This window comes from Pangasianodon hypophthalmus, chromosome 9 (genome assembly GCF_027358585.1).
Source record: "Pangasianodon hypophthalmus isolate fPanHyp1 chromosome 9, fPanHyp1.pri, whole genome shotgun sequence".
Classification (NCBI taxonomy): Eukaryota; Metazoa; Chordata; class Actinopteri; order Siluriformes; family Pangasiidae; genus Pangasianodon; species Pangasianodon hypophthalmus.
Genome location: NC_069718.1, coordinates 7,383,388 through 7,455,476, shown reverse-complemented (window position 1 = coordinate 7,455,476; position 72,089 = coordinate 7,383,388). Strand labels below are relative to the sequence as shown.

Here is a 72,089-nt window from a genome sequence, read left to right as displayed (position 1 = left end):
TTCCCATAGCGCATCCTGGTGCCATCTCTTCCCTAGGTAAATGACGCACACGCACCCAGCCATATACATGATGTAAAAGAAAATGTGATTCGTCAGACCAGGCCACCTTCTTAAATTGCTCCATGGTCCAGTTCTGATGCTCACGTCCCATTGTAGGCGCTTTCACTGTTGGACAGTGGTCAGCATGAGAAGGCTGACTGGTCTGCAGCTACGCAGCCCCATACACAGCAAGCTGAGATGTATTGTGTGTTCTGACACTTATTCAGCAATTTGTGCTACAGTAGCTCTTCTGTATGATTGGACCAGATGGGCTAGCCTTCGCTCCCCACATGCATGAGTGAGCCTCGGGTGCCCATGACCCTGTCGCTGGTTCACTGGTTGTCCGTTCTTGGACCATATTTGGTAAATACTAACCACTGCATACCAGGAACACCCCACAAGACCTGTCATTTTGGAGATGCTCTGACACAGTCATCTAGTCATTATCAAAGTCGCCCAGATCCTTACTGTTCACTTGCTGCCTAATATATCCCACCCCTTGACAGCTGCCATTGTAACTAATTAATCGATGTTATTCACTTCACCTCTCAGTGGTTTTAATGTTATGCCTGATTGGTGACGTGATATATATCATGTACAGTCAGGTCTGGAAGTATTTGAACAATGACAGAGTTTTTGTGAGTTTGCCTTTATACACCACCACAATGGATTTGAAATAAAACAATCAAGATGTGATTGAAGTGTAGACTTTCAGCTTTATTATAAAAATATGGCATTTACCATTTAGGAATTAGAACCATTTACCAAGTACTTCCATTTTCAGGGGCTCAAAGGTATTTGGACAATTGACTGACAAGAATTTAATTGACCAGGTGTGGTCCATTCCCTTATTACTTCAAGACAGATGAAGCAGATAAAAGGTCTGGAGTTGATATCAGGTATTGAGTTGGCATTTGGCAGCTGTTCGACTGGTGCTACTAATACGAAGTCCAAGGAGATCTCAATGCAAGTGAAGGAGGCCATTATTAGGCTGAAAAAACAACATAAATCTATAAGAGAGATAGCAAAAACCTTAGGTGTGGCCAAATCAACAGTTGGGTACATTCTTAAAAAGAAGGAAAGCACTGGTGAGCTCAACAACATCAAAAGGCCTGAAAGACCACGGAAGACAGCTAAAGTGGATGATCGCAGAATCCTTTCCTTGGTGGAGAAAAACCCCTTCACAACATCAACAGAAGTCAAGAATACTCTGGAGAAGGTAGGCGTATCATTGTCAAAATCAACAATCAAGAGACGCCTTCATGAATGTAAATACAGAAGGTTTACAACAAGGTGCAAACCACTGGTAACATTCAAGAACAGGAAAGCCAGATTAGACTTTGCCAGAAAACATCTAAAAAAGCCTCCCACGTTCTGGAATAAGATTCTTTGAACCGATGAAACCAAGATTAACTTGTACCAGAGTGATGGGAAGTGAAAGAAAGGAACAGCTCATGATCCAAAGTATACCACATCATGTGTCAAACATGGTGGAGGCAGTGTTATGGCATGGGCATGTATGGCTGCCAATGGAACGGGCTCACTGGTGTTTACTGATGATGTGACTGCTGACAGAAGTAGCAAGATGAATTCTGAGGTGTATAGGGCTTTACTCTCTGCTCACATTCAGCCAAATTCTACAAAACTGATAGGACACCACTTCACAGTGCAGGTGGATAATGACCCTAAACATACTGCGAAAGCAACTCAAGACTTTTTGAAGGCAAAGAAATGGAATATTCTTCAATGGCCAAGTCAGTCGCCTGATCTCAACCCACTAGAGCATGCTTTTCACTTACTGAAGACATGACTGAAGGCAGAAAGACCCACAAACAAGCAGCAACTGAAGGTGGCTGCAGTGAAGGCCTGGCAAAGCATCTCCAGGGAGGAAACTCAGAATTTGAGTTTTGAGAACATGGGCTCCAAACTTCAGGCAGTCATTGACTGTAAAGGATTCATCCAAGTATTACAATTATGGTTATACTTACAGTTATGTCACTTTGTCCAAATACCTTTGAGCCCCTGAAAATGGAGGTGCTTTGTTGAAAATGGCTGTTATTCCTAAATGGTAAATGCCATATTTTTGTGGAACCTCTTAAAATAAAGCTGAAAGTCTACACTTTGATCATCTTGATTGTTTTATTTCAAATCCATTGTGGTGGTGTGTAAAGGCAAAATCACAAAAACTCTGTCATTGTCCAAATACTTCCAGACCTGACTGTATATATATTGTGATATATATATATATATATATATATATATATATATATATATATATATATATATGTATATATATATATATATATATACATGTGTGTGTGTGTGTGTGTGTGTGTATACAGTATATACGTATATAATGCAAATTTAAACTGTTTTCTGTGAACAGCACAGCCCAGGTGAAAATCTCCTCTGAAGCCTATAGTGGCTCTGATAGAACTGCATGGATGCACGGCTTCTTATGGAAACTCATGGCAAATTCGAATACGCTGTTGTTTAATGGGAGCAAAGATTAATGTTCATTGGAAAACAGGCTTTTATTATGTAATTTTGAGGCCCGCCCGGATGCCTGGGGGTGCATGGTAGCATGTCACACGTGGGTTTCGCGTAGAAAAAAATGACCTCAAAATTTACTGGACAGTGTATTCTTCACTTGTTCCACCCAGATGCACGGCTTCCACATATGATGATTGGGAGATCTCTCATAGGGGCAGAACATCATAACCAACTGCCAGTTGTTGAAATGGTAATGACATAAAAAAAAAATCAGCACCAACCAGACAGAGTACTCAGAGCTGCAACAGGTGATCAAGGAACCAAATCCATGGCAGTTTTACCCAACTAATTGCTAAATATTGTAGTAAACTGTAAGTATAAAGTTATGTTTGATTATTTTCATTTGTTTCAAAACTTTAATTCTTGGTTCATAGGTCTAGCTAGCTAACTAGCTAGATAACTAGATAACTGTCACTACCTTCTTCTGTGAAATTTAGCTAGCTAGTCAGTAGCTTAACTGCTTTTTAGTGCAACATGTCAGACACTGCTAATTTTAGTGACCTGTTTTTGGAAATGTTTTTAGATGCTCTTACGTATGAGGAGAGACTGAGAATAAAACAGGAGGTCAGATGAAACAGATAAAACAGAACACGTACAAATATACCATTCAATAACAGACACCTGTGTTTCCCCTATTTAAAAAAAGCAACAGTTGCCACTACTGAGTTTATGTCTGAAATATTGGCGCATATTGGGTTTTGTTTAAGTGACGCATTTGTTGAAACTAACAAAAAACAGATAATAAAAGAAGCTAAATTACAAATGAAAACTGGAAATGATAATAATAATAATAATAATAATAATAATAATAATAATAATCAGAACTAATATAAACTCGATAACCCCCAGATGAACAGGTGTAAATATCGCAATGCAGGTTCAGCAGCCGTCACCTGGGCACATTCATTTTGGGGAGTCTGTTTGTTACTCTGTTGTCTACTAATAGAGAAAATCAGAGCTCACGGAATATAACTCAGAGCTCAGAGAAAGTGAAACGTAAGTGTGTGTCTGTGTGTGTGTGTGTGAGTGAGTGTGTGATAAGATGCTGAGACGGTCTGGCCTTGTTCAGGTGGGAAGCTCTGAAAGACAAAAGCCCTTGGCCCAGACTCGCCGAGTGTGACTTCACACTGAATAAAGAAAGTAGCACACTGCACACTGTGTCAATGTGGCCTTTTGTGCTCTCCAGACGCTTTGTGTGTGTGTGTGTGTGTGTGTGTGTGTGTGTTAGTGGAGCAGGTCTGCTGAGACCTTTGGAAGACAGTTGCAGTGTTTTCAGAGGTAGAGCCCCGAGACACTCTCTGATCATAGTACACACACACACACACACACACACACACACGAAATCACAGACACCAGGAGAAAGGAACCTGAAGGTTTACAGCACAGTGTAAAAGTTTGAAAACTCTCTTGGACTGAGTAATAATCGAATTTAAAAAATAACATGTGCAATGTATCGTTTTTTTGTTAAATTGTAAATTGTAAATTGACAATTGTAATTGTCACAGCTTTGGTATTCAATATTTATTAGCTATAGCTTTTGAAGGTACAGTTGAGTGCAGAAGTTTTCATGCCCTTGGCAGGGGTCGATAACTGGCAGATGGTGGCATGGATGTGGACTTAACAAACTGTTCCAGCATTACAAAACCAAGTATTTGACAAAAAACTGTAAGTCAGTAAGTGTCAAAATAATTAGCTGTAGTTCAGTGACTGTAGCTTTCTACACTTTAAAGAGCATGACTTCAGATCAGCAGTTTCTGAAATACTCAAACCAGCCTTCCTGGTACAGGTGTTCCTAATAAAGTGGATGGTGAGTGAGTGATATTATATATACATATATAAAACAACACACTATATATATAACCCTGATGGATCTGGCTAGTTTCTTTATTTCAGTGTGTCAGTTATTTCAGTTCTGTTTGCATTTTTCTGGCCCTGAAATTTGCTCCACCCTGCCTGTCATGCTCAGCTCTGTCTCTTTTCACCCAAGAATGTATAAACCAAACATGGTTTCAGCAGAGAGAGTGTGGACAGTTTGAGGTAGAGGAGGGCAGAGAGAGAGAAAGAGAGAGCGAGAGAGAAAGACAGAGAGAGAGAGAGAGAGGAAACAAAAATATCCAGATCTGGTCAGGGCAAGGACGGAAAGACAGGTGTACACACACATGGTGATGGTGTACAGTGTGTCTGACCTGCTTTTGCAAGACTGGACACACACACACACACACACACTCAGTATATGTAACACTACACCACATGCTGGCTTTCATTTTTATTTGTATATTTGTTTGTTTGTTTGTTTGCAAAAAAAAAAAAAAGTTTTACTGATGATGACCTGCCTGATGTCCCCACAAGATCAAGACCGTCACATATTCCTATCATTGTGGGTCCCCACCAAGACATAAAACATGCCCACACACACACACACACACACACACACACACACACACATACACACAATGTAGACTAAACAGTGTAAAGGCTAAGTACAGACAGGGCATATAACGTCACAGCAGCAATGTCTGACCTGCTTTTTAAACCCAGCCTTATTGCATCACACACACACACACACACACACACACACACACACGGTATAAAGAGCAGTATAATTGTGAGTATTGGAACAATGGGATTTCAGAAAAAGTATTTCCAATGCAGCAAAAAATATAATTTCTTAAAACAGTCTGCACTTTTATTGCGATGTTTTATTTTTATTTTCTAGAGATGTGATGTTAGAAGTGTAATAATATTGGAATAATATATGAAGTAATATTTCATCATCATAATTATTTTCTGTAAAATAAACATCATTTGGAAGCAAACATACATCTTTGACCTATATAGTGATGTTCCAGTATTTTAGGTAACGCTATCTAAGACATACTAATGTGCCAAACTAGTGTATATGCAAATATATACAGTATATATACATCTACTTTATTAGGAACACCTGTACACCTCCACATTCATGCAGTTATCTGATTAGCCAATCATGTGGCAGCAGTACAATGCATAAAATCATGCAGATACAGGGCAACAGCTTCGGTTAATATTCACATCAAACACCAGAATGGCATGGTTGTTGGTGCCAGATGAGCACTTCAGGTTTGAGTATTTCAGAAACTGCTGATCTCCTGCTGATGTCCTGGGATATTCACACACACCAGTCTCTAGAGTTTACACAGAATGGTGCGAAAAACAAAAAACACTGAGTGAGCGACAGTTCTTTGGGTGGAAACTCCTTGTTGATAAGAGAGGTCAGAGGAATTGGTTGGCCAGACTGATTCGAGCTGCCAGGAAGGATATAGTAACTCATATAATCACTCTTTACAACTATGGTGAACAGAAAAGCATCTCAGCATGCACAAAACATCGAACCGTGAGTTTTATGGGCTGCAACAGCAGAAGACCACATTGGGTTCCACTCCTGTCAGCCAAGAACAGGAATCTAAGGCTACAGTGGGCACACGTTCACCCAAACTGGACAGTTGAAGATTAGAAAAAAAAAAAAATCACTTGGTCTTCTTCCAGTCTTCAACTGTCCACTTTCGGTGAGTCTGTACCCATGATATATGAATGATTTTATGCATTACACTGCTGCCACATGATTGGCTGACTGGATATCTGCATAAATGTGCAGGCGTATGGGTGTTCCTAATAAAGTGGACAGTAGATACTGTATCATTTACCTTCATTTACCTTCAAGAAACACTTTATCCTGGTCAGGGTCATAGTGGATCCAGAGCCTATCCCGGGAATGCTGGGTGTGAGGCAGGAATACATGCTGGATGGCATGCAACAACAACTGGCAAGTTAGTGTAGACTAAATTTATGTGGAAAAAATATGCCTTTGGAAAAACTGTATAAGGACATACAGCATCACAGCAACATGGGCTGACCTGCTTTTCAATACACACACACACACACACGCATGCACACAGTGGTATAGACTAGACACATCTAGACACGATGACAGCACATGTAGTGTTGACTGACCTGCTTTTCACATACACAAATGAAGTGAAAAAGCCACTCAGATTCTCTCACCCACACACACTGAGAACTAAAAGTGTCTCTCTCTCTCTCTCTCTCTCTCTCTCTCACACACACACACACACACACACACAGCATAAAGTGTGTGTATGGACACTAAGTGTCCCCTGATGCCCCATGTTCTCCTGGTCCTCTCAAGAGATATTGCAGCATGTTAATCAGAGTGGCATTTCTATTGTGTCAGCGATGTACCTTGCCAAATGTGTTCGGTTTCACCCCCACTCCCCCTATACCCCCCAAGCACACACACACGAAATTAAGTTTATCTAGGTCACAGATGACATAAAAGTGGGTGGGGTATACACACCTTTTAATCAGGCAACTCTAACCCCTCTATATACTGCTACTTTTAATATCCACAAACACACACACACACACACATACACTGCACATACTGTGCATTCTGTTCTTCTGGGCTTTGTATTTAATGTTGATACAGCTCCCACACCCCCGTCCCCAGACACACTAGACACCGGCTCCATTGTGCGTCTCTCCATGTGTCCTCACACAACCTGCTGTGTCCTTAAAGGACCTCGTATCGACACCCGTCTCTCCTGTTCTACTCAGCAGCCTGCAGGGAATTAACACTGTTCGAAGAAGTTTTCTACTATTGACATTACGGTGTACTGTACAGCCTAAGTGGAGGGGGGGCGAGCATTAAATTGGGTTACATTGGGATTTAGGAGATGCAGGAGTTCTGCCAACAATGTGGGAACAGTGCATCGAATAACAATTTCTATGTGGTTATACTGTATGTAGTTGTCAACACTGATATCATGTATATGATTAAAAAAAACAGTTTTCCATTTCTATGTCTGTTCTAAATGGTTAATTTAACTTGCTACAACAAGTGGTCAGACATTACTTTTTAAGTTTTACTCACAACTTTGCATGATGAATAATCACATGAATTTTGCATGTGTTTTTAAAAATTTATGCACTTTTTTGGCATGTAGTATATGTGTATGTCAATGACTAAATGTAAGAATGTAAGCATGCTTGCAAAGCTCCTTCTGGAGAAAGGCTTCAAAGTGTATGCTTCATTGTACATATACAAATATGACAGTAAAGAACTAGCTCTTTTATATATAGTTCATATGAATATGTAAATATAGGAATAAATGTTGGAGAAACGTGAAGGACAAGTCGCTGTTTAAACAAGGCTGCAGGAAACATGATAATCGCACTGTTTAAAAAATGGAAATGTGTCACAGCACTGAATGCAATAGCACATTTCAGGGCATAACATAGTTCACATTTTTTCACATGGGGTCACATATTACTCACATAATCATGTGTGAACATGTGGGATGCATTATAAGGTCAAAATATCTGAGTCTTTTAATGAAAGATGATACAGTAAAACCTTTACACTTTACTCGTTGTCTCTTAGCTTATAGTTGTTTCTAATAGCTTATAATTATATCCTTATCCACATCTTACTCAACTCTAAACTCGGGTAAACTGAGGATCTGATTAGCAAGTTTAATCTATAGTGCTAGTGGGTTAAATGACTAGCTCATCATCTTTCTTGTAGTATAAACAATTTGACTATAGCATTACTGGAGAGAAAGAGACTAACTAGAATATGGATCAAATTTGCTTTAGATATTGCCTATTTGTATTTGTAAATGGCCATACCTAACAAAGGAGATAAGCTGTTGATTATAAATAGCTAGCTAGACAGCATGTTTGTAAGTAGGCTAGTATTGACACACTTCCATCCAGTTATCAAGTCTGACTCAATTCACTTAACAGATAAAAATGTTTACAAAAAAATGCTTGTAAATGCTCTTCTTTTCTTGTCTCACTCAGCTCTTAACTCTGTTGAATTGAAGATCTGATTAGCAAGTTTAGTCTGTAGCTATAAAGCCGAATTGCTAGCTCAGTTGCAAATGTGAAATTTGTGTGTGTTTAGCATTACCCTGTTGGCAAAACAGTAACCATCACAATTGCACAATTTGCCTATCAAATTTAATAATAATAATAAAAAAAAAACTATTCACATGAAACATGGATAGTTTATGAAACTATATTTGATTTAACTAGCTTAATGCTGACAATTTGCTAAATTTGCAAATTAACTTAGTTCTGACAAAATGGAGGACTTTTTTTTCAGTCCCATCTTGGTCACATTTAATTCACAAGAAGACGTGAACCGCAATTTTCTAATAGGACTGCCGTTTTAATCTCTACTATGCAGCTATAGCAGCTGTGTGATTTTAGTAGCAGGCATTACACAGAGAGGAAAAAGAACCCCATAGTAGGCAGTTTTTTTAACGCATGCTCACTTACTGATCTATTACATTCATTACAGCTACGCAAATGGCTGAGAAACGGCTGATACAGGGACATGAGGCGCAGCCTATTTGCTTTTAGGCAAATTACCTTAGTGAGGTACGGCACATTTCCCTACAATAGCACTGCTCTTGTTTGCTTCTTATTTCTAAAATGCTCTAAACAATACATGACTTTAGCTGACTGAGTATCTCAATTTGAGTGAAATAAACTGGCCAACATGACACTGCCATGCTCACTAGAAGAAATAACCATACCTATAACCATCTACACTGCAACAAAAAAGATATTTTAAGTAAAAAAAAGATCTTGAAAGCAACAAGCAAGGGAAGAATATATTGAATATATTTCTTATTCTGATATTATGAAACAATAAATATAAGACTCTTAAGTGTATTCAGAGTATTCAGTGATTTATAAACCTAGCCTAGGTACAAGGTTGGATTTGACTGAGGTGAAATTTGCATCTGTGTCAGGTTTTACAGCCATGAAGCTCCTGGAACCAGAGCTCACAGGTGCTTTATTAAAATCATACAACGGTGATTTGCTTAGGAAAAGCAATTAAATTAATAAGGTTTGTTGCAGCTGCTTTGCATATATATTGTAAATAATAATTGGTAGGCCATCTTTTTTTCAGTTTTTTAAGAAGTCTTTTTTTTTTTTGTAAATAAGATGACAAGTTAGTTTTTACATTAAAAAAAACCCAGCTAGACTTTATTTCATTGTGTGTTTTGGTTCAGGGTGTGAAAATTGTTGTCACCTAATGTAAACCTACCGGATGGGCTGTAACACCCAGATTCACCCCCAGCCCAAATACAGCACAGGTGACAGTCCAAATTAATTTTTTTCAATCTCTTCAAGCATGTTGATCCAACTTCATCAGAGCATGAGCAGAAATATTATTATGCAAGCTTGCTGAGAATAAGGTAATAATAGGTAATAATAATGTGCATTTGTTGTTATGTTACTGAAACCACTGTAAATGTTTATCATCAAAATGAAAGAGCAAAAATAATTCTTACAGAGTTCTTACAATGTAACAGACTGTGGTCATATCATACATCATATCTATTAATTGATAGTGTTGTATACTGTCCCAAATAAGGGGTCATGACCCCATGTAGGGTTGCTTGATTTAAAATGGAGTCATGAAAGAAATCTCCTCTTTTGTTTTATCCATTTTACACACCAGCATAGGAGTTTAGCAATAAAAATTGACAAATTTCTCTGTCCATCTACCTCTCCTAGTTCCTCAACAACCTCAAGTAACTTTGACTCAGTGAAACAACAGAAATAAAAAAAAAAAAAAAAACACAGACACAAAAATATGGTGAAATATTTATTGAATATGGTGACAGTAAATAACAGGGAAAAAAACAAAATGCTGAGGGTCACAGAAATACCCATTTAGGGTAGTTTGCCCAAAATGGTTGGATACTCCTACGCTATAATAATATGCATTGAATTAAGCCAAAAAAATATCAGCATAGACAAAAATAGCGCATATAGTGAAACCAACATGACACTTAAGGCGAGTTATGTTTTACTGATGCTCCTTCCTTATCACAATTAAGAAAAAAAGGGGAAAATATTTGCTGAGTGAAACAAAATGATGGCCTTTCAGTCTGCCTCTAAGGATTCTCTTTATCAAATTTCTCTCTTTTTTCTTCAGTTATTTCGTTTCCACTCTTTGGCTGCATCTGTGTGTATTTTTCCTGTGTTAAAAAATTGTTTTTTCAATGTTGTTAATACTAAACTCCTAACCTCATTTCCAGCTGTAGGAATAAGCCAATCTTTTCTGTTTCAGGTCATGTCATAGCTGTTTTCCTGATTCCATCTTAACACAGCTAAATGTTCAAGAGTTTGAACCTGTTTGAATGTTTCGTGGGTTAAAGAAAACTAGAAAAGATTTCATGCATAGGCAGTGATATCAGTGAATCAATTATTTTAGAATTTGTGGGTTTTACAGCATAAATATTAATCTAGTTAAAATGTCCAGCTTGTCCTGGTCTTGTTTGAGGTGAACCTCTTCACCTTTAAAAACTTCACTTAATGGCATATTATTTTTTGTTACACATGATTATAATCTATTTAAGAACACATATATATCCAAAATGGCAGTGTGGCAATAGCACACCATGGCCGCTACGGATCCAGAGTGGTGCCGTTGTTTATGTAGCACCATGGTCCTGGAGGAACGTTGTTTTGTTTCTCTGTGTACTGTACCAGCTGTATATGGTTGCCATAGGTCAAGCCACTTGACTTGACTTGATATTATATTATATATTTGTCATAAATTACACCACTTTATCGCTTTGATCACTGACATTTGATGGAGCTATTGGAAGTTGCATTATTTACCTTTTTGAATAATAGTAACTCAACTTCATTTCCTCCTCACAGTCACTGTTTTCCCAGATATCAGCTCCAGCTTTTCAGGCTCCACATTGGTAAGGTTTGATGGGGCATACAGGAAGTCACGACCCCCACAGGCATCTTGTTCACCCAGAACCATGAGCTGTCCAAGGGGCGCAGACACATCCATACACTGAGCATCTGACTTTTCATGGTCATGCTGTTGATCACAAACAGATTTGTCTTTGTGGTCATCAGACTGGTGTAGTGCTTATCAGACTGGTGTAGTGCTTAAGCACTTCAGCTCCTGGACCTGATCACCTAAGCTTCCCATATGAAGCAGAACAATGGCCGACATTTTATACACTCCATATTTTTCCACTTAGCATCTTCTATACTCACACAGTGATCAAATGCTAAGTAGAATGTCGTCAACGCTCCAGTGTGTGAATCTTAAAGAAGATATACTACTTCCTGGCTTTTAAAGCTGTCTGTTTCCTCTTTCATGTCAATTGTTGATAAATACGCTTATTTCTTTATATAGTATGTCTGAGCATCAGCCCAGGACAACCTCTGGCAGCACTGGAAAATACTTGAGTAATTGTACTTAGTTACTATACTTAAGTATTATTTTGGCAACTTAAACTTTACTTGAGTATTAATGAATTTTTATTAATGAAATTAATAAATTTACTCCTTACATTTTTGTGTAGTCTTTCAAGGTACTCATTACAAATCTTGATGGTCTCTTCTCTCTTCTACCAATGACTGGTCACTACACATTAGTCGAATAGGTTCAGTTTAGCATGCAATCAAGTTCATCAATGTAGAAAAAACTATCAAGGATCATGCTTCCTCATCATCTTCTGTGACCTTCTCATGCTACATAGTGTGGTTAATTCTATATCTATCCATGTGCATCTGAATATGGTTAATCCACTGGACAGCAATGTTGAACTTGAGGATGAGTGTCCCTGGCCCTACCTCAGTAAAATATTTCAATATGCTGGAGTAAACAAACACTTGTATAAAATGAGACGCCTACTTTTGCCTCCCTAGAAATCATGAACTCTGTCTAATTTGATAAAGCATGTTGATGTAAGTTTTGCTAATTTGCTAACATAAACTGGCTTATATTTTACCAAGTAAGCCTGTTTTTTGCTAATGCCACGTTAGACTAGCGTTGATTCCTGTAGCTAATGTAAGCTAGGCAGTAAGTCACATTCTAGCTCCTGGTAAATATTGATTATTTACAGGATGTTTTAAGTCTGATTAATTCCTTAGCAAAGTACGTAGCATTAGTCATGAGAAGCAAACTTACATAGATTGAATGTTTCAAAACATTTCAGGCAAAATTTCATAGTTGATTTAAAGCAAAAATCATTTAACAGTTTTAGATAAATAATAAAAGTTACTTTTCACATGAAAACATGACTAACTTAATTTTATCATTAAAAACATTTGCTTTTTAATACTTAACTACATTTAAAAGTAGCAATTTTATCATCTTTTACTTTGACTTGAGTAAATTTTTTGGCTGGAAACTTGTGCTTTTAATTGAGATTCTGACACATTATCTGTACTTTTATAAAGTATAATTTCTCTGCACCCCTGACCTCTAGCATAAAATCATTTAAGAAGGGTGTAGACAAATACATGCAAAAACAAGTTGTTCTGCTTTGAATAACCCCAGAGGGACAAAAACCATGCAAATATTGTGCATATGCAAAAAAAGTGCAAAATGGTTGGCCGAGGTCCATGTTCCATTTGTATCACTGAACCATTAAAAAGAAGGAAATGACTGAACTAGTTAAATCAACTATAATAAGTTCAATTAGTGTTAAGGGTAGCATTGGAAATGTTGGATTTATGCAGTCACAGTAAAATCAGTTCATTTGGAAAATATCCTGTGAGAGCTCCTGAGTTTGTATATATATATATATATATATATATATATATAGACAGACACAAACTCAGGAGCTCTCACAGGATATTTTCCAAATGAACTGACATAGAAGGAGACTCATATCGATTGATCAGTTTCAAATCGTATAAATGCCAATCAATTACTGAGATTTTATATACAGGTTAAATTTCAATCAGCTATTCAAATACATACACGGATTTAATGAAAATTTTGTGAAACTCAATTGTTTCGTATTAATGATTTGAAAGAAAGCAATCCAAAACTAATCCATAAATTAATACAAATAACAAATAGCCATTTCATTAGGACAAATGTAATGGCATGCTATTAAAGGAAGAAGAGTTATTGTGTGTCTATGGTGGGTGGCGCTCTGCAGTACCTGAGCTGTATTACTGGAAGATTTAGTATATGCCGCGATTAGGAGGCGCTCTTTCACCGTTTAGTCGTTATTTTGTTGTTTTTAGCTGTAAATTTATAGCAGGGTTTTAGACATTCTGTGAAGAGCATTGTGAAAATCCTAAAACATTACACTGTTAAATTCTGCCTGCTTTGCCTTATGTGGTCAGAGTTGACTAAGACAAAATGTTTATAGACAGCACCCTTACAAAGAAAAAGCACTTCTTTCACATGTAATTTTTTACACAATTCTTTTATTTTCACATGATTTTTACGATTCATTTATTTCAACGTGATTTTTTTTTTACACATAATTCACTTATTTTCATGATGTGTTTTTCACATGATTCATTGATTTTCATGTTATTTTTAAATGATTTGTTTATTTCCAAATGATTACACAATTTGTGTGATTTTTTTTTTTATTCAAATTATTATTTCCACATGATTTTTTTTTAAGTGATTCATGTAGGGCATGTGGTTTTATTTATCACATATTATTCACATGATGTGCTGTTTCAGGGCATAACAAATTAATATCCACTTTATCTTACTTTATCTTAGTTCTTTGCAGTTTTTCAACACTATATACTATATTATGTATTATATTCAGATAAATGATGTAACCTTGCTACTGTGTTGAACTAACACAAATTGAAATGTTATTGACATAATCACCAAGTGAGATACAGAACAGGGAAAGCCATACGCCTACAACACTGTTCCTTAGCACATTAATTATCACACTGCAAAAACCCTAGTGTTGTTAACCAACAACTTTTCTATTTACTGTGTTTGGTATTCAGAGGAAACATGGCATGAAACCAGTAGGGCATTAGACACTTGGAACACTAGAAATCATGAATGCAGCTGCCTGTCTGCCTTTAAGTGTGTGTGTGTGTGTGTGTGTGTGTGTAATAGTTTTCTCCACATCATTCCTATTATGCCATTTATGAGATCAGATTTTTGCCCTTCCATCTATAGGTGACATAGCAAGTAATTTCTGGTATGTTAGCTGATATGAACAAAAATATTGAGTGCCTGAGTTTCATTCTATCCTAAAGATAGTCACCTTTTATTACAATAGAATTGGCATGTCATGCTCTAACTGGTGAAGAAGGACAACCGCTTCGTTCTCCTTCTGCCTCTGATCACTATGTGAAACCCCTTAAGCATTCGAAAACATCTGCTATTCAGTAGCCTCAACTTCCAGATGCAAATGTTTCCTAGATTTGCTCCACCATCAAATTGTAATCAGAACCATTTGGATGAGGGCAGCAGGAGGGTCTGCTTTCCTCACATTTACTTTGTCCAATTAGGCCACTTTCCTGGAATTTGTGAAACCGGAACTCTCAGTGCACAGGTTGCACAAAAATAGTTGAATGTATTTCTTTTCTTTTGTGTGCATCCAAGTTTATATGATTGTTTTTTCTTAACAGGTGAAGCATGCTTAGTGCATCATGCAAGACTGCGCTGGATCCAAACAGGCTTGCTGAGTTCAAGATGGCAAGAATCAAAGCCAGTTGTGTGCCACAGAAAAAATGCACTGAATTGTGGATACCTGAAATTCACAAGCACAAAGAGGAAAATAAATCACAGAAGAAGCTGAGCAATTCCAGCATTGTGACATTCGAAAATGTTTTACGGACTAGGCATTAATGAGACTGCGTGGGTCTGGACTAAGAGAGAATGTAAATCAATATTCAAATGTAAATATACTTTTACATACTTTATATATATATATACATACACAGTATATAAAAGTATATTTAAATTTGAATATAGGCAAAAAAAAAAAGGGCCCGAAATGGCAAAATACTTGCTTTTAATGGTCTTAACAACAAATCATTGGTCAGAAAATTATGAAACAAACGCACTCCTGAGAGCTCCTCTGCCACCATTTGCTCGTTTAATTTTGCTTCAGTGAACTGTTTGGAGAAAAGCTAGAAACAGGGAAATTCACTTATGTAGTCTTCTTGTACGCAAAGGTAAAATCATTATAATGATTAAAATGTTCGATATCTTCTGGGATTTTTTTTTCTTAAAAGATTAGTCATTATTTGGTTATCTGCTACACCTGATGCAGCCCATCAAGGGCCTGATAACAAGCTCATAAATGGAACCAGGACTGATAGAGCAGGGAGCGATCTATAGTATTTGTTTAATTCTTGCTAATTTCCTGACCAATTATTTGTTGTTAAGACCATTAAAAGCCATTTTGGTTTTAGATTTCCAAACGTTAGTTTTCCAGCACAAAATTAAATGTTACAGAAAAATGTTTGTTTGTCAGTAAAGAAAGCAGCATATTATGTAAGACAACAGTTTTCAGACAAAACATATAATGAAGGCTGCTGGGTTTCGCTGCAAAAATAAGAAGAAAGTGCGACAGTCAAAGTCACCAGAAGAACTGTGGCTGCTTCTGCAAGATGCTCAGTAACACTTACAGCTCATTTCCTTATAAAACTGCACACACTGTACCTGAGACTACTAATTTTTTTTTAAAGCAAAGTCATTTTTTAAAGCAAAAAACAGTTTATTAAAAATTAAAAATCATTTATTACTGTTTATTGCTCTTTACAGTATTTCTTTAAATGTAGAAACACTTAATTTTATTATTTTTGAAGGCATCTTACAGCATTTCTTTGCATGTGCCTTATGCACAGTACTGTATATATATATACACACACATACATACATACATATATATATATATGTATGTATCACAGGTTTATATTAATGCACTTGTTCTAATACTTCATTGTTTCTGTAGTAACAGCTCATTCACAGGCACTTGTATGGTAGCTGCTCTACATAATCTAATACTAATAATAATCTGATTAAAACCTGCTGTAAGTTAACAAAGGAAAATGTACAGCATGTCTCAAAAGTCTGCATACATAGGACAAATGAACACTTTTTAGCAAAACTTTATTTACAAAACATCCTCTACATGATTGCCAAACATGGAGTCATCTCTCCTACTCACGATGAACTCATGTTAACACATCTGTTGTTATGCATGCAATTGCATGTACATCGCAACCTTGCGACAGCTTCCCGATCCAGCCATGAGAATGATTTCAATATGTTCTTCTTTTGTCAAAGGCATTCTTAAAGGCTATCTTTTAGAAGACATTTTGCTAAAAAAGTGTCAATTTCCCCAGTGTATGGAGACTTGGGACACCCTGTATAATCGTTAATATGGTGAAACTTTCTGTAAGGCGATATTTATTGAATATTTATGAAAGGAGCCTCCAGTGCCAGCACTTTCTAACAGCCACTATATTTTCCACCACAGGAAAGTCTCCAGGATAGAGCATTGTGTGCTTTCCTATTTCTCTGTAACATGACAATGTCATTTTTTTCCCTCTTATTAAGTTCAAGGGAGAGAAAAATTAAGGGAGGCTGTTGAACGACTGTTGATAGCTAGTATATCATATCATGTTCCTGAAAACAGGAACATATTTCACCTACATTCCACAACATTGCATCAAGTGCATCATATATACTTGTGTAATTAGTAGAAAAATGTAATTGTATACTGGTATAAAAGGAATAAAACACTTTGGGACGTGCTGTTATAGGAAAATAATCAACTTTGGGGTGGTAACAGTAAATTCACTTTGCATTGTGCTCCATCATACCAACCCATTGTTGATTATTTTCCTGTGGCAGCATACACCCATATGTTAATGAGAAACATCTGGTGCTATGGATGTATCTGTGGGGAAACAGTCACTCAGACTGTAGCGCTCACATAATAGTGACCGTTATATGAAACAAACGTACAACTAAACAAGCTGTATAACTGTATAAGGATTTACACCAGCTATTGCTGCACCACTAGGGCATGGAGGCTCAAATTTATTGAACCCCTATAACAAATTATATGTATATATACACGCATACACACACACACACACACACACACACACACACACACACACACACACTGGTCCATACTGACATGTTTGAGTTTTGCTTTGTGACATGGTGCATTATCATGCTGGAAGTAGCCATTAGAAGATGGGTAAATTGTGGCCATGAAGGGATGCACGTGGTCAGCAACAATACTCAAATAGGATGTGGCATTAAAGTGATGATTGATTGGTATCAACGGACCCAAAGTGTGCCAAGAAAACACTCCCCACACCATTACACCACCTCCACCAGCCTGGACTGTTGACACAAGGCAGGTTGGGTCCATGGATTCATGCTGTTGGTGCCAAATTCCATCAGATCAGGCTACATTTTTCCAGTCTTCAACGGTCCAGTTTTGGTGAGCCTGTGCCCACTGCAGCCTCAGCTTTCTGCTCTTGGCTAACAGAAGTGGAACCCAATGTAGCCCATCCACCTCAAGGTTTGACATGATGTACATTCTGAGATGCTTTTCTGTGCACTATAATTGTACAGAGTGGTTATCTGAGTTACTGTAGCCTCTCTGTCAGCTCGAACCAGCTTGGCCATTCTCCGTTGACCTCTCTCATCGACAAGGTGTTTCTGTCTGCACAACTGCCACACACTGGATGTTTTTTCTTTATTGCACCATTCTGACTAAAGTCTAGAGACGGGAGATCAGCAGTTATAGAAATACTCAAACCAGCCCGTCTGGCACCAACATTCATGCCAAGGTCAAAATCACTGAGATCACATTTTTCCCCATTCTGATGGTTGATGTGAACATTACCCAAAGCTTCTGGGCCGTATCTGCATGATTACCGCACGATTGGCTGATTAGATAATTGCATGAATGAGTAGGTGTACAGGTGTTCCTAATAAAGTGCTCAGTGACGCTATCTATCTATGAGAGATAGACATTATTTAAAGGTGTACAATAATATTTAATATTGGCTATGGTTATTTACTTTCTACTCACAGAACACATTTTATTACTATTTTCATATTGACATTATTTATAGGCCTACTTTTTTTTTAAAAAATTTATTACAGTTTGTATTAAATCCTTTCAATTCAAGTAACTGGTCAAACAAGCCAATAACTCTAAGAATGCAATAATAAATATAAAAACTTTGATAATGGTAGAATGCCTCCAGTTCCACAACTGTAACAAAATTAAAAAAAAAAAATTATGGCCTCTTTATGGTCCCTACCCTCCACTTTAAGAAGCATGGCTCTAAGGGTACATAGTCTTGTTTCTACTACCTCAGGGAGCTCTTGAGGTTAATTAAAATATCAAACACCATAACAGACTACATGGGATTGGAAGCCACACCCACTTAATTGGCCCACGACTATCCAAATTCCAAAGAGTCAGCCTTTTTAAATTCAGTGATACAGTGTTCCTCCAGTAGGCAGATAAGAAAAGGAAAGTAGTCTGATTGGACTTCCTGCCTAAATGCGTTCTCTAAAGGCCGGCCTTCATCGCTACAACATCAGCTTAGTAACAGGCCCAGTGCCAAAATGGGCCAGTTATAAAACTTTATCCTTCATTCAGATGCTCTTTTAAAGCAGTACTACAGACCATTCTTATGAACGTATGAATTCAATAACACTTTAATTAAGATCACATTTACAGACAAGAGACGGATGCCGATGTCTTTTGAGTGTGTTTTGAGTAAGAAACTGCAGTGGATTCATCTGTGTGAAGGTCTGTGTGGGGGCAGGAATTCTTTCTCTTGCTCTCTTGTGCATGTACGCACACACACATACATAAGCACACACATACGCACACACGCACACACAAACACACACACCCCAAAGCAGATGGAGGACACTGAGCTATTGTTTCATTGAGTTCTCTGATCATTCTGATAAAGAAGATTGTGGAGTGCTTCCCAAAAAACCCCTTCCAGCATGCAGAGTGCGAGCAGTGCGAAACAGAGACTGACTCTTCCATAAAGCATTAAGCAATGCACTCTGGATAAGCTAGGATTCTGGCACTGACTGCACTGTTACTCTCTGTACCACACTGTAAATCTGCAAAAAAATCTTCCTCCCACTGTTTGATTTCTGTATTCTGCCCCAATAACCCCTCTTGTACCACTAGGATATTCAAGGGCTGCTTTTTTAGGCCAAGTGGAAAACTCTATGGGAATTTGACATTCAAAATCAATTTTTACTCTTGTGCCAACCTTAATGTCTGCCAGGCACTCTAGTCTTATTATTTTTTTTCTTTTACATTTTTTTCCAGTTTCCAGTGAAATACTCAGGAAGCATGTCACAACCATAGCTATACACAAGTTTTCTCATGACGACAACACCTGCGGACAAAAGTGAGGGATGATTTGAGATGCTGGACTTTGTTTTAAAACACACCAAAAGCTTTTAGACATACATGAACAGAATTAACACTGTTAATCTAACAAATATATAATGTGATAGTTGGAAGTGAAGGCTCAGAGTGGATAAGAAAAAGCTCATCCAGTGCCAGGAGTGTCTCAGGAGGTTACACAATCCACTCAGTCATCCATGCAGTCTAGAAGCAAGCCAGAGAGCAGAGCAGAAACATTTCATTATTATACAGTAAATGACATTTGTGTGCTAATTTTAATATGCACTTCATGCAACAAAGGCCAAAACCAAACCTTATCAGCAGGTGTATCTAAAATTGATAAAGGTTCAGCTACATAAAATTCCTTGCTTACAAAAAGGTCCGGATAAGCAACTAACGTGATGTAATGTTTATGGCTATAAATAAGATAATTAAAGTGTTTGTGTTTTATTTCACAACAGCGCTTCATATTACCACTTTTGATCAGCACCATGAGATTTCCATTTTGAATTTATACAACCTTTTTCCAGTCATTTTAAAACATTGTCTTCCTGGTCAACTTTTTTTTTTTTAAACAGTTCCTTAACCAGACCACAAAAGGTAAATAAAATGGAAAAATCTCCACAAATCTAAAAAATACTCTCCCTTCCTGAGCTAATGTCTCTAGCCCTGTAGCTAGTCTCTGGTCTGATGAGCTGTCTTCAGCTAAATAATTCACACAAATGTATGTGATTAGATAAACCACAACAGAGGATCTGCTAGTGAAGCTAGTGACGGTTCATGTTTAAAAACCCAGAATCATTGAACTGCAGGTAGTTTTTAAATGTTTATCGGATCTGTTGCAGTACTTGATTCAGTCCACTGAAATACTTTTCTGGGTCCACATCCAGACTGCGGTCCACCAGTTGATGACCCTTGGTCAAGATGATGCAAAACACAATTAATCAGCAGCATTAGATCAGGGTTTCTCAATCCTTCTCCAGTCATGGGAACACACAGCTCTGTGCAGTTCCATGGTTTCCTAACTCCCAATACACCTCACCTAGCTCATCCTTAAAAATGGACTGAGGATTTTAGATCAGGTGTCTCTGGAGTTAGAAAACTGTGCTTAAAGACCTTGAGAAAGTCTCACTGCATTCAGAGCATTTAGTTTAAAGAGGTATAACTTCAGTAAACAAAACTATTTAGGTAGGCTGTGTTTTATTGGATTACAGCAGACAACATCTGTCTTTTGGAGAGTAGTAAGCAGGACCTTGGTATAAGTACAGTATTTCTAATATATGTGACGCTGACATTACAGAAGCAGTAAATATGGAACATGTATCTGGTACCGGGTTAATTGTTTCTACAGTTGGAGTTGAACTATCACATATAAACGCTGGCGATTGAGAGTGTTTTATTCCTGTACAGGACAAAACAGATTTGCAGATTTGTCCATTGGTGTGTTTAACAGCAAAGTGATTTTTCCTTTTTAAACTGTTGTTTGCAAAATGTCACTCTGTAAGAACTGTAAATATAGCAAAAGCGACGGCATGTAATATCCAGAAAGTTTAACAGCACCTTGAAACAGTCAGTAAATGCACTGATTTGAAGAAGTCCCTCCAAAGACAAACTGTAATGAACGTCCGTTTGACATATTGCCAATGCCTGTAGTGGTGCATGGTGTTGTTACAAAAAATGTAGGACATGTCCACTGAAAAGACCAGCTAGAGCAAAATCTGGGGGCCTCTCGCTCCCATTATAAAATGTAACAAAAGTTCCCGGCAAAATTGTACAAATCTGTAGCAGTACAGAAAAAAAATATTTACAAGAACCTTTTTTTCTTAAAGTGTAGTTATGCAGCAAATCCAGCTTTGGCACTCAATGGTCTTGTTCTCCTCCATGCATTCGCTCTGTCCCGCACTGCTTCAAACCACATGAAGCACCAAGTAGTGTTTCAGAATCACTGCTGCAGATTAGGGCTCTGCGCTGTGACCAGGCTCCTTCTGGTTCTGTCTGGTGCCGTGTGCTAGCTGGTGCAGTGGAAAAGGGCAAGAGCAAAATCATTGGTTCCAAAAATACATCTCAGAGTAGACCTCTCTTGTTCTTCTTCTTTCTTTTCATCCATTCCTGTGCAAAATGACAGCGGCAGCAGTTCCTACCTGTGGAGAATTGGAACAAAGCCATCATTAGCACTCTGACAGTCTCAGTTACTGACTACACCAGACTGCTGATGAACCCCAAAAGGAATTTCATGCTGACTCTTACGCTACCTGTATGAACGAACTCAAGCTGCTTGGGAGACTTTAGTTACTCTGCCACATTAACAAGTAATTGGATCATCAAAAGAGTTTGAAGTTGCACTGCCACCAACTATTCTGCCGAGTTTTACATCTTAGCTCAGGTCTCTTCTTTTAAATCTATATTTAGGTTCATAATTATACAAAAAATTAGTGTTTTTTTTTTTTTTTTTTTTTTGCAGAAATGTCAGTAACATCAAAATAACAAGAGCTGTGCCTTTGAGCAAATCTAAAAATACTTGGCCACTTGTTTCTTACTATCAACCTTTGAACTAACCTAGACAATGTAACATAACGTGATCAATGTGTTCTAAGATACAGTAGAAAATCATGGGATATTAAATTTGAAATAATAATATAATATTGAAGGTATAAGGTAACAGGGTCCAGGTTGCCCGTGAGCTGGAAAAATTGCAATTCTGTGACAAACCACCCTGCTACCAAAGGAAAATCAATATGCCACCTGTAAGCCAAATGCAAACTTTGTCATGAATATTTTTATTTATTTTTATACTTTTTAAGAACAAAGAAACCAGTTCAAGCTACAAAAAGATATCTGTTTCTTCTTTACTGTGATAGCTCCTCTATCTCTCTGATATACTGTATACTGTAGTTAACCATCAAGTCTGCATTATTTGCATAGCAACATCTCAGTATGTCTCAATTCCCTGCTGCACAGCTTTGTTTTTCTTAACGGAACAACATCAAAGAGCCCAACCTGGGTTCCAGTCCTCTATTCCAAATCTCCATGGCAACAGCCAAATCCTTTGATGAGGAGAGGTCTATTGTGTCCCCTCGGTCTGTATAATCACCAGACCAGAAAAGCATAAGAAAATTTGATCAAACTTACCCTCTTCTCCTACCCATCTCATTCTTGTGCCCTAATCCGTGTCTGAGACCAGCTCTCGCGAAGCCATCTTAGTACCCACTGCTTCTTCCACCCAGCCTCCACACTTCTCCCCGCTGCCTCCATTCTGGCCTCCGTTCCTCCCCACTTCAGGCCCACGCTGGCCCAGTGAGTTGTTGAACCATTCTTTGATCTCTTGGCTGCTTAGTTTGGCGCACTCTGCTGTAGGCGTCTTCCGTTCCTGGCTTGGCAGAGTGACATTGCAGGGCTGATCTGAGATCAGCCGGCCGTTCGACTCGCTGCCACTTAGCTTGTGGAACAACTCTTTCCACTCTACAGTTCCACTGCGCAGAGCCAGACGGCTGTCTTTAAACCATTTGACAATGTCAGTACGAGCCAAACCTGTCTGTGCCTCCAGATAACTATATTCCTCAGGTGAAGGCCACCGTGTTTGGACAAAGACATCTTTAAGGAGATTGAGAGACTTCCTATCCATAGGCACAGATGACGAGGTGGGGGCAATGATGGGAGGCAGAGGGCATATGGGTAGCCCACCTTGTTTGTAAACTCCATTAAGCAAAGCATGCTGGTGCTGTGAAAGTGATCTTCTCTCTGCAATGTCAGTCCTCTTGGATCCCATGGAATTTAGGAGGGCCTTTTCTAAGTTGTCTCGAAGGGCTCTTCTTTCTGAGAACCAGCTGTCAATCTCCTCTCTGGAGAGTCTTGTGGTGATTGCAATGTGGTCAACCTCGTTGTGTGATGGGAAACTATTCCTCTGAAAACTTTCTTCTAAAACTTTTAGCTGCTCAGCAGTTTTCCCCTTCAGTCTTTCCAGGAGAGGGAACTGGGTTGGGACTGTTTTCGGACGCTCCTTTGGAGCAAAGTTATTATTTAAGTGCCGTAAACCATTATGGGCCAGTGCACTCTGATCAGAAAACCATTTTTTACCATCCCCACAGGGGACTCTATTATTGCCATTCTGACTCTCTGTGGGTCGACTCTCTGAGCTTGTGGGCTTTTGCTCCACTGACAGCTCTAGTGGTTTACTCTCCAGAGAGAAAGTGGGGATCAAGGTTGGGGCAACAGGTGGGGCCCGTGCAGTCTGAATTATTGGTGGTCTCTTCACTTGAGAAGTCACCAATGGGGGCACCAAGGGTAAGCTTACATCAGTAGGTAAAGGTGACAGTTTGTCTTTAGAAATGACAGAAAATGCAGGAGCTTGATTTCTCATTTGCTGGGGAACTGTAGACCTCTTTAATTCAGTTGAAACTAGGGGAACCATAGGTAGTCTATCTCTGGGTAACAGGGGAGGGGGGGCCATGGGTATCTTATCTTTAGGGGGTGCCAGTGGAAATACCATTGGCATTTTCCCCTTGGGCAAAGCATAAGGGGCAACAACAGGTCGTTTCATGTCTGTTGCAATCAAAGGTGGGAGCATGGATCTCTTACCATCTGGAGGTACAGGAGGAGGAGCCATGGATAGTCTCTCTAGGGGTGGGACTGGTGGAGGTGCCATACGTAACTTTTCTTTGTGTTCATCTGTGAGAATCATGGGGCGCTTTACATCCTGGGCCACTGCTGATGTTCCCAAAGGGCGCTTGAGATTATGCATATTAGTAACTGTTGTCACAGTGACAGTCGCACAGGCACCAGAAGTTCCATTTGCAGTGGTAGCCGGTGACAGAGTGGACTGTCCAGTAACATGGCAGGACACTGCTGGTGCAACAGACTGGCTGGTGGCAACTTGTTCGCTCACAGGCGTAGGCAAAACGGTGAATGTGTGGTGAGCAGGAGGCATGCAGCCATTAAACATCTTCTTGCGGGCTTCTTCCACTTCTTCTGGTGACCAGGTGATGCCCTGTTTGAGCCGTTGGGTGGTGAACCACACCTTGATCTGCTCTTCAGGGTGCTTGGAAGCAGCAGTGAGCCAGGAGAGTTCTGCATGAGTTGGATAGGGGAATTTATTGAAGGATGTAATGAGCGTAGTGTTGGTGTCCAGTAATGGATTGTACTTGCTTGTGTTCAGAGGAACGGCAATTGTTGGAATGGAGCTCAGGTTCGGGGGGCGCTGCAGAAGAGGCATGACATGGGAGAGCCCCTCTAGCATCATGGGCTCAGGGAAGATGATTGTCCCATTTACATTCACTGCTGTGATCTGATCCTTTAACAGCAGATGATCTAAATTACTCTCTACCTCATTTCCATTATTAAAGATTGCATTTTCAACATTCTGCATGGTTGATGGGCATGAGGGTAAAAATTCAAAGGCATCATCATCTTGCATAAGCTTAGATTCTGGAGAGTTTGAGTCATCCTCATTCTCAATGGTTTGCTCTAGGATGGTCTGATTGTCAAGTTTGATCCGCTTGAACTTGAAATTGCTCTCACCTGGATGCTCTGTTTCATTGTGTTCTGTGAGGGAATCAAACTTCTTGGTGCTGAAGTTGCAGACAGCACACAGGTACAGAGGGTTCAGAATGACGTTGGGGTGCGTGGAGTACACATGCTCTTTGAAGTCGCTGAGATTCTGGGTAGAGAAGGAGCAGTACTTACACTGGTAGCCCCTACTCTGTGGTTTCTGTGGGGTGGAGGACTTCTCTTCCATCTTCTCTCCTGTCCCTTCCACATGACCCTCCTCATCCTCCTCAGCCACACATTGCCTAGATTCTTGATGCATATCTAATGAAGGCTGCTGAGAGGATGGTCTGTCCTCCACCAGTTCGTCATCCAAGATATCCATTTCCATAGGGCCGCCCATTTCCACATCACTAACAGAGACCATGCAGGGAGTGAAGGACTTCCTTCGGCTGGACATGGTAACTGCACTGAGATGGTTCAGGGGTAAGCCTGACAGAGGAGTTTGCAGGGGTTGCAAAAGGAGGGAGGAAAGGATCGAGGTGATCAGAGTGGATTCCCGATACAGGAGCGGGTCTCTGCAGTTCCTCAGTCCGCTCCGGAGTCGCCCAGCCTTGGCTCCGGAGTCCCCCGCTGATTGGGAACATCAGCTCCAGTGCAGAGCTTCATAGGACGTCATCACCCACAACTCACCTGTGGACAGACAATGACAGAATGTTCAGAAAATTAGAATAAGCAACTAAAGACTAAATAAGACTAAAATATGTTCTTTCTACAGATTGCCAATTATTGTTCAATTACTTGTGAGGCTGCCACTTTTCAATTTAGTGTAATGTACACACTATTACATTAAATAAATACTTGATAAGTTAAACATACTGATCAAGATAAATACTCACAACCAGCAGCACAAGGTACAGATTTCCATAAGTGTGTGCATTTGTTAAGTAGGACACATTATACTATATGGTTTCAGACTAAATCCAAGTTAGTTTCTTAACAGTTTCTCTTAGGTGAACAGATAAAGCAGTAAACAAAAGAGGAATGGCAGACCAGAGCAGGAGAGGTCTATGGGTTTGGTGGAGGGGTCCACAAGTTCAGGCATTCCACAGAGCAAGCCAACACATCTCCCAGAATACAAGATTTATTAACAACATCAGATAGACAGTAAAAGAGATGAAAGAAAGAAAGAAAGAAAGAACTGAAACAAAAGAAACAGAGAAGGAAAAAAAATCTATATAAACTGATTTTAGACACAAACAAATCAAGGCATGCAACTTTTCCATTACTTCAGGGTCTGAGGTTGATGAACAACAGGAATTTTCACAGGCTAAACCCAGCCTTAAATGCCACATCACAAATCACCTCATCAGTCTGTCTTTACAATGACACAGCTTTTTGGTGCTGCCCTGATAAAGCCCTAACAGAGGAACCACGGTATTTAACACTGGACAACGAATGAAGCCTGGTCTTTTCTGCTTTACATTGGTAAATCTTATGTAAAGAGAATTTTTGGATATTTATGAATATTTCATTTCTGAATAGTATTGTCCGAATTGAATAGGTCTGAAACTCATGACAGAATAAAAGTTGCGTGTCTGACACAGCATTTTCCAGCACCCATTCTGATGGCCATTTTTTCCACAATTATATTTTAAACAAAAGGATCTAAAAAATATAAGCCCAATCCACAATCACCACAAATTTGTTTAAAGGCTACACAAGGTTAAATTGAGCGACAGGATTGACTGCATATCAAAAAGTGTCATTAGGAACCAGCATCATTAGGAACTTCATCTGTTCTGTGTGGTCATAATTTAAATGTATTCTCATACAGTAATTTGGACAACAACAAAAAAATGGACAACAGGGCAAAGACTCAAAAATCAAAATGACCATGTCAGACTCAAAATCAGTGAATCTTCCTCTATCTTCACCCCTCAGAAACTCTTAAAGCCTTTTTTCCTTAACAACTGCACGTTTCAATTCTTCCTGACTACCACATGAACATTGATTTTCTGGCCTCCAGCTATTCAAGCCTCATTGAGCAATCTTCCAAAGTACCAGATGTGTCTTAAGATGGTGTTAATGTAAATGCATGTTATGCTTCAGAGCATCTACGCATCTACACTGCACCAAATCAAAAATCCATCAACCATTTTTTATATTGTGGCACAACCTGATTGACGGATTGATGTGGTGTTTTATCTATCTATCTATCTATCTATCTATCTATCTCTGCAGTACAGTAGAACTAAATCGATACGTCTGACTCTTTACTCAGTGTGCTGCTGTCATAATGGCAAAAGTCAGGGTGAATATTACCGTCCTGATCCTGATAGGGTTCATGTACATGCTCTTCTCTAAATTAAATAAACTGCTGCTCTCTTTCAGAGTATTAATATGTTAAAATATGAAGCCTGACTTCATATCCATGCTGTCGTTATGGCAACGGCAGAGCAGTGTGACCTCTGCGCTGCATATTAATGACTCCGCCTCTCTCTCAGGTGCTAATTAGAAACACACTCACAGCCGCCCAGCGGAGCGCAGACGGGTCCGTACGTGTGAGTGAGTGAGTGTGTGTGTGTGTGTGGGTGTGCGTGTGTGTGTGTGTGTGTGTGAGAGAGAGAGAGAGAGAGAGAAAGTAGGAGAGAGAGTAATGATCCATTCCAGTTAGTGAGTGACGGGGGTATGGGCTGGCATCACCGAGGTGATGAGCCCATCGTAATGAAACATGCATGAGTCGTCTTCTGTCCCCAACTCTCACTATGCACTCCTTAAAGACAGACACACAAAAAACGTGTCTGCATATTCATTAAAAAATAAAGAAAAGATAATTAATTGAGTCAGACACATACATAAACACACACACTACAAGTAATGGTCCTGAATGTGCTCACTGATTACGATCAATCAGTGTTCTTCATTTTCTTATTTATAAACAGATATAAATTTTATAAAAAAATAACTCTCCTGCAATGTATTTTAATCTAAATTGACTAAATGACAACCAAGAGTGCTACTCGAATCTTTTGTGTATGAATTATAGTAGTTCAAACGTCCATTTGGCCCAAACACTTTACTGTAGCTGTCAGAACCATGCCATTGCCATGGCAACTCATCCAGCCCATAAGTGAGGCAGTCTATGCAAAACTGACCGCTGCTGTCACTGATGAACTGTTACACACCAGTTTGTTTGGACAAGCTTGTATCGCTAATTACGAAGATCACAGATAGACCAAAGAAGCTGGGGAAAAAATTCAGGGTGATTTAGAAATTTGGAAACTCAATGCTAAATGTTGGAACAGCTTGTACAGTGGTGACATCCCCTACAGCGCACAGGGACGAAGAACGCTAAAGGTTAATTAGTGTTACTTTTTTGCTATGGCAGATATGTTTTCACCGAATTCAGACACCAAACTTTTGCTAACGAGTTTATAGGCTATGATTTTCACAACTTAATGAGATTTCTGTTTTTTCTGCCCTTGAAGTTTGAGATTGAGCAAAAAAAAAAAAAAAAAAAAAAACAAGAACAAAAAAAATACTTTTGATAGAGAAAAGAAAATACAGATCATCCAAACAAAATGTTAAATATTTGTACAGTTTACTAAATTATGTTATACTGAGGTGCCATTTGTGTCCCAGTAATATTACATTTACAGATATGTATGAAAAGTAAAGATAAAAGACATTCCAAACACAGAAACCTATGTACATGTTTCAGATAAGTGACTTCAAACATAAAACAGTATTTTGTTCCAGCCCACACTATACCGATATATATTATCACTAAAATATATATATTTTTAAATATTATTATTTTTGTGCATTAATGTGCAAAACAATTTAAGATCTCAAGCTTCAAACATCCTTTTCCACAAGTTGTCCCTTAAAGGTTATGAAAAATATACATTTTAGTTATCACGTTCACACAACCTTGTTACATGAGCTCAGATCACATGTTCAACAGGTAGTTGCATCATCTGAATTTCCTGAAGATCATGAGGATAAGAAAAGTAAGCTCACTCATTCTTTTTTTCTTTATTTCCAATGATATTGACTGATAAGAGTATATATATATATATATATATATATATATATATATATATATATATATATATATATATATATATATACTCTTATCAGTCAATATATATATATATATATATATATATATATATATATATATATATATATATATATAAAGCTCAACCCTGTTACTCATTTACAGAGCAAACTGCAGCCATTTTCAGCAAAGAAAGCTTGGGAAAAAAATTAAAGAATGTTTCCTCAGATGGTTTAACACATATTTAATGGGTTAAATACATATTTTCTTAGATTCAGCGTTGAAAAATAAAGTTTATTATTTATTCAAGAGTTACAATGGCTAAATGGCACCACAACCATGGAATCATGCAAAGTTTATCACATGGATAAGAAATGCCTTTAACAACACTCTGATTGAGGCTTTAGTATGTCATATGATCAGTATGAATAGATGGTATGAATTATGAATTATATATTACAATGGCTTGAAAAAGGCAGCGGCATTCAAACCAGCCATTACAGCCAATATGATTTCAATGCACATAACCCTCAACTAGGCTCGTAATGGATTATGCCTCACTTGCGTCAACTAAATAAGCAATTGCATATCAGATATTAAATGTGTATATGTACAACACAGAAAACATTCTCAATTTCTTAACCCTATCAGATCAGTCATCCATGCAGCAGGATGTAACTCCAAAGTCTTTAGAGCATCGGTACTTTGCCACACTTTTAGAGAAAAAGAAAAAGACAGTATTTATTTCTTAGGAAATTAGAGATACAGTGCTAGATAAAAATCACCCGGTATCCCCCATGCGGATAATCATCAAACTAGCTGGTGCATTGCTGATGCCATTGCAGGGCTCAGTCCGGATACGGACCCAGGAAAGTATTTCAGCGGATTGAACACACTGGCTGTAGTTCGCCGATATGAACCATTACGGCTTTTGTAGTAGAGCCTTTGCGTATGCCAGTCACATGATTTATATAAATCACTTATCTGAAGACAGCTCAGGGAGGAGTTTTCACAGACTGATCTAGTCTGAAAAACGTTGATGACAAAAACATGTTTAATGACATTTGGATAGAGAAGTATGCATTTATTCTGCACTTTGAATCAAACAGATGTCTCATCTGTTCCAAGTACGTGGCACTAGTCCAAAGAGCTAACATGAAACACCAGTATGAAACACAATGTAATCATTTTGAATTGATGAGTCTTATTTATAGGCACAATCATTAATAGTTAAGCATTAAAAGGTAATTGCCCTTAACCATTACAGGACAAAAGCTTACCTAACAATCTCTCCCTCCCTCCCTCCCTTTCGCTACACATGCTACTTCTGAGATACCAGTGATCCTGACCCCTTCTGCTCTCCGGACCTGCCTAATCCATCCTGATGCCCTACTTCTGGTTGGAGTTCTCATTGGTTGAGATCTCTCACTGCTGCAGGGGGTGGTCCCATATGGACTGCCTGAAGATCATTGGGATTGCTGGAGCTATACAAATAAAATTGAATTGAATGAATTGTTGTCATCATTCGAGCATGGCTGCTTACCCAGTCCTGTGTAAGCAAGGAACTCTACGTATCAGGACCTTTACAAATTTAAATGGAAAACTCCTGCTCTATTGTGTTGTATATAAATCAGTTTTCGTTCACTATCGCTGTTGGTGATGTATAAATCAGCAGTGTGCATGGCTATTGGGATAGTATTTGAACAGTAAAACCTTTATTTGTTATTCATTTTTCACTGCGTCCACATGACATCAGGGGAAAAAAACATGAAAAAGAAAATAATATTCTGATGCAGAGAGCACCACCATCCTAGTTGGGATAAAAAGTATTGAGAGCGGGAGCGGGCCGGAGTGGGCAGACAGATATGAAGCTCTCGAGATAAAAGAGAAAATACATTTCCAATAATATTTAGTGGAACTCTTTTAAAAGTCATAAACTACAGAGCTCCTGAGTGGCTCAACAGAAAAGCATTCGCTGAGAGAACAACATCTGTGGCCTGGAGTTTAGAAAGCAAAATTGTCTGTGTTCTCTGGGTAGGAGAGACATACTCTCTCTCTCCTATCAATCACAGTGACACTAGCCAATCATGTGCATCTCTGAGCTCAGGTATGCAGAAGGGTGTGGATAGCACTTTTCTCAGAGTGTGTTACTCTGTCCTCTGACGCAGCTGGCTTCACGTGTCTCGGAGGAAGCATGTGTTAGCCTTCACCCTTCCCGGTTGGTAGCTGTTGTATGATAGAGGAGAGCTGACTGGGGTGAGAACTGGCATGTGAGCAAGTTGGCAGACAAAATGAGAAAACTCCTTCAGTAAATGTGGCGTACAATTATTATCTATACTGACAGATTGTTCCAAACATGCTTTACCACTGTTATTACATAAAGTGTTTGAATCCAATAAGATTTTCACTTCTAAACTCTGTGGCATTTAGAACTTTCATAAAGTTTGAATGTTACCCAATGTCAGAGTACATTGCTACAGCAGGGCTACAGACTGACATACTGACCTGACATTCAGTAAAGTTTTTGCTATGCATTTAATATTTCTCTTCATTATTTCACAATATTACGTCTGCCCAGCACACGACCATATGTGCCACCTCTGACAGAGGAAATTGTAGCAGAGAAAAGCTTGCAGTAGAGAACCGATCCTTCATTATGCCACATTAAAGAGTTTTGTCCCATCTCCTATCAAATAACTGAATCCATTCATTACCTCTTACAGATATTTGAATCATAAGATTTATATTTCTTCACCTGATGTCTTGCCTAATGTCTAGATACGATGCTTCATTCTACTGTCAGCCATCACGTAGCATTAAAGTGAGCGGAGCAAAGTTTGTATCAGCAAGAGACGGTCCACTCAGACACTGTGGCACGTTTGCGGCTCGTGTAGCCAGTTTCTAAGACAAGGTGATGAGTTCAGCGTTTAACAACACTTCAGAGAGGCGGCCTTGAGGGCAACAGGCCTCCGACTGAGCTTAAAGGCAGTTTTACTGACGGATCACAAGATAAAACCCTGTGTGTGGAGGTTACAGATCAAGTGGAAAGAAAGAAAAAAAAGAGAATGACAGAATGACAGACAGATAGAAAAAAAAGAAAAAGGGAACCGTGTTCCTCACGGCAGGATAACTGAATTTGAATAAGCCCAGAATTAATTTAAATCTTATCACAGAGGTCTTTAATACCTTATCAGTTCTGCAGAGACAATAGGCATAATCACTTTAATACTCTGAGCCACAGAGAGAGAGAGAAAGAGAGAGAGAGAAAGAGAGAGATCAGGAGAGAGGGCAATCAGGAGAGAAAGAGAGAGAGAGACAGACAGACAGATCAAGAGAGGAAGCGAGAGACGCAGACAGATCAAGAGAGAGAAAATGACAGAGAGATAGATCAAGAGAGGAAGAAAAATATAGAGAGACAGATAGACAGACAGATCAATTGAGGAACAGAAAGAGGCAGATAGATCAAGAGAGAGCTAGAGAGAGAGAGAGGCAGACAGCAAATCAAGAGAGGAAGAGTGAGATGGAGAGAGAGCTCAAGACAGGAAGAGAAAGGGAGCAGGAGAGAGAGGCAGACAGACAGAAAGAAACCAAAAAAAGATGAAAAAGAGGGAGAGAGATAGACAGTCAGATCAATAAAGGAAGAGAAGGAGGCAGGTAGATAGATAGATAGATAGATAAATAGATAGATAGATAGATAGATAGATAGATAGATAGATAGAGATCAAGCAAGGAAAACAAAGAGACAGACAGATTAATAGAGGAAGAGAGAAAGAGACAGATCAAGGGAAGAAAGAGAAAATGAGTGCGAAAGAGAGAGAGAGAGAAAGAGTTGAAGAGAGAGGGCAAACAGAGACAGATCAAGAGAGACAGAGACAGACAGAACAAGAGAGGAAGAGAGCGAGACAGTTCAAGAGATGAAGAAAAACAGACTGAGAGGAAAAGAGAGACAGATTAAGTGTGTGTGTGTGTGTGTGTGAGTGAGAGAGAGAGAGAGAGAGAGAGAGAGAGAAAGACAGAGAGAGGGAGGAAGAGAGAGAGAGAGAATACTGTACTGTAGTGCACACATTAAATGAAACACTTAAAGAAGAAGCACAACAGGTGCATGTGCACGTGCACACACACACACACACACACACACACACACACATACACACACACAGATGCAGCATGAAAGAAGAGGCTACTCTGAATGAGTGTACAAATCCCTCTGCTCTGTGGAATAGCAGTGACGCTGAGGCAGGACCGGAAGCCCGGCGCTGTGGTTCGTAGTTTTCTGCTCGGTAACGGAGCCTCATTAGAATAATCAGAGTCTAATGGCAGATTTGGGGTGAATCCCCTGACGAGAAGACTCGAGTGCAGAACGGGACACTCGACTAGTTGCCTTGGTAACCATCGGCAAACCTCTCGTGTGATTGGATCGGCATCCTCTTCAGACGTCGAATAGAAAGCCACTCGAGATGAGCTCGCTGTTGATTATTGATCCAATTGATTAAGCACTGCAGATGGGGCTGTGTTTAAAATTCACGCAGGAAAAACTCGGAGAATTCAGCACGTCTGTGTAGATAATGTATAAAAAGCTTAATAAAAAAACAACGCTACCCTCCTCAATTCAGCAAACACACACACACACATCTCCACTAACAGTGCAGTTTTGGTCCAAAGCTACATTTGTGAAGATCCCAGGCTGTGCAGTAGATCATTAGTTATACATTAGGAGTGTAATGGCATTTATAGTGGTGATATTATGGATGGCTGAAACACACAAACGAGCCTCTAACCAAAGCATAAACATTTTATCATTCATAATGCTAGGACATTGTTTAACTCAAAATAATGCAGGCTAGCTTTTAACCCTTTCATTTATGGTGTCCTCACTCCTAGACAATTATATATAAAATAATAGAAATATTAGAAAGAAATTATATACAGCATTAGTCTGATTTTTAATACTCCATCCACCCTAACCAGGGGTTCATGGTGGCATTGCAGGGTTTTCGTTACACTTAGATTGACAATAACATGTTAAGTTTTAATTTAAAATAACTAAGTAACCAAGTAAAAAACTAAAATAATTAAATCCATTAACATTGTAGCATTTGATTATATTTACCTCATATATACAAAGTCATAGGCGTTGATTGAATTACTATAGATCATGCCATGAGATAGTAGATCTTAGCAATCATTCGTCGTGGATAAAAGCATTTTTATCATCAGAACTCCTTAAAATCACTTAAAATAGACAGACACGTCATCAATAAAAAAAACCACAGGAGCTGGAACAACCAAGCACAAGTTAAACAACAAAATCTCCAAAGAGGGAAAATTTCTGTAAGTACAGCAAGAAATATTTAAATATTTAGATTTATGTGCATGGACAGTGACAAGGCCAAACCCTTTTCCCAAGTGTGTGATATGTTTGAAGCAAATTTCTAATGAAACTGTGAAGCCAGCTTTCTCAAAAAGACATTTGGAAACAAAACATGAAAACCTGGCCGTAAAACCATATTTCAAGACAAGGTTAAAAAAGCAACTAAAGCTGTAAATGATCTGTAAATGAACTGTAGATGAAACTTCAACAATTCAGTTAACATTAGCTTGCTTAAAGGTGCAGTAGTCGATTTTTTTGTTTATTTCTTACTTGTACAAATAACCTCAAAGCTATGTGAAACCTGCTAAAAACAGTGGATTAAGTCAGGGCCTTAGCAAAAGTGTATTAAGTCACTGAGAAAACCCGTTTGGAAAATGGACCTCCAGTCCAGAATGCTTGTTTGTGTTTATAAAGTGACTGACAGGAGGCGTATCCATACACTCTACAGGCCGCCGAACATCCTGGGGCGGAGCTTTGTGAACATGGATGGGAATCATTTAAATGTTGAACCGACCTAACTGTTAGTTGATGCAAATAATTTAGGTTGAAGGGATTCAGCAGATAAAAAAGGCTGTGAAACCCTAATTCTGGTAAGTGTTGTTCCTCCCAATCCAACATGGTGAGGGTGTCAGATGCAGCATATCTCAGGCATTTCTGTCTAAACTCACTACACAAAAAGCTAGGAAGATCAAGTTAAAAAAAAAGAAAAAAAAGAAAAAAAAGAAAAATTTGCCAGACTGTAACAAACAAACATTAGCTTTTCTTAATAAGATGTCTGTGCATATACAGTATCTTAAGTAATTTGTTGAAAAAAATGGTATTTTCAATACTTTCGACATTCAAAATATATATGTCACATAATATTTTAGAACAAAAATGTTGTACATATTTTAAATAATGTTTTTATCCTGTTTTACTCTTCTGATGTCCCTGAATTGAGTTTAGTAATTTTTTTCCAAAAAAAAAAAGTCAAATTTCAACTGAATTTGCATGAAATTATTGAGTAATAAAACCAAAATCAGCCTGAAAAAATGTTTTAGGAATGATGTATGAAAGGGTTAACCATGCCACGTCACAGGATCACTGACATGTCCTTATTACAATTAAATCATATCTTAACTGTAGAAAAGATTTGCAACATGGTACTTCACCCATACAGTACTGTGCAGCACTGCTCTGACCTCAGAGCTACAGCATTTTCTTTATATTTGGAAAGCTTTTCTATCCTATTTTTCTGTTCAGACCTTTGATGTATGAAATACTCCTTAATGCTGGGGATTATGCTGCATTTTTCTTTTTCCTAGCCACTGTTTGATGATCTCTGGATCTTTTTTTTTTTTCCCTCCTTCCATGTTGTTTCAATCAGCCCCCATCTTTCCTGGGTTGAACAAGGCTGTTGAGTTCAAATCATTAAAGAACTTTTTTTTTTTTAAATCTCGAAGCATCAGATATTATTTCGAATTTATACGACAGTGCTGTTGAATTCTCGAATCTGATTGGTCATACTGTGTTGATCAGAACACGTTCGTTCTGGTACATTATCATTTCTATAGTAACAGCTCATTCACAAGCCTTGTACAAAGGACACTCCACATAACCTAAGACTAATAATAAAGAAATAAACATGTTATTTAACAAAGATAAACATATTCATTGATATGGTGAACTTTAACATTTATGAAAAGAGTCTCCAGTGTCAGTGATTTTCCACCACAGGAAAGTCTTCAAGAGGAAGAGAATAAATGGAGCCTGGAATTACTGGTTATAGCTGTTATAAATGTACGTGAGAACAGGAACTAACTTGTTTCGTGGACGTTTCACAACACAATTAATAAACACAATTAATAAAAAAATTTATTGTTGGCAAACTGCTGCAGTATAAGAAGAATAAAACACTTTGGGATGTTTTATTATGGGAAAATAATCAACTCCATGGTAGTAACAGTAAGGCTTCGTGTCATGCCGCAACTCACCACCTCGTCGTTGATTATTTTCCTATAACCGCACATCCTCAAGTGTTACTTAATTCCTCACTCAATGATAAATGAATTTACATTGGAAGGACTAATAAAACAAATTCATTTCCTTCCCACATAACAGCAAAAAAAGGCTAAATTGATATCTCAAGCCAAAACAAAAGCCTACTGTCCCGTCATTCATGACGGAGGCTACGCTACACAAGCTCCCACCCGAAAGACTCCCAGGCTCGCCATTAAGCAGGTCCAGTTCTGAGATCCAGCTCGCCGGCCAAGCGGCAAATAGTTTGGCTGCACACTCTGTACCGCCTGTTTAAGTGCAGATCTGAAAAAAAAAAAAAAAAGAAAAAAAAACGAAAAACGCCTGACTCTCTTTCTCTCTCAATCTCTCTCTCTCTCTCTCTCTCTCTCTCTCTCTCATTCTTTCATCCTTTCCACCCTCACCCTCACTGGACACACATGAGGTATCGATCTGTTTACACCGGGGCGGAGCGGAGTCTGCAGTGACGCTAAACAACAGCAGGAACTACAGCGGGGGGAAAGCAAGGGAAAGAATGGAGAAGAGAGAGTAAGAGAGAGAGAGGCAGAAAGAAAGGAGAGAGAAGACACTGTTGACTGTGGATTAAAGGACAGAGATAATAAACATAGAGGCGTCTGTGTGTACGTCCAAGCCAGCACACAGCAGATGGTAAGATGGTTTAGAGGTGCCGTCTGCGGTAGTATATTAATATTTCAAATCACCCTAATTGCCTAACCTAACCTCCCCCACCTTTTTTTTTTTTCAACAATTTATGATATTATGATTGTATTTCTGAAAAATCAACCTGTTCCTCTCCCACTCTTTTTTTAACTATACTCCTGTGTGAACACCATTTGCTTTGCAAAGAAAGATGCATTTAAAGTGTTTTAAAAAATAAATAAAAAAGTAACATAATAGAATTCACAAGGATGTAATAAAAGATCAAGTTAAAATATCATTACAAAAATAAGCAAAAGTACACAAATATAGAATAAAATAAATAAAGTAATAAAAAAAAGCAAATCATAAAAAGAATAATCAAATAATGAAATCATTTATTGTTATTAATGAAGATGGCACTGATCCGAAATCCAGCAAAAAGTAGTGGATCAGATAATGGAGGGAAAAAAAACAAATTTGGAGGGTTTTTGGAAATGAAAATGTTTATATCACTGTAAACATTTTTCAGTAATTTAATTATAAACTATATTATCATCCACATTACTTGCAGCTTTCTGTTACAACTCAGCTTTCAAACTGTCAGATGTAGGACCAGAACAGTGTTAAGAAGAAAAAAGTTAAAATCTTTGTATTATAGTTATATGTTACCTTTTTGGGTAACATATATGACATTAAATACAGTATATGAAATACATGAAAATTATATTTTAAAAATACTAAAAGGTTGCAAACTTGTATCTGTGTTGGACTTACTGAGGGTCAAACCCATATGGGTGAAAATCACAGACTTGCCAGATAAAATCAGAATTATACATTCTAAAGGTTTTAAAAAGTGATTATGTCCAAGATGGTCACTTCCATAATGGTCCAGTATCATCTACAGTGTGAAGTTCTGTTCATGTTTATAGATGCACTGTGTCCTAAACCACACCAGCACATCTGTGTGACATCACTGAAGAAGCACTTGTGGTAGATCCAATACAAAACTGAGGAACTAAAGAACACACAACAAATATGTCTTGACTGATCAACTACATTTGGAGTAAGAGGGAACTGAACTGTTCCTCTTTATGCTGAATTTAAAGGGAATATGAGGTAGCACTGATACATTGAAAAGTATGAAAACAACATTGTACATGTTGACTATTGCTACAGGACACAAATGCTGCCCCTGAGCATGCAGAATGATCAGAGCGATAATGTTTCAGTCTATTTCACATTACTTTTGATGAAGTGAGTTTATCATTGAAGTTCTTGTGCATGACATTAATCTGGGGGTCGGAACAGGCTCCAGGCTCGGCTGAACTACTTATTAAATGTGTGAAAACATTCAGCACAAAAGGAAAAATATGCTGCCCTCACTGTTCCAGTCAAGCTAACACACACACACACACACACACAAGTAAGCACAAACATCACAACCTCATGCAAATTGCACGGTCAATCTCCTCAACTTTACACAAGTATGCGTATTTATTCTAATGCAGCTGTAGTTGCGTGGCATTAGCGTATTGTGTAGTGTGTTTTTTCTACTGTGTGGCTTTTGGCTTTCTACTGAAACTGTTGCCTGTTGTTTAAATCTTACACTTTTCATATGCTGTTTATTTATTTAGCTATACAGAGGGTATACAAGCAAGACCTTTGACCCTCAACTGCGCGGCTGATTGGATTCCACTTCACGTCGACATCTCTTTGGATAATATAAACCTCTAGTGATTAAAATGTAACTACACCACAGTGCTGTTTAATTCTTCAATCTAACTGGTCAGAAGGTGTTGAATAATGTTCTACAACAGCAGCTCAGACGGTAGTTCCAGCTGCAATGCAAATCACCGGTTTATCACTGAGATGGCGAAGTTTTCTGTAAGGAAGGAGTATCCAGTTTCAGTCTTCCACCATGGGAAAGTATTCAAGAGATAGTGAGGGAACAGCTGTTTATAACTGCTATAACAGGAATTATTAACTTGTTTTGTGGGTGTTCCACAACATAAATGTAACTATAAATTGATTGAAAAGAAAAAAACAATGTGTTGTTCTTTAATTAATGAAAAATAATTGCTGGCATATTAGCATAGTATAAGAAGAATAAAACATATCAGGATGCTTTTATAGGACAATAATCATCTTTATGATGTTAAGAGTAACTCTGCATTGTGGCAGGCCACATCACTCCACCTTGTCGTTGATTATTTTTCTACAACAACACAATCTCAAGTGTTTTCTTCCTTACTTATTAGAACATATACATATATCCATGTATATAAATGGGCTGTAGGGCTGAGTGATATGAAGATATGATACTGATACTGTGATAAATTACATCACAGCACGGTTTTCATTGTCAGCAGTGTCAAACACTCATTGTTACTCACAGATTGAATGTTAAAAATCTATATTTGTCCCAAGTGTTAATTTTTTTAACCTTTTTTTTTTTTTTTTTTTAAATTGTTAGTGTGTGTGAGAAACCAGTTTTTCCACAGGTATTTTAAATGTGTCACCGCTGTTTTGCAGGTACTTTGACAGTAAAATTAAACACGGATCAAGTCTCACAATATCATGTTTTTGCCATTTCATCCATCCATAATAGACTCTAAACAATAACATGACATGAACACTAGCCTACTGTCACCTTCACCCCAGTCTAATTCCCTTACACCCTTCTAAAATAAGCTATACATAATCTAAACATGACTCAACGTTGTGTTACAATTTTATGGCTGTACCCAATGTTGATATTGCAATTAAACATTTGTAAAAGAAGACCTGCTGCAGAAAACAACCCTGAACTGGTGGAAGCATTATTCCAGCATTGTGAGAGAGGAAATCTAAAGCACAGAGGATCTGGACACCGTTCAGTCCAAGAAACCACACAACACAGTAAAGCACACACCTACACACTCTCTCTCACACACACACGTCATGGATACTCCAGCTGTATCTCAGTAACGCGTTAGGTTTAGTGAAGAGAAAGTCCAAAAGACTTCTCACCATTAACACTGCAACGTCTGTGCTTATGATTACTACAGAAATGCTATCATCAATACTTCCATCATTTCTTTTTTTCTTCTTCATCTATACCTGACTATTTTTTTTCTTATTTTGACCACCTGGATCAGTAATTCAGTAGTGATACGCTATCCCACTCTTCTAACCCATAGAATGTAGGGCTGCTCTTCCCTGAATCATTTCTTGTTTAACAAATGTGTTTATCTGTCCACTGTGGTGTTACTGTGACACATGCATGCTGTGTAAATCTACACCGCTGCTGCAGTTCCACATGGCCACCTCAAGTGAAGCGTCAGTCACAAAAGCAGAGCTGGTAAACAATGACATTCGTTCAGGTAGTAATTAGTCCATTGCCTTATTTATCCAGTGCACAGGGAGAAGGATCAGGTGATATATTTTAAAAAAAAACCAAAAAACATAAAAACTAACATAAATAAGTTGCATTTAAAGGAAAAATAAAACATTGCTTCATTATCATCTATTGGTATTTATTGGTACCAATGGAGTCAGACACTGAAGATACCTGGCACATTCTCAGAAATGCATTGTAATGTAAATGTAATGTAATTATTTTTCCATCTTTTCCAGAACAACCAAGACCAGATGTTTACAACTAATCCAGTTGCACTCAAGATACTTCATGGATTGGAACAATAATCTACTGTGCCATACAAATTTTCTGTAAAAAGCTGAATCACTGGTGTAATTCCACATGGTTACCTTTAGAGAAGCCTTTTTTTTTTTTTTAACTTTTTTTTTTATTGTAACCCATAATACTCTTGGTCTGTTTCTGGATTTACCAAGTATGCAGTGCGCTAATCTACAGTGGGTTCTCCAGTCAGTGAACTGATTACGCTAAATCGGAGTTTGACGTCTTGTGATGGACTGGCGACCAATCCAGGGTGTATTCCTGCCTCATGCCCAGTGTTTCTGGGATAGGCTCTGGATCTACCACGACTCTGATCAGGATAAAGTGCTAAAGAGGAAATGACATGAAATTACTGCAGTCCTTTATGCTTGTCACACTGTATGAGAGAATGGCAATAAAATTTTGGCTGAATTCTCTAACAGACATGTTATAGATCCTCTAACGATAGACCTACAATCAAAGAAAATGACTATGCTCCGAGCTTTTGCAGAAAAAGGCCTGCATAAACAGAAACATTCTTCAAAGTGAGCTTGGTGTAATAAGGATTTATTTCTGTCCATTCGTATATTACGTTTCACTATCACCATATCTGTAGTTGTCCTGTAAGTTTTGCGTAATCCATCACTCACTTGTGATTATATACAATTCTTAGTGTTCTATTATTCCTTGTTTCATAAATGGGTATACAATTGAATATTTATACTGGCAGTATTAACACTGGTACATTACACAAGTATGGAAATTAGCTCACTAATCCAGGGATTGTCAATTTTTCTTTTGCAGCAAGGAAGACCTTTCAATTATAAAAAGGCAACCCCCTTATGATCGCAAAACATGAATTTCATGAGTACATTCCAAATATTTTTAAAAAAATAGCCTCATTATGCAAATGTGTCCCTTTATCTTTCTGAGCTTTTCATTCCTGAACTTTCCACCCAAAGAACCTAGACCTAGTTACGCAGGAATGAAATGTAGATCCAGAGCATTTTGCATCATATTAACAGCTCTTTTCCTAGTATTTCTTAGTAAGATTGATTTGACAGAGCGCACTTTGAGAACAACGGCTCTAACCGATTCATAAATGTTTTATTGTGTGCTTTGATCAAGCTGACCAACTGCAGATGCTCCAGATGAGAGGTTCTGTGATTATGACGCTCCAGATGAGTTCCTGTGATTGTGACGCTCCAGATGAGAGGTTCTGGATGACTCACAACATTCACATGATCCCACAAATGGAAATCATTTTAGTTCTAATAATGCAGGCCAACATATAACCATGTCACATGAAGGGTTTGCCAACTGGGGTTTAATATATCACAAGACATATTGCAACCTCAGTGTGCAGCAACATGGTGTTTTTGTCCATATTGTGAATATTTTTGCTAAATAAAGGTCAGTTTTAAACACGCGTCTGCACACTACAATCCAGTTGAGTCTAACATTTCCAAATTGACACAAACTGAAATTCAATTGCTCCAGAAATCTTCAGTGCACTCATAATCAAATAGTATTTGGCAACAAACGTTTTGCAGATGGGTCCTGGATCAGTGTGTAGCTTACAACCCTTGCCTGGATGTGCAAACTTCTGAACTGGGTTGCTAAACTAAACTGGGTCATCTGGCAAAAACGAGCCACTTTATATTCCCCTGAAGAAAACGATCATTAAAAAATCCTCACTACTTTCTATCGCTCTGACAGAGACAGCTGACTGGCTGAACCTCTGACCTGAGATTGGCACAGGAGATGCTACTTGGTGGCCAGAAACACTGACGAACGTGAAACTGCTCCACAAGCCAAATGCAACAGTCATTATTTTAAAATTCTTGGCGTTGGTGTCAGTTTAACATAATTTTCAGAGAGCAACTCAGAATAACAAGAGGGGGAGACAAGGGCAGCATGAGATAGTTCCTTAGCAACTTGGTTGAATTTGAACCAAAATGAATACATGCCAATATAAATAAACAAATAAAATCCTTGCTAATAAATGTCTGACTTCACATATCAGCCAAGTGAAATAAAAAAAACATTAGGTTGGCAGCTATCTATATTGTCACCTGCATGCTATTATAACATGTATTCGTTAGCTGAAGGTTATACTCAGTTTCTAAACATATTTTATATGTCTCAGGGAATAAAGCTTCGACCCAGTTAAAACATTCATAATTATCTACTGAGAAACAAAAATGTGATTTAATCAGCAACCATAACATGAATGAAGTATGATTTCATAATACCTAGCCATTCATTATGCTTGACAAAAAAATACAAAAACAGAAATATATTACAAATAATATAATGATGTTTGACATACTATATACTAAGGACATACTAAACACTGCAGTGTAACACAATGTCAATATCTGTATCTGTTTAGTGCTCCAAATATCTGCGTCTGTATTCAGATTTAAACCCAAAGTGGGCATGGATTAAATCTGAGTTTAATTAAATACACTGGAAAACATGGAAAAAATCCAGATGTGGAAATGTCAGCAGTGTCAGCATGGTCTCTGACAGTTCCTCAATCTCAGCTACATCATTTAATCCTGCACCTGCAGACATTATTGTGATATTTTCTAACAGATTTAGCTTGTTCTTTTTCACAAAATAAACAAACAAATAGCCGTATTTAAACCACCACGACCGTGACCAGGCAGTTACTAAGGATGCTGCAAATGCTCATGTTAATGAACATGGTCTGTGTGTGCCACACCTGGATGTTAAAAACATGGGTTAAAAACCCACTTGCTCAACTTGTACACCTCTAGACTCAAGCAGATGCGCAGTGAACATTTTTGGAAAGCCTTCTAGAAATAAAATAGTTGGCCTCCATTCATATCTGTATTTGTATCATTCCAAAATAATTAATTCATAATATATTCACATTCATCCCTAATATACAGTAAGCTATTCTGGTAATGACAGTAATGATAATAATGTATTATTAATGTAGTTACAATACACAATTACAGGCTGTAGGGCATTCTTTCAGTGTACTTATAGACACCTACAGCCAGAACTTCATTGTAACTTCATGTTAAAAAAAAAACAAAAAAAAAACGCAATGACACTTTACTGCTATAGGATTGAGGATCCTCAGAATATTGTTCTGTAGCCAAGAATACTAGGACCCACCAAAATGAGTCTACACTATAAAGTTCTACAGCCTGGACCTTGTTTTAGTACTCGAAGCACTGTTCCATAGTTGAGAGGATTGTTCTGTAGCCGACAAATTCCAGAACCTGCAAATTGTTGACAATTTTAGAACCTGAGTATTGCTCGATATCAAGAGTTCTTGAATTCCAGTGTTGTTTCATAGCTGACAATCCCAGAACCTGAGCACTGTAGCTGAGAATATTAGAACTTCAATATTGGCCTGTCCTGGAATATTATAGGACCTGAGTATTTTTCTACACCAAAGAGTTCTGCAATCCCAGTGTTATTTCACAGCTGATCATTCTAGAACCTGAGTATTGTTCTATACCCGAGAGTTCTAGAATTCCAGTATTATTTAACAGCTGACATTCTAGAACCAGAGTTTTGAGAATTTTACACCACAAAATTGATCTCTCCCTAAGTATTCTAGAACATGGGTATTTTTCTATATTCCAGAGTTCTGTATTGGTCTCTAGCTGGAAATTCTGAAACCCCAATTGGACTGTCCTTAAATATTCTAGAACCTGGGTATTGTTCTGTACCTGAGAGTTCTGCAAATTCAGTGTTTCATAGGTAACAATTCTAAGTACTGGCCTGTAGCTGAGAATTTTAGAACACCAGTATTCGTCTGTCCTAGAAATTTCTGTACTGAAAGTTTCTAGAAGTACAGTGTACTGCTATATATCAAGAGAATGACTAAAACCCCATACTGTTCCACAACCCAAGTACTGTTCTGTAATTCTGGAACAACTGTGCTCCTCCATATCTGAAACTTTGAGACCCTGGGTGTTGGCCTGTACTTGAATATTCCAGAACCCAAGTACTGTTTAACACCTAAAAGTCTTGTATAGTATTATTTCATAGAGCATACCAGAATCCTGTTATTGTTCTGTGTCTTGCTTGGCTAGAACTACAGCTGCGTGAGTTCTAGATTTGGATCCAGGATCAGTTTTAATGCAGCGCTCATCAGAGCCAATAGGAGTAGAGGGCTGAGCCTCTTCGACGCTCCACTGAACAAATAAAGCGAGTGAAGAGGAGCCCACCTCCGCCTCCTCATCCAACCGGATTTATTACAGCACATTAGCAGCGCAGGAATTCCAGCTGCTGCCAAACTCAATATTGACTCCACAGGAACCCGAAGGATACGCACAGCAGATCAGTAATGCTGCATGCAAACAAACACAATGAGTTCAGCTCAGGTTTTATGGGCACTGTGCTCAAACGACCCGAACCTGACCTCTGTTCATTACGCTGAGAACATTTAGTCCTTTGATCATCAGTGTTAATAGATGAAAATGCAGCAGGACCTACTGTACAGCTCTGGGCTCCTTGTTCATAAACTCACAGCTGTAACAGAGCTCTTTTGGCAAATTCTGACTGGTGCTTTAATGGACAGATAAGAAATGGATGCCTTCTGCAGAGTTATCAATTTTTCAAAACGTCCATTCCATCCCTAAAGCTCGACCCACCCATCCGCCCTTTCGCTGGCTGAGAAGCATCAGTTACACGTGTAACTGTCTGAGCTGTCCTAATCGCACACGCAGTACTCTCTTTCCATAGCTCTTTAGGTTCACTCACTCACACACACACACACACAAAACATCCAAGGCTTACTTTATTTTTTGAAGCACTTTCCACAGCCGGAATACTGATCCTCATCAGGTCCTCAGAGCTCTAATTAAGAAACGATAAAACTGCTTCTAAACAAACACTCTGTAAACACGTTAATTGCTGGGCCATTTTTGCTTTTGTGTTCCTGCCCTTTACTGGTGGAACACACTTCCTTTGCTGAACTGCCCTGTCTCTGAACTTTTCAAACTCCTCCTTGGCACTAACCCATATTTATACATCTTTCATAGCAATCTAGTGAACTAATGTAGATTTTATCCAATGCAAAAATGGAAAGTTATAAAATGTGTTTTAATATTTAATATTTGTATATGACAATAACTCTGTGACAAGGTGGTGCAGCTCTAGCGTCAGGGGTTCAATTCTGAGCTCGGGTTACTTTCTGTACAGAATTCCACATGGGTTTCCTCTGGGTTTTCCTGTTTCCTTCCACTATCCAAAAATGTGTAAGTAGGCAGATTGACTATGCTAAATTGCCCCTAGGTGTGAGTGAGTGTGTATGTGCATAGTGCCCTGTGATGGACTGGAGTTCCATTCTGGGTGTATTCTCCCATCTTGCTTGCAGTGCTCCCGGAATAGCCTCCAGATTCACTGCATCCCTGACCAGGAAAAAGCGGTTACTGAAGTTGAATAAATGAATCTTTTATCAGTGTATAATATACTTGTTCCTGAACCAGTTGATCCAGACAGACAGAAAGTTAAACGCAAGCACTTTGCCACCGAAGCCTATAGGCTTGCCTCCTCCCACCAATTCCACCCTAACTGGATCAACTGTACCTGGACCAAGATGTGGTCCACCCCATCTCAGCAACTGCAAGACTGTTGAGTAAGCTACCTACATGGGAACTCCGACATAGAGTCTGGGTCAACCTCAACTACCTGAGATCCAGCACTGGCTATACCCAGCAGTACCTTCATATGCTTGGCACTGCCTCATCTCACTCCTGTGACTGTGGAGTCTCCCAGACGATCAGCCATATCTTCCTTGACTGCAGCATCTACAGACCCCGGAACAGTGTTGCCAGACTGGCTCTCATCAGACCTGCCAATGTGACGTTGACCATAAGAATGAATGAACAAGTTTACAGTATCGTCACCATATTGTAAATCAATGCAGTAAGGTATACTGTTAATCCATAACAAAATTTGCTGGAAAGATTTTAGGGCAGGCAGCACTTCAGCTGCGACTTTACCTTCAATCTCAACAATTAATTTTGGTTTTGCCAATTTAGGGACAATAAATCAAGTCCAATATGTGCACTGGAGGTTTCTTGGCCACTACCTTGCGTGGTACCCTGTTCAAGATGGTAACCATAAACATTAAAAACCACAGACATAATCTTGCACACCACACCGCCTATTTTGTGCTGCTAAATTTATAGTTAAGTCAGGAAGTTTTGGGTAAAAAAAACCTCATGCCTGCACACAGATCTTCGGGGGTTGCAGTAAAACGACCAGGTCTTCAGAAATCAATCCACCCAAAGCAGTTGTGTTATTGGTTGCCGATGCAAATTTCAATTTAAACTTGATGTAAACCTCACATAAGTAACCTTGTACAGAACACCACCTATTTTATTAATAAAATTGGACCTTTTGGATAAAAATATCATGTGTGCACATATTTTGGATCTGAGTTGCAGTACAAATCAATCTAGCCATAGCAGTTGTGTTACTGGTTGATGAAGCAAATTCCAAGTTAAACTTGATGTGTTTTTTTTTTTTTTTTTTTTTGCTCCAGAGGTCTGTGAAGTGGAACTGTTGATCAATGCAAATTCCACAGAAGGCATGTATTAACACTTTTCAATTTTGCTGACAAAATTTTTACTGTCACTGGGTTGTTAGTCAGTGACAGTTCTATCCACCATGTTCAAAATTTCATTGCATGAATAGAATAATCAGATTGCCTTAATGACACTAGCAAAAAATAAAATGATCCATGAACAACATTGTGTGTATCATATAACTGACTATCAGCACATGCCTATTAGGCATCTACTATTCTTTTCATTTCAATGAAGTCCATTTTTTTGCCAAATATCAACAATGCTGTGGCTGTTTCTCTTTTATACCAGTGCACTTTGAAATGATTCTTAGCCCTAAGTTACATGGATGCTTTTGATCATGCATAGATAAAACTGTCCTCTTTCAGATTATGAATCCATTCATACTCTCTCCCCACATTTTTTTTATTAATTTGCATCCTACTGTTTGTATGCTTTTATAAGTTGCTTTGAATAGGAGCATCTGCCAAAGGACTAAATGGAAAATGTATGGTCTTATGACGTTGTTGTCTGAAAGGCTCCATTGTTACAGGACCAAAAACTGCTCCATTAAATCCACTTAAAAGGATTCCACAAGCTCAAACCTGCCCAATATGCACAGATTTAACATAGTGGTGAACCAAAATGAAAATTCTTGGGCGAACCTTGAAACGAAATTCAAGACACGCTGTTTTCATGTAGAACGAAATGCTGATAGCAGGAATGCAAAAACTTTGGTAAAATCTACCCCTGCGTGGTACAGCGTAGGTACAGATAGTGCTGTAAAAGATAATATAGGATGTGCTCTAGCAGAAATGGCACAGATATGCATGGCACAACAGGCAGAGTTGCTAAATTAGATTTATTGTTTATAACCTTGCAAATGGTTTACTGTTAACCGAATGTGTAACACATTACTTCCAGCCCAATGCCACTTTTGACTCAAGGTGATTGATAACAGCCCAGTTTTGAGGGATCCTTCCAGACCTGGCAACACTGAATGAGTAGCTGCTGCTGTTTGAATGCATTAATGATGAGACGTGCAGGAGAGCTGAGGAAACACAATCTATTTCTATTTCTCTACTCCAGTTCCCTTCAGTTGGAATGATTTATTACTAGATTTAATCTTTTTAAAAAAATGAAACTGGGTAACACTTTGAGTCCAAACTTTCAGCATTTTTACACTTTTACACATTAAGATAAAAACCAAAACTCCCTTTTTTCCAGTGGCCAAAATTTAAATGCACTGATAATTTAACAAAGTTTTACAACAAATGATTGGAATAGGCACTTTTTCTTATTAGCTCACAAAAACAGGCTGGTGAGGTAGCTAGCTAGAACAATGCTAGTTTATGTTAGCTAACAATTCTAGTGAGGTCCCATTGATTGAACTTAATTTGAGGCACACATATCAAATCAATGCAAAACTCATGACAACAAAGCACAAGTTTGCCTGTATGAGACAGTTTACATCTAGCTAATGTTACAGATAGCTAGCTAAAAAGTAGGTCTGTAGACACAGTACTAACAGCTAACTAGGATAATGTTTTTTGATGAGGGAATGCAAGAGAAATGTTTCCTTTTAACCCTTTGAAAAGTCAAAGACAAAGCAGCCTAATATACTAGCTACTTACACACATACTCTATCAATTCTCTTCCTTTTATTATAGGGTAAAAACAACATTCAAACCGGCTTCTAAAAACGAGAGGCTCACACTGAGTCAGACTAAAGCAAGCGGTGGATCCGACATCTATCCCGGGAATATGGCCTGGATGGGACTCCAGTCCATCCCAGGGCACCATTCACAGCTCATTCACCTACTAGTATGTTTTTGCCACGCTTGTCTGTCTTACCGTCCATTAAACACCCAACTGTTGGCACGGACATTTCAGCTATTGCGAAAGTTGGTAGAGATGTGTCTCTATAATCCCCACCCAAACCTGGGTAATAACATAACCAGCATCATGATCTTTAGGGTGGGTGAGGTTTTGCAGTGAAGCCCCTTATGTTCAAAGATCATTTTATTCAATTATTACAAAAGGAAACAGTTGGCACTAATTAGACTTTAACATCCAGCAACATCTAGTTAAAGCGAGTAACACTGAAAAGATGTTGATATACAGTGATATGGATATTACTGTATGTCATCTGTTCAGGCAGGCCTATTTCACTCTGTGAGACAAACTTGGAGGAAGATACATTTGTGAGATGTGTGATGATCTGAACCAGGCACAAAAACTCCTGCATGTCTATCGAATGTCCCTAAACACATCGCCAGACCCAGAGAATTTACAGTAAACACTCATTCTTTTTATGGCCTTCTGTGACAGCCACCATGTGATACAGTCACTAATATCAGCTTACCAACCTCTTTCTATTCTTATAGCACTGCGTTCTGAGACCAAGCTCAGCATTGTGTGTGTGTGTGTGTGTGTGTGTTCAGTCAGATGTGGAGACTGATTTAGCCGGAGTGAGAACTGGTGCTCTGAGGCACACATGACAAGTCTCTCTCTCTCTCTCTCTCTCTCTCTCTCTCTCTTTCTCTCTCTTTCTCTCTCTCTCTCTCTCTCTCTCACACACACACACACACACACACAACCTTAATTATCACACGTTTTCCTCTTTGCACATTCCAGCTTTAGTGGAAGAGTAACAGCCCAGTGCACACATATTGAGATCAGGCAGAGAATAAAATGTGCACAAACCCAGCAGAGAGCCTACAGGGCAAACAGCTCTAATGAGAGTGATCAGCTCATGCTGGGGAATCCAAATTAGACTCCATGATGATGAACATCCTTTTTCAGTCTGGACCTCTTCTGCACTGTGTAATGAACATAGTCTACAGTAAAATCCTGATAATACGTTTATACATACACATATATTCATTATGTTCAAACACACTCTAGGGCTGAATTTCACAATGAATGTTTAAGATCCTATACTTTACTTTTAGTCTCTTAATATATGTCCATATCTGTTATTTTTCTAATGAGCTACATATATAAAGTCCTAACAGAGACTGAATAACAAATGACATCCTATTGAGCATTTAGTGCACTGTGTAGGGTCATTACGTAACACCCTATGTAGTGATCGTATATAGTGAAAAAAGGCATGTGACTTAGATAAATATAACAAAAAATACATTTAAAAAATAGGTGAAGATGTGTGATGATGAGTTGAAGTTGAAAAGCCAGATAACATTATGGTGAATAAATTTACAAACAAAAAAACATAAAGTATATCCTGGTGATCTTCTCTGCTGAAGAAGCCAACACCAGTTTCATCTTCAGGGGTTTAGAGCTTCTGCTAATGTTGTCAGTATTTGAGGATCATTAATATTCAAACACATTCAAATTATTATTATTTTATAATAATAAAATTCAAATGCATTTTGGATAACCCTAACACACACACACACACTCCCTCACTCACACACGTTTGTCTAACCCTAACCCTCTCCTTGGGAGGACTATCCTTTTTCATAATTATTAATGCAGTTAATTAATGTTATGTTACATCTAAATCTGACCCTAACCTTAACCTCCGTGACGAAAAGAAAACACTTTTGCTTGTTTCTTTTTTAAAATAAAAGCTACAGTTTTTGTAAACAAGCACTTTTCCTCGTGGGGACCACCACAAGGTCAAAACTGTCAGATATTCCTATCCTTGTGTGGATATTTAGTCCCCACCAAGATATAAACACATGCGCGCACACACACACACACACACACATATAGACACACACACTGCATACAGCATGTGATCCCTGTTGGTGTATCATATGTGGTTTATAACCATAGCCCACTCCCTCATGTGTTTAGCAGCTGATGCTTCCACAATAAACAGATCCACGCCACTACTGTGCTCCTTATTTTCCTGCAGGCCACACCCCTAACAGCATCACCCAATGAAAACAGAGCACAAGTCAAAAAAATATACAGCGTTCTATACTCACAGAACTTCTGCGACTGCGAGGGTTTCCCCTAGGAGAAGGCCTCCTGAAGCGCCCCTGCTTCACACTCTTTCCTCTTTCCGTGTCCACTGATGTCCGTCTCCTTCACTACGCCACCAAGTCTGTCTCTCTCTCCCTCTCTGTCTCCGTCACTGGTCCTGCAGCTCGCTGGAATCTGAGACGAGAGAAAAATGTCAGCAGTGAGGAGGGGATGTGGGTGTGTGTGTATGTGTGTGTGTGTGTGTGTGTGAGTGAGTGAGTGAGTGTGAGTGTGTGTCCTCTCCTAGACAGGCCCTGAGACTACTACGCTTTTGTGTTTGCCAAGAAACCGGAAGGCTGTTACCTGGGAAACGTGTGGCATGGCAGATTTGGCAAGGTTATTTGAATGCCGAAGCCGAGCACCGCTGCAGTTTTGGCGAGCTCGCGTCGTCTGAAACGCTGATCAGCGAGCAGTGACGCAGCACTTCACACAGCAACTCAGCTAGATGTCAACACCGACTCAGGCCTCTAGTGAACTCTGAGAACCTGATCTCATTAGAAAATGTGGGCAAATTTGAACCAGCGTAGGCGATGTGCTTTCATCCCAATGATTCCTGCCCCCATCGCTAACCTTAACTTTCATAAACGAACCCCATGTTGAACATTGAATGACAAAACAAATACACTTCAGAAATAATACAGTGGGTAGGCAATAGAGCAAATATGTCATGACAAAATAGTGGAAGAAATTGTGATGACTGATAACTAGGCATGGGTCGTGACGATCACAAAGCTAGAAAACGTCTCTATGATACACGATATACACTCACCAGAGACTGTAATAGGAGCGCATGTACACCTCCTCATTCATGCAATTATCCAATCAGCTAACCATGTGGCAGCAGCACGAACCAAGAAATCATGTAGATACAGGTCAAGAGCCTCAGTTAAAGTTCACATCAAACATTAAAAAGGGGGAAAATATGTGATCTCAGTGACTTGGCATGAGCGTGGCATGGTTGAGTATTTCAGAAACTACTGATTTCCTAGGATTTTTACACACAACAGTCTCTCGAGTTTGCACAGATTGGTGCAAAAAACAAAAAACATCCACTGAGCAGCAGTTCTGCATGCTGAACCACCTTGTTGATGAGAGAGGTCAAAGGAGAATGATCAGACTGGTTCGGGCTGCAAGGAATTCTACAGTAACTCACATAACCACTCTTTATAACCGTGGTGAGCAGAAAAGCATCTCAGTGCACACACCTTGAAGCGGATGGGCTACAAAAACAGAAGACCACATCAGGTTTCACACCTGTTAGCCAAGAACAGGAATCTGAAACTACAGTTGACACAGGCTGACTGGGAAGATTGGGAAAAAAATCAGCTGCATACAGAGTTTGCAACTTTTATTAAAAAAATATATTTAAATCACGATACCTGTGATATTTCAGAAAAATATAATGTGACACAATTTATCATGACATTGATATTAAATCATTATATTATCTGATATTTAGGTTTGCTAACAAAAAAACATGCAAAATAGTTTTTTTTAAACATTTACACAAATTATTTAACATGAAAAAGAAAAAAAAACACAGTCAGTAGAAAAACCAGCTACTTGTTACTTAACAAGTGCAACAACTCAACTTCATATCTCCATATGGATAATATATCGTCCTATCACTGTGTACTACTACCATGTTCACTGTTTTTACTTTAGCAGCTATGAAACACTAACACAAAATCATTCTATCTGAATAAACTGGTTATGCACCATTTGTTTTTCCCATATATCTAATTAAAAAGAGAGCACATGTCTGCTCCTAACACACACAGTGTTGATTGCTGCATCTCTTAATGACTAACACCTGATACTGACTCAATTACGACACATCATCAACTCTACTGCCTTCTTTCCACGAGAACACACTGTTCTGTGAGCTGTATTATGCCGCCTTCACATCCTATCGGAAATATTGTAATCACGAAGGGAACGCACATGAATGCTGTCACAATGTCAGGAACTTTAATAAATTTGAATTTATTACTGTTGAAAAATTGTTGTGGTATAAGAGAAATATGTTGTTATAGGAAAATAATTACCTTCAGGGTGCTAATACTTCATCACACCACCCTGCCGTTGATTATTTTCGTATAACAGCATGCGCCCAAATGTTTCATTCCTTACTTATTATTGCATTAAAATGTATTCATTTTTCAGGACTGATCAAATGACTCCTACTATGTGCTGCTGTACACATGTTACTCATGTAAAGGCACTGAATTTTGACTAGTGCTTTAACTTCTTTCAGAAACTATGTGAAGTTTAAGCCTAATGAGACAGGCACCTCACTGTTTACATGAACTATGAACTATGAACCTGTCTACAACCAGCACATGGAGAATGCTGTGGCAATATCATGAAACCATGAGCACTAGTTACTGAAATTTAAGCACACTGAAATTTAATTCAGGTATATAATATGTAGTAAGTGATTATAAGTAAGTATAGTAAGTGATTAAGCTTGTGGGAATAAGGATTGGAACAAAACGTTGGAAACTAGTCACTCAAATGCAGGCATTTATGGACACCTGCATTGTGCAGTCCAGAAAACTGGTAGGTAAGTAGATAAGCTTCTGCACTAGTCACCAGAAGATTGTATGTTTGAATCCCAGGACTGTCATAGTGCCAGTGTTTGAGCCTTGAGCAAAACTACTAAGTCTAAACAGCTCATTATATACCCACAAGTTTGTGGACACCGGACCATCACACTCATATTCCCATTCCATATTTATTCCCCCTTTGCTGTTATAATAATCTCCATTCTTCTGGCAAGGCTTTCCACTAGATTTTGGAGCATGGCTGTGGGGATTTGTACTCATTCAACCACAAGACCATTAGTGAGGCCAGGCATTGGTATATCAGGCTCTGATGTTGGGTGAGGAGGCCTGGGATGCAGTCGTTCATCCAAAAAGTGTTCAGTGGGGTTGAGGTCAGGGGTCTGTGCAGGCCACTCAATTTCTTCCATTCCAACCTTGGCAAACCATGTCTTCATGGAGCTCGCTTTGTGCAGCTGGAACAAGTTTGGGCCTCTTAGTTCCAGTGAAGGGAAATTAATTGTCTTATGTTTGGGTGTGCATGGTGTGTCTCATTCAGTGTCCCACCTCAAGCCCAGTGTTCCCGGGATAGGCTCTGGATCCAGCATGACCCTGGAACGGTAACATTAAACTGCCCCAACGACCCGCAAATCTGATTTTCATTTTGGTCCAGGGAGCAATTTTACCTCACACATCTTTCAGCTTGCCTAGAGGGCAGTCAAGAAGTTCTAGTACTACACATTAGAACAGAACGTAACAGTGTTTCAATGACTCAACATTAACAAACAGGCGGAAACTTTTTTTTTTTATACAATAGTCAAACTAGGACACCATGTTATAGGCTCGCAGTGAATTCTGGATCTCCCTGGCATGGTTCACTGATGGGGAAACATCTGCTCTGGAAGATGTCATCACTGGGCAAAGCAAAGAACAGCAGAGTCATATTCACTGGTGATGTATTGCCCGAGTGGTGCACAAAGAGCTGCCATTCACTAAGCAGATATGATTTCACACACTCCCACATGCTCTGTAGAACTTAAGTCTATCTAAGTGTTATTACTGTTCCATTGTTTTGCTTGGCATTTCCATTTACTCAATCCAAAGTGACTTTTAACTGACATAGAATCTAATTCAAGTTTTAAAGCATTCCCAAATGTGTAATTTTAAACCATTAAAAATAGTCTATATAGAGAAGCTGTTTTATTACTACAGGTGGCATACGAAAATCTATTCAAATGAACACCAGAACAGAATATGGGCAAATGAGTATGCTGGAAATGCCAAACCTATCAAACTTTTATAAGTTGATTATTTTCCAATAAGAACATGTCCTGAAGTGTTCTTTATTCCCCTTATACCACAGCAATTTGCCGACAATTACAATGTCTTACTTGAAACAAGTTTCTGTTATCACTTTCGTTACAGCAGCTAATAAACAATAAAATCCATCCTCTCCTTTTCTTGAGACAGAAAGAGAGATGTTTTTGAGTTCAGGGACACTTCTTGATTAAGGACTATACAATGGTTCTCTGGCAGTCCTGGGATTTGAACTCACAACGTTCTGGTGATCAGTGCAGAACCCTAAACTGAGCCATTGCTGGCCTGTAGGAAATGCTTACTCTTTGAGCAGATTGTGTCAGACAAAAAAAAAATCAAGTTGCCTAAAATGGCCATCCTAACACAAGCATAAAATCAACCAACAGGAGTAGAGGAACAGAAGTAGAAACGTTCTCAGAGATTTGCAGCAGAGATCCCACACCCTGAGATGGAAACCTACCAGCAGTATATGGTTCAGCTGTTGCGGACAGTAAAAGTGGCCGTTATCCGGCGTGACCTCATGGCTTTGACTGTGGCCCGTGGCACTGAGACATGTGGTGTTATCTTCTGCCACGGTAGCATGCATCAGCTGGCTGGACAGACACAAGCTTTCAGATTTCTACAGTGCTTAGCTAAATTTAGGTACAAATCGATGCAGAGTGATTAGCCAGTATACACATGTGGATCTCTGCTCATTCTTAAAAACTTTTTTTTTTTTTTTTAAATCTAAGTTTGGTGTGTCAAGGTCCCTCAGACCAAATCAAGGCAGTAACTGTAACAGTGCCATCGCTACATTGTCATTTACTCAGAGCTAGCATAAGCAGATTAACCTTGCTCTCATGCATTATGGTTCTGGAATTAGCGGTTTGTTCAAAATCCAGGCTATCCATACACCTCCTCCAGTCCTATTGGCCTGAATACTTACAGGATCAAAGCTCACGAATCAGCGTATTAGAAGTAAACCCAAGAGATGTATGATCAGGGTGGAGCCTTTCGTGCTCGTCCTGACCAAAGCGAGAGATTTTTTAAGGAGGTGTTCTGGCGCTACAATCTCTCAAGGCTGGCAGCTCCACACTATGATTCTGGCAATGCACCATACAGCAAATATCTCACACCCGGGGTAAAGAAGAGGGGAGTGAAAGAGTGTGAGAAAGACCTAAGAAGTAAAAAAAAAAAAGGAGAAACAAACAAGCACTTCAAATGTATGAGTCTTTTTAAAATTGTTTAAGTTTCAGCTTTAGCAGTGGCTCAGACAGGAGAGGAGGAAAGAGGGCCAGTGTCCGTGTTTCCATGCTATTGCTAGACTATAAGCTGCAGAATGTGCCATGTAAACATCTCATTCCAGTCATGCACTCCCAATAAGGCCTAGAGTCCGGAGTGGTTACTACAACAAGCACAAATGGGGTATTATTAGAATTAGGCCTGTGACGATATACATACCCTGTTAATGCTATGTCACACTGGTAACAAGTATTTTTATTTTAGGTGCTGCACATCGTTCCAAGTTATCCAAAAACAGTCGGCTAATTTTAAAAGCACATACCAGCAAAAAACAATTAGAGAAACAATAAACTACATTGCCTGGATAAACTATTGAAGGTTAAGATCCTATTTACAGTTTTCCAAATAATAATTACTCACACTGTTTCTGATGTGGCATTCAATGTCTTTTTTTAAGCGAATCTGTAACCTGATACCATGACATACTGAACATTTGATTTGTCAATCCAGTATTTTTCATAGTAACAAGATATAAAAAATTATATCTGGTGGAAGGTTATTGGCTGTCATCTTAAATCCATCACCAAGGATTCTGTACCTAACTAATTAACACATTCATGACTTTTCTTTTCTTCTTCCTGTCATTACCACTTGACTAATTGCGGATAATGATGAGCATGGAAACACAGCCAGTGGGTTTTAGTGGGCTCGGAGAAGGAAAGTGTACGTGCTGCTCATGACTTGCACTTTCTGGCAACTCGGCCTGACTTGCACAATCCTCATGAAAAGCTCTGCAGTATGTAAACAACACAATTTTGCAAGATGGCAGTTCACGCAAAGTACAGATGAATGCATTCTTCATGCTGGAATTGAAACCTATCCCCCCCCCCCTTTTTTTTTTTTACTTCTGCGTCAATACAAAACAAAGCAGCTAAAAAAAAGCTGATATTATAGTTGAAACAGTAAAAGACAACGAGCACACTTCAGGACGTGTTTCTTTCACTACAATACATAAAGGACGCAGCTTCATGCTTCTTTTAGAGAAAAGTTCAGGACAGAATCATGACAGCTAATCTAGGAAAAAAAAGGAAGTTCACAGAGCATTAATATACACAGGAACTCATCCTGAACTGTTTCTAGGGAAAAAATCCAGACCATTAACAAATTAAGCTGTAATGTAAGATATTATACAATGTCTCCATAAGTAATATCATCCATAAGTAGACATGAAATATAACAGTCATTATGAAATTTACATTTGAATTGACTCCCCTGGCAGACGGTTTGATCCCAAAATGACTTATGAAGGATGCAGAGCTCAAGCACATGAGAAGCTGAGAGTTAAGCGCCTTGCTCAGGTGGTTTTCTAACAGGATTTTAACTCAACCTTCTTTTCACTAGTGTGGAATTTTAACCACTAAGACACCACAAATTAGTGCATTTGAGTCATTTCATGTTCAAATGCTCCAGTGTAAACCACTTGGTAAAAAAAAAAAAAAAAAAAAAAAAATCAGTCGGAGAATATAGTTGTACTTCACAATATCGTAATCTTAATCTTCATCTACTAGGTACATATTTGGTACACATATTTGAGCACTGTGTCATGGCATTTCCATCTTTAAACTCGGTTAAAACTAGGAGTGGGTGATATATAGGTTTGCTAGAAATCACCAGCAAAACAGCAGCACTGCATTAAAAAAATATCCTGTGTAAGGGTTTGATGATACTTTTATTTTATGTCTACAAAAATACATTATATAACACTAAAAAGGAGAAACATTTTGGCTATTTTAAACAGTAAAAATATTAAAATCAAACAATAATTCCAAGTTTCATTTAGTTTGTTGTGCTAAAAAAAAATCTTATTATATTTTATCTTATATTTTATCTTGATATATCAATGTTATAGCACCCTAGTCGAAACCATATATGAAACATGAATTATTTTCCATTACTCTCTACTTAAACAAAAAGTTTAGGCCACCTGAATTCAACATAAGAACCGTTAAGTCAATGATGCATAATAAAAAAAACTACATTCATTCATTCATTCATTCATCTATCTTCAGGAAGCACTTTTACTTGGTCACAGTTTCTGTGGATTCAGGCCTATCCGGGGAACAGATGGGACACCAGTCCATTACAGGGCTTCGTGCAGAAAAACTCCACACAGACAGTAACCCGAAGTCGTGATTGAACCCTGGAGCTGTGTTCCAGCAATGCACTACCAAGCTGGCCCAATGATAAGCCAAATCATTTTTAATCACCCAGTTTCCTTTTCGGACATCCATACAAAACATTGCAGTGTAGTGGAGCATGTTGGTGCTCAGTTCAATCTTTGAGGGCCATGAACCAGGTCAGAGTGATGACAGTGGTGTTGTGCAAGCCTGTAGAGGATTATTTACATTTATTCATTTGGCAGACGATTTTATCCAAAGCAGGGTACAAGTGAGGATCCAATCCAAACATAGAACTGAGCTGTTGAGGGTTAGTGATTTTGCTTAAAGGAAAACTCCACCCTGAAACCCATTAAATGTGTTTATACTGAAATATTTGTGATGTCTTTAGAGTTTCTGAAGCTCATGTGTCGGTTTTTTTTTCATTATTCCTGTGAGAAGCTAGTGGTTGTATGTTGCTCTGACACCATAGGAGAACAGTGTTATTGCTAGCACTGTTACAATGGTGTTTCACAGGTGAAGAAATATCCAGTCTCAAATATAAGTGATAACAGTCATATTTTGTTAGCTCCTAAAAACAAAAAGCAAGAGCTTTTGTTCTTACTTATCATTTTCAGCAGTGTTCAACGTCATTAATTGTAACCTGAAGGTGAACCTGAAGGTCGTGGGTTCGAGTCTCAGGTCCGGCAGGGACTGTAGGTGGGGGGAGTGAATGACCAGCGCTCTCTCCCACCCTCAATACCACGACTGAGGTGAGACCCTTGAGCAAGGCACCGAACCCCCAACTGCTCCCCGGGTGTGTGTTCACGGTGTGTCTGTGTGTGTTCACTACTGTGTGTGTGCACTTGGATGGGTTAAATGCAGAGCACAAATTCCAAGTATGGGTCACCACACTTGGCCACACTTCACTTCACTTCACTAATGAGAAATTAGAAATCCAGCGTAGATGTAATGGAGTTGTGGATGCAAACATTGGACCTAAAGTCTCAGAATACAACATAGTTATACTACACAGTGGTGCTGAGTTACAGCAGAGACTCAACTAGTGATCTATGAGAAGACTGGTATTACATTTATGACATTTGGTAGACACCCTTATCCAGGGCGACTTTCATTTATCTCATTTTATACAACTGAGCATTTGAGGGTTAAGGGCCTTGCTCAAGGGCCCAGCAGTGGCAGCTTGGTGGTGCCAACAACCTTCTAATCAGAAGTCCAATGTCTTAACCACTGAGCTACCACTGCCCTATCACTGGTGTGATGGCATTGACGGTGGTTTTTGGTATGATTGTTGAAGCTTGGAAGCTGATCCATTTGAGCAGAGTGGCCAGATGAAGAGGTGGGACAGCTGGACAGGCTAAAGGACTAAAGCACTGCTGCATCGCACTATTTAGGTAGAGAAGAAGTGAGGGTGAATCTCACCAGCGCCACGATCAGCAGGATTGTGGGCAATGTAGGAAACCATTAACCAAAGTGAAAACAGACCAGAGAAGTTTAAATACAGAGTTTCATTATAAAATAAACCATGGACCATGGATATAAGTCATTTAGGGTGGATTGTTCCTTTAAGAGCCCAATAGTGACTCTGGTTGTCCTGGGATTTGAACTCACAACCGTCCAATCAGTGGTGCAGAACTTTAACCCAAACTTTTGCCCTAATTATAGTTATGATGAAAATAAACAGCTTTAAAGTAATGCAAACTGGAAAAAAAAATAAATAAATCTCTCATATAATCCCCTAATCCCCCTGACCGGTCAACATGAGGCCAGTCCAATGGTCATGTATATACTTATTATCTGACCAGAGTACTGGCTGATACTGTGTTTAATTTATAACACATTTTTCACCTGATAACAAGATTTCAAAATAACCTGCATGAAATTTATATGAACTAAACATAACTGTTGGGTGCTTAAAGACATGCTACAGGTCTAGTATAGGTTATAAAGTGCAAAATAGTTCAGTGTATCGCAGTTTAAAACTAAAATCATAACTATGTCTGTGATAATACACTGTACTGCTATGTCACGTAACGTTAGCATGCTAGCAACCAGACACTTAGCCAAACACGCCATGCACCAATTTGAATAATTTTTCCTTTATAAAACAAAAAACGCGAAAATGTTCACGAAAACGTTCGGGAAATGGTCTTAAATCAAACCAAGTCATAGATGCAGAAGCACAAACCCACAGGCTAGCAGCCTGGCTAAAAATACAGGACTAGCCACCTAGCTAACTAAAGTCCTTGACAACACTGTTATGTCGCTACTAAACACAAGACAGCGCAACACTTCAGACTTTTCTTACTTTAAAATAGTCATACAACTTGTATATATGTATAATTATCATATCTGTGGCCGTGTTTACAAGAGTTGTTATGCTAGGCTAATTCAGCAGGCTAAGCTAGCAAAATATCCCAAATACCCCTTGCAAAGCCCAGTTGCCGGTGGCAACAGCAGCACTTTTAATGTTCAAAGTTGGCTTGTGCAGTTGTGCTTAAACTGTAACTGGGGTTTCTTCTTAGTTTTGAGCGCATATAAAGAAGATAAACTCGCCGTAAACGTGAGACCATGCAATCAAAAAGTGATTTTGTAACCTAGTAAAGCTGATACAATGTTGATATTTATCTACAGCTGACCTACAGTTTGGGGTTACAGCGTACTGCTGTGCTGGGTAGCCTATGGAAATGATAAGCGCTATTATTGTTGTTTATTGTTTCTGAGAGTCCAAGACAGTGTCACTTTTTCCTTATAGACATCAAACCTGTATTAGACATCATTTGTAAACTAGTAAAGCTGATTTTAAACCAAAACCCAAGAAAAAAAAAGCGCAGTTGAAAGTGAAATGTGACGGAAAGGAAGAAGCTGCGTTCAATAACTTCAACAGTGCAATCCAGAGTAATGTAATTTAATGTACTATAATATAACACTGATCATTACTGTAAAGAGAAAATAAACCACTCAGATTCTTACCTGCCACCCCGAAAAACGACTCTGTTTGCTTTAAATCTTTCTGTAAAGATTTGTCGCTTTTTTTTTCTTTCTTTTTTTTTTTTTTTTCCTCTCTAGAGCCTACAATCAGCGCCCATAAGCAAATTTGGTGGTCAAATCCTTAAAGATTGGTGGGCGAAACCTAAAGACAAGAGCGGAGAGAGGAGAGAGAAAGTGGCCGTGCATTGCACTGGGAGATCTGGGACGAAAAAACTCACATGATCCTGTACGTCAGCGATACATTTTCATACGACACCCAAAATATTTTAATGCAAGGCAATGCAATAATAAAAACCAGCCATGCATGTGAGCTGAGTGGTGCAGTGAAATAGTGCAGTATAAAGCTTAACTTTACTTACACTCCAAAAAAAAAAAAACCTACACATACACCTATAATGTTATGCTGTATGTTGTAGGAACTAATTATTAATATTATTATTAATAATAATGATTTTGAACGCATAACCCTGCTCTTGTATAGCCTGCCATTCATTGCAGTTTCAGATTTCATTCACTGATTCAGATGCAGTTATTGAATCCACACCATCAGTTTAAAATGATTAAAGTGCACTATTTTTTTCCTCCCTGACAAAATGAATAAATAAATAACTGTATAATTAAAACTATAAATCTCCAGCATGTGACAGATGTTTGTTTTGGGTTTTATTTGGATTCCAGCTATTTGTTTTAACAGTAAACAGGTATATTTGATATAATCCATATTATTCACTCCGTTTCAGACGATGAAAAAAAAAAGAAAAAAAAAAAACATACTTTTGGCAATTATTTGGAGTATTTATTTCTGGTATGTAGTGAGAGTTCACTTCTGTAGAGCAAGACATTGAAAACAGCGCCCCCTGCCGGTCACAATCTTTATGTTGCTACACACTTAAAGGCGCCTCAGTGGGGTTTGGATGGTACTAAAGGGATCTACTTGGAACATTTTGTTGAAATATTTTCCCCAGGTGAAAATATTAATCTGCCACCACAAAATGATCAACAAAATACCATCCTATAGCTATGCTATTTTGATTATTTTCTACACATGACCTTAAAACATGAAGAGGAATATCTAGGGTCTGTCTGAAGGCTGGTGGGTTCTTTGGATGATTAACGGTTTGAACTTTCTACATGCAAAGTGACAAATAGAATAACTAATAAAATGCAAAATTCAAGGAGCATGAATGGATGTATATCATCTCTACATTTAAAAAAAAAAGCCTAAGAACCCCTCTTGTAGTTTAAGGTTTCTTTGATATACTACAACATTAAATGTAACTATAAATGGATAAAAAGTATGACACGCCACTTCTGATATTAATAAAACATTGTAATCATTGGCAAATTGTTATGGTATAAGCGGAATAAAACATGCTGTTAGTAGAAAATAATCAACTTTGACACGGTAAAAGTAACTCAGCTTTACATCCAGCCACATCACACATTATTTTTCTGTAATTACACACCTCGAAGTGTTTTATTCCATATGTGTTTTTTCACCCGTGTAACTGAAGGTGTGTAGCATTATGTGAGATGTGATGATGACGCTGATCCAGAAACATTTGGGTGATTGGAGACATAAATAATAAGGTAGTGAGTGAAAATGTAACAACATTATCAGATAATACATTTCGAAAGTAGTGTTTCTATTCCAGAAAACATAAAGGGTTATTGTGATTTCGGTTGAACTTTTCTATTGTTTGTTTTTGTTTTCCTTCCGCAAACCGGTTTGGAGCACTCCTCTAAACACTACACACTGTAGCTTACTGTACTAAATGTAAAAAAAAAAAAAATGTCTAATCTTCTTACTGGAACAGACATTTTAAAAAATGGCTAGAACCACTTGTATCAAGACTTCTTCATAGTGGTTATTTATAGGAGTGTTTATCTAGGGTGTTTAAAGGAACGGTGTGTATCATTCTTTATGCACTGTGAGTAACTGTCGGTTTCAACAGCTATGACTTTTCTTCTTTACGACCCTGTTTCTATGTACATGGTCCTTACAAGTGTTAATTCATATAAGATTCCTTCTATAAAATGCTAGTGTTTGGAATAGCGGATCCCCAGACAATATAGAGTGGCTGGTTTATTAGGTACATCTACCATCATTTTGTAGGTGTAATATTACTGACTGTAGCCTATTTGCTGCTATGCAGTTTGTTATATTTTAATTTATTTGAATATTTTAGCAACTATTATTACTTGCACATACTTAGCTTCATCGAGCAATGTGTTATTCAAAGACAATGCGTAGTCTAAAGTGAATAAAATTTAACCTTGCCTGTGTTCTTCCTGCACATAATTCTGGTACAGCGTTTTGGACACTACATGCTTTGCTCATTCCTGTAATGACTGACATTCCTGTGCCCTTGTTAAAACGTATTTACAACTTTTAAAGTAGTAATTACAAGTACAAGTTACAAGTGTGTTCAAGTACTCAAGCTGGAAGTAACCAGACAAAACGGGCAGAATGTTCTTTTCATGTCTATCGATTTACTTTAGGACAGCTTTTAAGTTTTTTAAAGGCAGTTGGAGAAGAAGGGAATACTTTGTGACCATCCCATTTACTACAGTGTCATCTTTCTGCCATTTTGAAAATGTGCCACGCCTCATAACAGCACACAGCCATGGTGCAGTCTGTTGTCTCAAGTAAAGTCACAGACTCTGCACCTGAATATTCTGAGGTTCTGAGATTTCTGTCCAACATTAAGCACATGCACCATTTGTTTTTAATAAGATTGTTAAGGTGGGTTTGTTTTCTAATTTCTAATGTCAGTATGTCATTAGACACATTTTATTTTTAGGATATCTTTCCTCAATGTCCTGTTCATCCTGTGTTTGCATTACGAAATGAAATCTTCCCTGGGATTACATGCTTATGGCCACATACTGGAGGCGAAGCAGCACAAGCAGTGAGAGTCACCGTTCCCTCAAATTGGGTGCAAGATGTGTGCAGATTGCAAATGTGTATATACTGGAAAATGTTGGTAACCAGCACGGATAAGTCGAGTCTGTACATGTGTGTGTTTGTGTTTGTGGATTGGCAGATACTAGTAATCAGTATAGATTTAATGGGTGTGTAGAGGTGTGTGTGTGTGTGTGTGTGGGGCACACATGCTGGCACATGTTGGCTACCACCATGAATTTATTCATGAGGGCTGTCATGGTGTGCACTTGCATTTATATGCAGATTTGGCAGAAATGAGTCACTGATGAATTCTCTGTTGTCTCGGCCCCGTGTGTGTGTCTGTTCAATTCTCGGCTCTGTGCTCAAGTGTTTGGCTCAATGTGATGCCAATTACAGGTACAGGCACAGAGGAGCCAAATCAAGGTTTGAGGAATGGGTTGCCAGATTGGAGTTTTTTATCTTCCATTTGCAATTTTTTGAAAAATTATGTGACCTGAAAAAGTGGTGTTTTGCTGGTATATATATATAATTTAGATGTAATTTGGTTGCAGTTTAGGCTGGTTTATGGTGAGTGGTAGAGGTGCCTTTTTTTAAGTTATATCTTATAAAGCTAATAAAAAATCTGAGGATGGTCCTGACTGTAGTTCTCGCTATAATTTAAACTACAGGTTCCTATCAATGCACTCGTTCTAATATGTTATCGTTTCTATAGTAACAGCGCATTCACTTGTATGGTGAATGCTCCACATAATTTAAGGCTAATTAAGAAAAAAGGTTTTAATAAGTGTCTTGTTATTTAATAAAGAGAAACATATAATCATTGATATGGTGAAGGTTTCTGTTAAGAGACGTTTAGTTATCACTTATGAAAGGAGTCTCCAGTGTCAGTGTTTCGTAACAGTTTTCTGACACGGGAAAGTCTTTTGCACTTTCTGGCTTCTCAGTAACATGACAATCTGCATTTTTTTGTCTTCTTAACTTCATGAGAGCATTAAAAAGAGAGGCTGGTGAGGGAATGACTGTTTATAGCTACTATAAAATAAGTAAAAACAGGAACTAATTTAATGTTATGGAACATCTCATGGATGTTCCATAACATTAATTGTAACTATAAATGTTTAAAAATTAATGAAACATTAATGAATCATTGGCAAACTGTTGTGGTATAAGTGGTTATTTTTCATGCCCTGTCATGTTTTATTCTTTACATAAACCAGTTGTGCAACTTTGACCTGTTGTTTTCCCTCATTATCATATTGTGTACTGTACTAGTCTACCAGGTAATGGCACTTCCTTAAAGCTCACAGAAAAGAATTATGTAAATGTTTGAGATGAAAATTCCTTTGATTGGAAAAGAACACAGGAATGCAAGAAAGCAGTTTACTTCCAGTAGCAGTGAATTTCACTTCATGCTTAGCTCATCTAGGTTGAAGCTGTAACCTAAGTAATAAGTAATTACATTATATTTATACCACAGCACTGATGAAAATCTAGATTCCGATTGGTATCGATTCATTTTCTATAACAGCAGCTCTGACAGTAGTGCCAGTTGTAATTCAAATCACAGGTTTATATTAATAAGCCTGTCCTAATGTGTTATCACTTTTATAGTAACAGTTTATACTGAGAAGTGTATGGCAGGTGTGCCACATAAACAAATTTTTAAAATGTATGCAATTGTTCATTTCATGAATTTTCTGTGAGGAGATGTTTATTTAACATAAGGAGTCTTCTTCTATTTGGGATTTCTTTGTATTGAGCTATCTCATTACCTTGAAGAAAGAGGAAAAGAGAGCCTGGTGAGGGAAGAAAGCTGTTTAAAGCTGTGGTAACATAAGTTACAACAAGAACTAACATGTTTCTAGGATGTTCCGTATCATGAAATATAACTATAAACAGATGAACAGTTGTAATTGGTTGCGGTATAAGAGGAATAAAACACTTTGAGACATGATTATTTGTAGGAAAACAATCAGTTTTGGCCTGGTAATGAGCCATGTACTGGTGTTTTTTTGTTCTAATCCTGTTATTGGTTTGTTGCCTGATTGTGTTCACCTGTTATGTGTCTGTCCTTAGTTACTATTAGTATGTCCGTCATTGTTTATTATGCTTGTGATGCTTTTTGTGTCATGTAATTAGTGTCCAAGCCTTGTTTTCACACCACTTGGATTATTTGATTATAGCTAATAGCACACTCCATTGAGTTTTATGCCTTACTTATAATTATATGGTCACATTGGAATTTTACCTCACTATTTTCCTAATGGCACATAATAACCTTTATTAATAACCTTTATTTAACCAGGTAAGTCAATTGAGAACCAGTTCTCATTTACAATGACTCATTTACATGTGACTTACAGTTAAAGGAAAAGCCAGCTAACTAGTTATTGCTGGCTGTTCATCATTTGGCTTTATTCAAAATCACTTCATCTGCTCCACCCTGGCCAAGAAAATGGCAAGGAGAAAGTCCATTGCGTGTGCTACCAAAGCTTGCATTTTTCTGTCTCAGGTCATTCGGTTATTTGTGAGGTATGTCCAGTTTGGCTTGCTGCTTGTCCTGTTCTAATGTACCTACTAAATCTGAAGTAATGAATCAGGTGTGTGAGCAGCGAAATCACTAAACCATGCTGAACGTCAGACACACAAGACCACAGTTGGACACCACTTCTCTAAACATGTGACTAGAATGCTATGAAGACAGTCTTTCTCTTGTTTAGCTCTGGCGAGTGTGTGAGAGAAACCAGACTGCCTAAGAAAACCTTTAGCCTTGGTTACCATGGTGAGAGACATTGATTATATTGTGATCATTTATGGCTTCCTGTTGAGTACCTATTATTAACTCTGACTTGAAAGGAATACAGTGGAATTTGAACAGCTGTAATGGATGGTTCAACTGTGGACAGTCTATGTACATCTCTTCCAGGTCTGTAAACAACACCCACACACACACAGATAAAGATGAAGAGAAAGATGAAACTGTTGGTGACATTGGACCCATATCACCATGTGCTTTTTTATTGCTCCATATTGTTTTGTTCTTGAAGTCTTCACTGATGTTGACCCAACCCCTCAGCCTCACAAGTGCTCATTTCACAAAAGTCACGTGAGCTGATACAGTAGTGAAATGCCCTTAAGATGGTGACAGGGATTCCCTGAAGGTGTGTTAAAAGAAGCATTGGCATGCAGCCACTCTCACACACACATTACTCTCTCTCACTCAGTGCACGACTACAGGAAACAGAAAGAGCCTCAGGCCTGCATAGAACATTAACTACTTAGCCCCTTAAATCTTTAAGGCAGAGAGACTACAGAATCAAACCAGCTGAATAATGACCAGTTTTAATCAGTTCTTCATTCAATTTCATTTCCTCACCAGTTCGTTACTGAATTTCACCAGCTCTTCATCAGTTCCTCATTGGTTATTCATTCAAGTTCTTCATTGAAATGAATAATTACATTTGTCCTTCTCATTTGGGCTGTACTGAATTGGATCAGTTCTTAATCAGTTAATTAAATTTAAACCATTCCTAGTTGTTTAATAATTTCTTCATTTCATTGATTGTTAATTGGGTAATTACATTTTTATCTGGTCTACACTGAATTCTATCTGTTCTTTGCATTTTTGTTACTGCAATACATCAGTTGTTCAATGAATTTCATCAGTTCCTCATCAGATATTCATTAAATTTTATCAGTTCTATATTGAATACCATCAGTTCTCCTGTTCCTCATTAGTCATGAATTGAATTTCTTGGCTTCTTCAGTTCGTCATGGGTCGTTCTTTGAATTTCATCAGTTCGTCATTAAATTTCATTAGGTCATCAACTAACACAGCCCCATGATTGTAAAATGTATTCCAGGTTACAACACAGGTGTAGTTTCCTCGATCCCAGGCAGAGCTGCTCAGCCCAGTTTGGGTATTTTCAGGCGTCAGAATTTCAATTTCCATTATAAAATGTTTCACTTCCGTTTCCCCACCCATGCCCAGCTGTGAAGTAACACCTCTCACCACAAGATGTCAGTAATGTATTAATAATAATAATAGTTAGAAATAGTTCGTTTGCTCTAAAACACATAAAATGTCTGCATTTTATAGGGATAGCAAACATGTGGAAACTGGAATGTCTTTGAATCTGCTTAGATCTGTGTACTTAATTTCTACATTCACACTGGGACACACACACACACACACACACACACACACACACACACACACACACACACACACAATCACTGATGTGTAATGATGGCAATGTTTAGCTCAGAGGCCTCAACACTCACAGTCATTCAGGTCATTTTAAGTCCTCTCCTTGCTATCTTCTTGCGTTACTCTGTGTGTGTTTTTGTTCTGTCCTCGCGGAAGGACACACTGTTCAGTGTACAGTAGTGTGGAGGTGATTGTTGAGTTTGGCCTTTATCACAGTGTCAGACATACTCAACCCCCTTCCTGTATTTCCAGATTTGAGCTCGGTTTGCTAATCTTAAAATCAGCGACAACTGATTCTCCTCAGATGGGATTAATCTGATAAATCTGTGTACATCCTGTCCTCCGGAACTAGAGCTGAGCTGGCATGTTCAGTATGATTGATGCTATCCTTGAAATGGCACTATATTCACTATTACATTTGGGAAATCAGGAATAATATGTGACACACTAATATAGAAGACAGAATTTGTGTTTTTCTATGCCACATACTGTATATCATGCCAACACCCCATTGCAGATGTGTCTGAAACTTTCCCTTATTCGCGGTCTGTGTCAAACAGGAGACTGTGGGTGATCTGTAGCCTAGAGAACATCCTGTGAAGACTGCCTACTGTGATGCTTTGTGGGATTTCCTGAGTAGGCTGGATACTGTTAGTGTTTCCACTATTGGATATACTGTAACTATGAAACAGCAGAAACTCAAAATACCACACACTATTTTTTTTTTTTTCATTCCCAGCTGCTCAGTAGACAAGCAGATTCTGAGAAAGAAACCTACTGACTTTCCCAAAAGAAAACCTTTCTTTTGCTATGTATGAAATAAATAAATAAATAAAATAAAAAATTCATTTCCCATGCTTGTATGGTGTTTGAAATAGACACAGCATGTTTACAGACTTGTAACACTTAAAGAAGTGTTTCGGTGTGTTCCTGTGTATATGGATAATAGTTTTATGCCTGTACACTGAGACCCCATGCTATACGGATCAACTGTATTGGTTTCGTAGTGTTTAATGGCACGTTATTGATAAATGGTAGTACAAATTTTTAGCACCCCTTTTTCGATATTGTAACCAGCCATCACTGGCCACTCTGTTTGCACATACAAACATAACTATACTCACTCTTCACTACTGGCAGGTTGTGAAGAGAGAAAGAAAATATGTGCCTGCAAGTATGAATGTACTCTTCCTCTCCACACCTTCATCTGACCTAAATACTTTAGCGATTGTGTGAAGATCATGACCCAACATGCCTCACACTGCACAGAGAGAGAGACAGAGAGAGAGAGAGACACACACCCACATACACACAAAATGATCTATATCTCCCCGATAATAGAAGTAATCTATTCCTCTTAATAGATGTGATCTCTCCTTGCTATGCCACTGAATCTCACATTTCATCCACATAAGCTTAGGTACACAATGCAGAACAGTAGTTTGTAGTGGAATTTAGATTTATTGCTTTAGAAACATGTTTAATTCAAATTAAGGTATTTCTCTGACTGTTTTTTGATGATCATAAAGCTGATGATGCCATGAAGAGTTGTACATGGTCTATAGTTTTTTCTTTTTACTAGTGATTTGAAAAAGTAATAAAAACAGCATACTGACCCTGCGGCACAGTAAAACTAGCATATTGACAGCATACAACTAAACGCTGTAAAGAGCTAAATATATTCCACACATTCCACAAAATGAGTCTGATCATATATACATACATACATACATATATATATATATATATATATATATATATATATATATATATATATATATATATATATATATATATATAAATATAAACACATTTAGCACCATTTGATTGGGTTTTTATAAACATGAAGAACATCAGCTGGCATGTACAACAGCAAGCTAATCACAATACGTATTCATAATTTGAGAAACTTCTGTTTATGTTTATGTAGGTATTGTACAATATAAGCACAGAACCATTATATTATAAAGACACCAGGAATGAAACACAATAAATAATTTGGACGGTCAAAATGGAAAGTTTCACCCTTAATGAAACTGCCAACATCTCATATAAACAAATCATAGCAACCACTGCTTTATGTTTGAGATAAAGCACTCTTACAAACTATACTCATCTACAGAATTAGTTAGAATGAATTTAGGATACATGATTAATACTATGAACAGGCACTTAATACAGAGGAATCTGTACTCGAATGTTTACATGAATGAGATGAATTCAATGCTAAAACCAGAATACAAGCCAAAAGTCAAATTTCGGATTGTTAGAAAATATAATATTGTAAACATTGTAAACAAAATGATGTTGGTTTGTACAAATGGCTGTCAATAGGAAAGCTCATTTACACTGCCAGTCAAAATGTATATTTTATCCTTTTTTGGCATGTATAAGCATGCTCATTTAAAACTGGAAATAATGAAAAGGGACATGTAAATGGAGAAATGTTTGTAACAATTTAGTTCTTGCTCACTAACATATTTAAACAACTAGCATTGACAATGAGTCTTTCATCTATAGGCTTAACCACTTAAAGTCATATGTTATTATTTAGTTATTTATCTTGAAGTGTATTATCAGTATCAACCAGGAATTAGAGATGATTTATTTTACATTATGGTTCTTTCTGAACAGAAATGATATTTTAATGCTCCTGCTCCAGGGTTCTAGGCCCCCTTGTGGAAACCATCAGAAAGAAATAAAACAACGATTAATAACCTTCTTTACCTGTGATCAAGAGTCATTTGTCACCCTCTTAACTAGCGCTAACAATAGTTGATCTTTTGCAGACTTCTGCCTAAAGTGAAGGATGATTACTTTGCTCAGATGCTACAGATTACTACCACGATTGCCTGATATTTCCTCAGAGCATCCTTCTAATTTGCAGTGTAACTTGATGCTTGCAGAAACTTTATAAAAATTCCTTTTTTTTAAAATACAGATTTCCTGCCAATGTTCCATCTTCTAAAATGCAGCTATCCAACGTCATATCTTCCTGTGACTCAGCGTGCAACAAGTGTGGAATTCTGGACAGGAATTTACTCTATACTTTCTTGAAATCATACTAGAATGGAAAAATGACGTTATT

General features: G+C 38.3%; 1 protein-coding gene across 5 annotated transcripts; it reads right to left on the bottom strand.

Moving 5' to 3' along the window:
- Positions 1–21,030: 21,030 nt before the first annotated feature.
- Positions 21,031–62,104, bottom strand: LOC113547131 (zinc fingers and homeoboxes protein 2). Of its 5 annotated transcripts, XM_026947363.3 has the most exons (5): positions 56,420–57,123; positions 55,955–56,087; positions 51,598–51,769; positions 22,977–26,021; positions 21,031–21,988 (listed from the first exon to the last, which is right to left on the bottom strand). In XM_026947363.3, the coding sequence occupies exon 4, from the start codon at positions 25,786–25,788 to the stop codon at positions 23,008–23,010; it is 2,781 nt and encodes a 926-aa protein (XP_026803164.2). In that variant the 5' UTR covers positions 25,789–26,021; positions 51,598–51,769; positions 55,955–56,087; positions 56,420–57,123; the 3' UTR covers positions 21,031–21,988; positions 22,977–23,007. The 5 variants fall into 5 exon arrangements, with proteins under 5 accessions (XP_026803164.2, XP_026803163.2, XP_053092758.1 ...); XM_026947362.3 differs by lacking the exons at positions 55,955–56,087; positions 56,420–57,123 and adding an exon at positions 61,866–62,104; XM_053236783.1 differs by lacking the exons at positions 55,955–56,087; positions 56,420–57,123 and adding an exon at positions 57,136–57,585.
- Between the last annotated feature and the right edge of the window lie 9,985 nt (positions 62,105–72,089).

Bases quoted from the DNA above. Each gene is read 5' to 3' on its own strand.
- LOC113547131 (XM_026947362.3), bottom strand. From the start codon at position 25,788: ATGTCCAGCCGAAGGAAGTCCTTCACTCCCTGCATGGTCTCTGTTAGT.